This window comes from Tenrec ecaudatus, chromosome 12, assembly GCF_050624435.1.
Source record: "Tenrec ecaudatus isolate mTenEca1 chromosome 12, mTenEca1.hap1, whole genome shotgun sequence".
Lineage (NCBI taxonomy): Eukaryota > Metazoa > Chordata > Mammalia > Afrosoricida > Tenrecidae > Tenrec > Tenrec ecaudatus.
The window spans coordinates 5849079-5921167 of NC_134541.1; the positions used below are offsets into that span (position 1 = coordinate 5849079).

The 72089-nt window shown below is 45.0% G+C and overlaps 1 non-coding gene and 2 pseudogenes across 1 annotated transcript; 2 read left to right on the forward strand and 1 right to left on the reverse strand.

The window, feature by feature from the left end:
• The first annotated feature begins 10587 nt into the window (after nucleotides 1-10587).
• LOC142422291 (uncharacterized) lies at nucleotides 10588-15223 on the forward strand (annotated as a pseudogene).
• A 2688-nt stretch (nucleotides 15224-17911) lies between these two features.
• LOC142423734 (U1 spliceosomal RNA) lies at nucleotides 17912-18074 on the forward strand. Its single transcript, XR_012779332.1, has one exon. It is a non-coding gene; the product is annotated as a U1 spliceosomal RNA (small nuclear RNA).
• Nucleotides 18075-59060: 40986 nt separating this feature from the next.
• Nucleotides 59061-59488, reverse strand: LOC142423227 (small ribosomal subunit protein uS10-like; annotated as a pseudogene).
• Between the last annotated feature and the right edge of the window lie 12601 nt (nucleotides 59489-72089).

The window sequence follows — 72089 nt, forward strand, 5'->3', positions numbered from 1 at the left end:
GGTGGTACCTTCCCAGCAAAAATGACTATGATTTTATGACTGCTGATAGTTTGGGGAGACTGAAGAGTGCCTCCTGGAGTCAGGTGGCCAGGGTAAAAGTGCTCCCTGGAAGGTTCTTTCTGTCCCAGTCTCGATAGATGCTCACTGCTTCTCAGCACTCCACTCTCTGTGCCCCTGAGTCTATGTCCCCTCCAACAGCACTACTGGCTGTGTCTCCTCTCCGACGGAACTGCCCACATCTCAGGAGGGTCAGCGAATTGTGTGTGAATGAGAAGATGGGAGGGAAAGGAGGAGGAAGACGGGAGAGAAACATTGGAGGGGGGGGGGTCGGATATCAGTGTGTCTTCACAGAGTCAGAATGGAAGAGACTGAGCTCTGAGCAAGAAGAACCAGCACAGAGACGTGATGCTGGAAGTGTAATAGAAAGCTGTTCACTTTGGGCAAGGATATGTTTTTTCTCTTTTCACTAACTTTGTAGATATTTATTGACCACCTATATTAAGTATCCCTGGTGGTATAGTAATGGTTGCCCATTGGGGTAGCCATGAGTGGAAATCGACTGGGTGACCACAGTGTGTGGATTTTTTGCTTTGTCTTTTCTTCTTCTACTAGGTGACAGAGCACGTTCTAGGCACTCAGAAGGCGTGAATGAATTTAATAGGTTGAAATATCTGCCTTCACTGGGTTAACCTTTGAGTCCAATGAGACAGACAACAAAGAGTCCATCTTTTATACAGAGATAATAGTAGGTGCTATATTAAAAGATGACAAGTACTGTAAGGTGAAAACCTAGTCATATAATACCAGGGAGAAAGCAGTATTGGGTTTGACGGTGAGCACTGATGTTTGAACTTGAAGTCAGCAAGGAGCTAACATTTCACCAAAGATATTGGGTGGAGAGAGAGAGAGACAGAGAGAGAGAGAGAGAGAGAGGCCGCTGGGTCCTAGGGGAGGAGCATGGCAGATGGAGTTGCTGGTGGTGCTAAGGCCTTAAGAAAGGGACGTGTCTGCCAGTGTGAGGAAGCGAAAGCCTGCCGGTGTCCAGCGTGGGGCACAATGTGCAAAGCGGAGGGTAGTGATTGATGGCTTCTGCACCAGCAGTTAAGATAAAACGAAAAACTTTATAACTTTTGGATTTAATAAATCATACTTTTGTCCCCTTTTGAAAAACCACTGTCAGTAATTCATAGATGTGGGGTGGTAACTATCAGTTGCAAGGATACTGGAGACTGGCGTTGGCCTCCATGCTCTGTGAGGGCACCGTGGGAACGACGGGTTTTGCAGCCGGTCTTTCTCACACTCGCACACAGCAGCACAGCAAATGGGTATGTCTGTGTTCTAAGGAAAAATTATCAGTGACCCTGATAATCATTTTATTGGGAGCTCTTACAGATATCATAACATTCTATAGTTCAATCACATCAAGCAGTGTTGCATCATTGCTACCACAATCAGTTTCAAACATTTCTTTCTTCTTGGACTCCTATTATTACTTTTTTAAAAAAGAATCATTTGATTAGGGGCTCATATAACTCTTATCACAATCCATACATACATCAATTGTTTAAAGCACATTTGTACATTCATTGCCCTCGTCATTCTCAAACATTTGCTCTCCACTTAAGCCCTGGCATCAGCTCCTCATTTTCCCCGTTCCTCACTGCTCTGCCCTCCCTCAGGAACCCTTGGCAATTTATAAATTATTGCCGGTGTGGAGTAGGGCACCAGTGGAGAGGTCTGGGGGGCCGGCCCCAATCCCAACTACTATGTGGACACCTGCCCATCTCCCCAGAAGAATTTATTTCACAGGGTGGCATTGAATCTGTACCTCCAGGAGAGGGTCACGGGAGCAGATGAAGGGGAGCACATGACGGGGGAAGAGGAGAGAGTGGAGCACATCCTGGCCCACCAGGCCGTGAGGACGATGTTCCCAATTAGAGCAGCCAGTCCACATGGCCGGCCCCACTCTGAGATATAACGTCCCTCACTGACCCATAGCCCTACAGAGGACAACACCGGAGACACAGTGTGGGATTGCACCCGATCTGATCCCGCCACACCGAGGCAAAACACTAAGGGGGTGCAACAGAACAGCACGGGAACAAAGTGGCGAGGTCTCCAAGGAATGCTGAAAGTGGACTTTGGGGACAGGGAGTGGTACCCCAACAGACTGGACTGGAAAACACTCCAATAAACAATCCTTGAACTAACTACAAGCTTTTCTTTCTTTTTGTGTTTTGCTTTGTTTGCCATTGGTTTGTTGTTGCTGTTGTTTTGTTGTATATTGTTGCCTTGTTTTGCTCTGTCTTGTTTTTGTGCATGTTATTATCTCTGCAGGTCTGTCTATATAAAATAGGCTGGATGAACAACCTGGAGGAGAAAACAATGAGACCGACAGTTCCGGGGGGACATGGGAGAGGGGGAGGTGGGGGAAAGGTAGTGGTGACATGGGCACAACAAGTGATCCAAATCAGTGGTGAGGAGGGTGTGGGGGGTCTGGTAGGGCATGATCAAGGGTTATGCCCTGCCCACTAAGCTTTTCAAAGGTCCAAGCAGCCGAAAGTGACCGAGGGGATTTAAGGTTGGTGGCGGCAATGGACTGACATCTATCAAAAAAATCGGCTTTCCAGGTTAAAAATTGGGCTCGAGTCAAAACAGCCTGCACTACTCGCATCCACTCGGCGGGAAGCATATGGCCCCCGCGGGAGACGACATCTAAAACACTTAATGTGTAGGGGGCGTTGGCTCCGTAAGTTCGGACCGCGGTATTGAGTTCCCTTAAGTTTTTTAAGTGAATCTTACGGAATTCTCGAGCTTTAGAGCCAGTCCCCTGTACGGGCGGCTCCTCGTCTTCGCTCCCGCTTTCATTTTCGTTCTCAGACCCCTAAGCGTTATCTTTCTCCGCCTCCCAGTCCTCCTTACCAGAGCCCACGGGCGGGGAGCCGGCGGACTCTGCCTGAGGGTTATCAGAGGAGGAGCTCGGGGAGGACCTGGTGGAGAGGGTGAGAACGGGGAACAAGAGCTGGACGGGTTCCACCTTCTTTGTCTTAGGGACATGCTCTTTAGTGGACCCGCGAGGGTGTGCTGCCTGGCAAGGTGAACAAAAAATAGTTTCTCGGAGGGACATTTGAAGGGAGGAAAGTTCCGTGGAAAGGCGGGCAAAATCCTTTTGGAGGTTTAAAACTTCCTTCAATTAGCGACTTGGGAGGAAAGTTTTGCCTTTGCCTCAGTGAGGGCGGGCATCAAGGCGGCGGGAACTGGGAGAGTGGGGGCACATATCTGATTGTTATAAGGTGGAGGTCTGGCTAAAAGGACAGAGGGCCAGTCAGGGTTATGGTAACGTGCCGCTTCTTCCTCTAGGGTGGCCACCTCCTCAGGGTCTAGGGGCTCGTCATTAGTGGCTTTGGAAAACACGGGGTAGGTAGCAGGCAGATTTTTGGGGCTATACTTTTCTTGTGGGAGGGGAGGGTAACGGGAGGTAGGGGGGGCAGGCTCCCCCGCAGCGGGCTTTTCTGAGTCAGGTTTCTCTGAACCTGGCACTTCTATGATTACCGAGGGAGATTTGGAGGGATTTTTATCCGAACAAAGGGAAGAAACAGAGGCCGAGCGAGAAAGTGGGCGGAGGCAATATTCCGCCACTGAGAGAAGTTGTTGCTTATCCGGGTCCTCAGAAGCGGCCTCAACAATGTCCCTGATCAATCCCCAATAAGAAAAAACCGCGGCGGGAACAGCATTGGGTCCTTCTTTATGCAGTTTGTCATTTAAATCCCTCCCGACCTTTTGCCATTTCCCACGATGAATTTCAGGCCCATTCACTATAAACCATGGACAGACTTGGTCTACAAAAAGAAAGAATCTTACCAAATCCTTTTTCTTAACTCTTACTCCTCTCTCTCTGAGGGAAACTTTAAGGTCCTTTATAAAGACCATCTCTTAGGTTAGTTTTTGGCCCATCTGTATGGTACGGACGAAGTTCTACTCACCAAGGCTGATCAGTCTTCGTGAGCGGCGAAGACAGTCCGCGACTTCTTCTTCATCTCTTCATCGGGGCCCGGCCGGGCGTCTTCTTCTGGGAGCTCTTCTGGAGCTGGGGGTCCATCTGGCAAGGGTCCACACCTCGGGCCCCACGTGGGCGCCACTTGCCCCGGACCAGCGGGACTCAGTTATTCGAGGGGTTTCGGAGGGGGATCCAGCCTGAAAGAGAAACGGGCGAGAGAGAGGAGCGAGACCAAGCAGATTCTTGTCAAGGTCTCAGTTTATTGCTACACAAGCCTCTTTTTAAAGGGTGAGGCAAACAAAGGAATTCCAAGGGAAGGTAAAAAAAAAAAAAGGAAGGGAAGGGGGTAGAGCACACAGGGTAGGCAGACCCAAATCTATGGTTGGAATGTCAGGTGCTGGAGTAAACAAAGGTGGGCCATCTGGTATGTGTCAGGATAAGATAAGGTTGAGGTGAAGTGGCTTTAGCCCTGCAGGGCAGACAGTATGGAGTCCACTTTGTCAGGCTGATTATGTCCAGTTCCCAACACTTATGTAACCAAGAGGGATTGCTGAAACCCAGGTGGGTATTGAGCATGATAGCGGGAAAGGAGGAAAGCCAAAGGAAGTAGAAGAAAGAGCTGGGAGGCAAAGGACATTTATAAAGGTTTAGATAAAGGCATGTACATATGCAAATATATTTATATATGAGGATGGGGAAATAGATCTATGTGCATATATTTATAGGTTTAGTATTAAGTTAGTGGAGGGACATTTGGCCTCCACTCAAGTACTCCCTCAATGCAAGAATACTTTCTTCTATTCAATTGATGCTCACCTTCCCCATGCGATCGCTGAAGACAAAGTGGGTGAATAAGCAAATGTGGTGAAGAAAGCTGATGGTGCCTGGCTATCAAAAGATATAGCGTCTGGGGTCTTAAAGGCTTGAAGGTAAACAAGCGGCCATCTAGCTCAGAAGAAACAAAACTCACATGGAAGAAGCACACCAGCCTGTGTGATCACAAGGTGCCGAAGGAATCAGTTATCAAGCATCAAAGAAAGAAAAGTCATATCAGCGTGTGCTCACCTCCATGATATGATTGCTGAAGACAAATGTGTGTATAAGCAAATGTGGCGAAGAAAGCTGGTGGTGCCCGGCTATCAAAAGATATAGCGTCTGGGGTCTTAAAGGCTTGAAGGTAAACAGGCGGCCATCTAGCTCACAAGCAACAAAGCCCACATGGAAGAAACACACCAGCCTCTGTGATCACGAGGTGTCGAAGGGATCAAGTATCAGGCATCATCAAAACAAAAAAAATCTTACCATAGCGAATGAGGGGGGCAGTGCGGAGTGGGGACCCAAAGCCCATTTATAGGCCACTGGACACGCCCTTACAGAAGGGTCTCTGGGAGGAGATGAGCCAGTCAGGGTGCGATGTAGCAACGATGAAAAATACAACTTTCCTCTAGTTCCTAAATGCCCCCTCTCCCACCCAGTATCATGATCAGAATTCTACCTTGCAAGTCTGGCTAGACCAGAAGATATACACAAATAGAACCAGGAAACACAGGGAATCCAGGGTGGATGATCCCCTCAGGACCAGTGGTGTGAGAGGCAATACTGGGAGAGTAGAGTGAGGGTGGTTTGGAAAGGGGGAACCGATTACAAGGATCTACATGTGACCTCGTCCCTGGAGGACGGACAACAGAAAAGTGAGTGAAGGGAGACATAAGACAGCACAAGATATGACAAAACAATAATTTATAAATTATCAAGGGTTCATGAGGAATGAGGGAGGGGGGAGGGAGGCGAAAAAGTGAAGACCTGATGCCAGAGGCTTGAGTGGAGAGCTGTCAGAGCCAGCCGATGAGTCATATAGTCCTGTAATGGGGAGTGAGGATTAAGGAAAAAAGAGAGAGACAGAAAGCACTGGGAGGGCAACAGTGAATCCTGAAGCCCCCAGTTTATTCTACATACTCCTTTTGTCCACGCAGAAACAACCCGGGGTTAATTATCTCATTTTCAAGCAAGCACATTTGATACACATAGCAACTCTATCTTCTGTCAAGCCAGACATCCTTGAAAAAATTAAACAACCTGTTTTTCCAGACTTTGCATATTTTCTTGCTCTTGACAGTCTGTTCAAAACGTTAAGTCACAGAAGAAATCAGCAAATACTGACATATAGGTCATGAGAATTCTCAGCCGTTTGAAGGCTGAGTCTTAATGGCCTTCAACAGAGAGCAAATGTTTTGAAAATGATGAGAGCAATGATGTACAAATGTGCTTTACCCGATTGATGTGTGTATAGATTGTGAGAAGAGTTGTATGAGCCCCTAATAAAAGGATTTAAAAAATCAAAAGATGAGTCGCATTTAAGAGAATCTGATGCACAAGACAGCTTTAGACTTTTTAAAAGAAAGGATATTACTTTGAGTACTAAGGTGAACCTTACCCAGGCAGTGGTATTTTCTGTTGCCTCATATGTATCTAAAAGGTAGACAGCAGCCAGATAAAAGTGAAATAATTCAGGGACCCAAGGAGAGACATTATCTAATTAGACAGTTGCTTTTTTTTATTTTTAATAATTCTCTTTTATTTCTTTGGAAAGTGGTGGGTCCTGCCCTATGGGTTTCCAACCCAAAGTGAGAGATGTTCCCCTAGTCTATGGTCCCCGCCATCCCAGGGACCTAGGAACAATTTCCATGCGGTCCAACTCAAGTGGGCCCTGTGATGCCTGAAGGCTCCTAAGGGGCCTTCTCTCCTGACCTTTCATTTCCCAATCTTTCCTGGCTTCCCCCCTGAGTAGGGTTTTTGGTTTTCCTCTGCCAAAGTCAATACTGAAAACTATTTTGTGCAGTGAAGAGAGGAGAGACCAGATATGCCCTTAGGCAGCCCTTCCCCTCAGTTGACTTCAGTCTGTACTCCCCAGCAGCAAGCCCCTTCTGGAAAGCTTGGAGGAAGACGGACAAAACCACCATCATGAAAGGGAGGTGAGAGAAAACCAGCCCAACCCCTTCTCAGAAGCATACTCCTTGCAGTCTCTTGTACAGTTCAAGCGAGCCCTTTAGACAGGGCCTGGGAGGACTAGGTGAGTGGGCAAGAGCCCATGGACCGCAGCCCCAGGAGGTGATACCAGGGGGTGTCCAGCTGCTCCATCAGCGTAGCATGACTGTGATGCGCATGCTCTGGGAAGCAATGGGTTAAGTCACCATGGGGGTGGTGGTGTGGCTCACTGTGATTCCTGCCAAGGGCTGGGCCATGGATATGGCCACAGGGGCCACAGACACAGCCTTGGGAGCCATGGAGACAGGAGGGGCTGCCATTCCTGGGCAATTGTTTGAGCCAGAGCAGCCAACAGTGGTGTGATCTCTGGGCTCAAGTGTGGAGGTGGAGGTGGTGGTACAGCAGGAGGTACAGCATTAGTTGGGGGCGCAGCAGGGGCGCCAATGGGGGCCACTAGTTCTTGCTGAGATACAAGGCGGGGCTTGGCTGCTGAAAGTAATGTGAGTCTGGGTGATGCCATGGTTAAAAGTGGCAACAGTGCACACAGTGGGGGCTAGCGTCTGCTCAGTTGCTGGTGCAGTGGAGCTCAGGGTCATGACCTTGGCCTGATTACAAAACTGGGCATTTTGTTCCAGCAGCACTTCATTGGTGGCCTAGACAGTTGCTTGACTAACCCCCTCCCATTTGAGAGTGCCATACAAGAACCAGAGGGGTTCCCTGAGAAAACTTCTTCATCTCAGCTCCAGAGGAGGGACCTCCTTCCCTCCCAGAGCAGTGTCTCTCAACTTTGCTTAAGGTGGTCCCTTCTCACCTCGCAGGAAGGACCCACTGAATTCCCTTTGAAGTGACTGTAGTGCCTCTCTGCTTCAATAAAACTGGGCTTACCTTTTTGCTGCTATGTGTATGTGTGTGAGCCCTGCTTATCTCTGGACACTAACAAATCACCTGGGTTGGGAGCTTGCTAGTTCCACAATGCATAACAGCTAAGTTACAGAAATTCACAGTACTCAAAAAAAAAAAAATATATATATATATATATATATGTATGTATGTATGTATGTTTCTGATAGCAACGAAACTAGTTATTTTATTATTCAGCATTAATATTCCCTGCAAATATCACACACACAAACTACACCAAACTTCCCAAGGAAGAGCAACAACTACATTCGGACTAAGTACTTCAATATCCAATCAACAGCTATTCGGGTGTGTCATCATTTCATTACTTCACCACAAGTTTTCTTTCAAGACAAAAATCAATTTTTTCCTACAAAATAAAAGGTTTTACTTTTTAAAATGTTTCTGTCTAATACTACGCCCTAGTGGCCTGGTGGTTTTGTGCCTGGTTGCTATCCCAAAGGGATGCAGTGGAAAACTGCAAACTGCTCAGTGGGAGAAAGACTTCTAGTCCCATACAGAGTAGTCATCGGGGAAAGTCACAGGGGCAGTTCTACCCTGTCCTATTGCAAGAGTGGAACGAGATCAGACCACACCACTTTATTAAAATTAAAGACTCAACCTTGTATTACAGCTAGCTGGGCCAAGAGAGAAGGCTAGCACGTAGGGAAAAAATCCTCATCATGTGCTGTAGACAGGCTTTAGACAATAGATAAACCAGGGGGCTGGAGTGGGGGGGAACAACTGGTAGTTACATTCTTTGATGATCAGGAAGGCAGGACACTGGGAGAGTGTCAGGTGAGTCAGGGTCTGTCCAGATTTACTACATTTCTTGCTTAGCTGGCAGACAGGTTATCCTGATGGAAAGGGGAATGTCCTCAGAGTGTGCCAAGGTTTGTCAGGGGATTGGGAAGGGTTTATCTGGCAAGAGTGTTTGTGGATGAGGTAGACTATTAGGTGGGGCTGGGAATAGCAAAATTGAGGTCATAGATGATCGCAATTTTTAAGAAATAGAGTTTTTCGAGTTAAGCTGGGTTTTTACACTGTAGAGTTCTCATCGACTTAACGGCAGTGAGTTTGGTATTTTGGTTTTGGATCTATCCAATACATTATGTTCATATCTGGTGTAGTAGCTCTAGGAAAAGCTTACACAACCTTGACAAGAGTGAAGCCATTTTGAGCTAACAGAAGCCATTAGGAACTATAAATCAACTAGCTATAAACTATAAATAAACTAGTGGTAGTAAGGAGGCAGGCTGTGCTGACAAGCGCAATGGACTGTACCGAAGGAAATGAAGGTTTGGAAGAACTAAGAGCAGTTATTGTTCAACTAAGAATGGCTAGCCTCAATATCCTGCTTCTGTACTCTGCTTGCTTGCATACCTGCACATGGCAAAAGTATAAAAACCTTTAAATTAAACAGGCCACTGCTCAGTCTCCTCTCAAGAGGGCTGACAGTCCCTGCACAGGCAATAAAACTTTCTTTTGAACTTGTTGGCGGTCTGGGTTGTGTTCTTTCTGGGAACGGACAGCAGGCTACAGCATTTGGAGGTCCCACCGAGATCCTACTGCCCCTGTCCGAGCCTGTTCGAAAGGAAACCTCCTTTATAGGAGTGCTCTCCCCAGAACTAGGGGATTCCCGAAGAGACGTGCCTTCGCCTCAGTTCATTTGAGTTGAGCCTTTGGTGAGTGACTTGAACGGTGCACCTTTGGGGGCAAATTGTCTGCTGGACGTGGCATATGACAGTCGCCTGAGGGCCCAGGGAGACTTCCCTGTGGAACTCTGGTATCACGAGAGCGCCTCTTGGTTCCCCAGTCTTCGCATTCTTGTTTGCTCGCTGCTTTTGCGCTGCTTTGGTTTTGTGTGTGTGTTGTTGCTTTAAGTGTTCATTTTACCCTTTTAAAGGTGCCTCAAAGGCAGCCGGGAATGCAGAGAGTTCCAAAATGGGACAGAAGCCTGGACACCACTTGAATGTCTTTTGGCTAACTTCTCTGATTTCTCTAGGTGCTCACGAAGAGCAAATGGCTTTGACCCTAAAGACTGGAGACTCCTCAATTTATGTAATGGTGATTGGGCAGAAGGAGTCCCTGATTGTCCCCCACCCCCCTGCAAGGCTCGTTGTCCCTTCCCCTATTATGTTTATGGGGAACCTGGACATCCAGATCCTGTGTGGATAAGCCAGCATATATAAGAGATTTGCTTCCTCCCCGAACAGAAAGGGCTTTTCTTTCCAAGACTTCAGGAAATGCAGCGGGACCAGAAGAAAACACCTGTCCAAGTCCCTAAAACCGCAGCAGCGGGTCCCACCCCTCCCTCTGCCTGCAGGCTTTACTGCATTTTGCAGGAAGACTCCAGTGCTGGAGAGGAGCTGGCTTCCGACCCTGTGGTGCTGCCACCACCCTATCATGTTCCCGGGGGCTGAAGAGAGGGAAATACTAACAACCCCTTTTTGAGTCCCCCCAACACTAGGGCTGACAGGTCTTACCAACCCCCCAACCCCAGAAGGATCACTCAGCGGCAGCCATTCTCCCCTTAAGACAAGCAGCCCCAACACCTGGGGAAGAACCCTGAGTCCCTTTCTTGAAACGGTTTTCCACATTCATCAGCCCACCTGGGACAACTGCCAGCAACTTCTCCAGGTGCCATTCACATCAGAGGAACAGGAACACATCCAGAGAGGCCCAGAAGGCAGTCATGGGACCTGATGGGCAGCCAGCGGGCACTCCAGAAACTCTCTTTCCCACTCCAGACTGATGTGGGATCCAACTCCTCACAAGGCCGAAAAGCCTTGACCAGGTATCACCAGTTTCTTTTGCAGGGCCTCCGCAGAGTGGCCAGGAAACCTACGAATTTATCTAAGGTCAGTGAGACTTTACAGGCTCTTACAGGAGAATCTCCAGTTGCCTTTTTAGAGCGGCTGATGGAAGCCTACAGGCTTTATACCCCTATAGACCCGGAGGTCCCCGAGAACAGGAGGACAATAAATATTGCCTTTGTTACTCAGTCGGCCCCAGACATTAGAAAGAAATGGCAGAAGTTGGAAGGGTTTGAAGGGAAAAAGCTTAGTGAGTTGGTAGAAGTGGCTCGGCGGGTGAATAACAACAGAGATGACCCCACCACGACAGAGACCAAGAAACTAGCTAAAATGTTAGTAACTGCCATGGGAGACCCCAGAGGCTCAGGAAAGGGAAATCGGGGCCCACTCATGGAGAGGCCGACCGTGGGCACTGCCGACCCCTGGGGAAGAATCCATGTGCCTACTGCAAAAAAGAACACTGGCGAAATCAGTGCCCCGGAAACCCCAGGAGAGGCGCACGACCCACCACTAGAGAGGATGGGCCTCATCCTTGCCTAGAAAAACCCAAGCGAGAGACAATAAAGCTTGAAGAAGCTGAATGAAGGTGTCAGGGCTCTGTTTCACTTGGCCCCCAGGAGCCCAGGCTAACTCTCCAAGTCGGAGAACCAAAGTATTGGGTTATTTGGATTTGTCTAGGAAGACTCCACAATTGCTCCCCTTGTGTGCTTTACTACATATATGAATACATATGCAGCACACCGGAAGATGTTTGTGCATGTGCCATCCTGTACATGTCTGCCTACATAGCTACCTGTTATTGGTTTCATATATAGGACATCTGTTGAACAGAATGATTTTGATCTTTTCTGTTGGGTCATAAACTATGAAGTGCTGCCCGGTAATTGCGATGCTGCCTGCAGGGGCTAACTAGCAGACTCTACTCTGTTAAGGAAGTGTCAACAGCCTACTGAGTAAAGGGAATTTTTGCAGAGGAGATTGGTGGGACTGGTCGGGTTTATCTGTGAGAGTGAGGAGCCCTGGTGGCACTGTAGTTTCAGAATTGTGCTATGCACAAAGTCAACAGTTCAAACCCACAAGCTGTGCCCATGGAGAAAGTAGGGTGCCCTGGTGAAGCTGTCGGCTCCCATAAAGATGTACATGCCCTGACATCCTAAATGGTGTTACTCTGATTCCCAATTGCCTTTGGACAGTGAATTTCTGTTGATAAGCAGACAGCCCCACAAGGGCTTTTTTCCAGAGAGGAAGCAGCAGAAGGAAACAAGGTACCAAAGAAAAAGTGGACAAGGTACCTCCGAAAACGTCTCCAAACTAGAGACAGCGAGAGACCTGGAAATACACCAGTGACAGAGGCAACAGTCCCAGGTCTGAGATGTCCATTTGCAAGTTAGTGGGTAGATTCAGCGGGGCTGCCAGGACATCTGTACAGTGGAGAGGAGCTGAGAGAGCTACTGCACTGAAGCAGGGAGACTGCCTGCACGTCTCCTGATCCTGAGCTGCAGCCTGTCCTTGAATCCACCACCATACCCTGAGTCTGGTCGACAAGTTCTCTGGCCATTGCAATGAATTGCCACCCCTAGAGAAGTTAATTGCCCCCTGGGTACAATGGCTACTCTGAGAATTGATTTAAAAGTTGGAGATTGGAGGGAGGACTGACTGCCATGTCATGTTAATCAGCTGTGGACTGATCAGATATAGATTACAGATGAAGATTGATGAATGATCCCCATTCACTCAAAGGTGGGCCAATTCAAGTGCTACATCTCTGCCATTTTCACACATAGACTGTCTACTATATTTGAAGCCTGCCAGATTGAGTGGCTTTATACTAACATAAGAAGGGTTATGACGATTTCCACATAGCTTTAGAAACTGTTATTTCTAAGTAATAGCAAAACGGTAGGGACAGAATATATCACAATGAGTGCTTGGGACTTAGAAGCTTTTAGGAGAAGGGACAGGCCAGGTGTAGGAGAAGGTGTTTATAGAGCACAAGCAGTATCTGACCCTTCCTTGAGGAAGTCTAACCTGGGTAACGTGTTGCAAAGGTTTTGAGTATGGGTTCTGTGGATTACAGTAACCAAACCCACGGTCATGATTTGATACCAACTCACAGCAGAACATGGTAGATCTGACCCATTAGGGTTTCCCAGGCTGTAAATTTCTCTCGAAGCAGACTGTGGCACAGTTCTACCACGGAGCTGTTGCTGGGTTTGAGGCATCCTCTATTTCGATGGCAGCCCAGCGCTGTAACCACTGCTCCACCTGGAGTCCTGGATTTCAATAAGAAGGGGAGTTGATAAAAATGGAACATAGGTGACTGACTGGTGGGACACAAATTGTGTTTGGATATATTTTGAATGACAAATATGAGCATAGGATTGTTGTTAGTTGCCATCAAGGGTATTCCAACTTAGTGAACACATATGTTCACTGTCTCCCTTAAGAGAAAGCGCCACTGTCCATGCAATTCCATTCAGAGCTGCCCTGATAGAAAATTCTCTCTCCTGCAGAACCAGAGTCAGAAATCTCCTCCTGCTCCTCCTGCCTCCTGGATTTCCCCTGTCAGCATTTCCTCAGGCAGCATGGGCTTCAGCTCTTCCCAGACTTGTATGAAGAGAATCACTTGCATCCAGGAGAGTCCAGCCCAGGGCAGGATTCTGATCAAAACTTTAGGAGTGAAAACACAGAAGGGCGGGAGAGAGAAGTCTCCAATCCCTTATGTGGGAGTACAGGGGGGAGAGAGAGACCTCAAGGGCTTTATCCAGCCTAGCCCAGGGAGGGTCAGCAAGCCCCAGAAAAGGCAACACAGTGGTAGAAATGGAGGCCCACTCCGCCCAAAGGGAAAAAAAACCATGTGGAAACAGACAAGGGTTTGAAGGGTTTAGAAGCCTCAAGATTTGGAGTAATGGCTTATAGAGAGGATAAGCCAGACGGATTCCTGAAATCACACTTCCGAAACCAGAGACCTCCTTCCAAGGAGAAGCCACATTTAGACAGTGAGCATTTCCAAGGCCTTACCCAGACATCTCTTTTCCTTAGTCAACAGAGGACACGCTCAGATGAAAAATCTTATGTGGGTAAGGCGTGTGGACGAGACTTTACCTGCAAGTCAACTCTCATCACACACCAGAGCCTACACACGGGAAAAGCTACACGTGTGTAAGGAGTGCGGGAGAGCCGTTAGCCAAAAGTCACATCTCAAACACCAGAGGACACATTCAGGGGAAAAGACATATGTATGCACAGAACGTGCAAAAAGGCTTTTCTTCCAAATCAAATCTCCTCAGACATGGCAGGATACATTCAGGGGAAAAACCACATGTATGTCAGGAGTGTGGGCGAGGCTTTACCCAAGAGTCACATCTCATGAAACATCAGAGGACACACTCGAGGGAGAGACCTTATGCGTATAAGTAATGTGGGTGAGGCTTTAGTGTCAGGTCAATTCTCATCACACATGAGAGGCCACACTCAGTGGAGAAGCCATATGGATGCATGAGATGTGCACAAGGCTTTTCCTGCAAATCAAAACTCACCAGGCACCAGAGGATACACTCAGGGGAGAAACCACATGCATGTAAGGGATGTGGGCAAGACTTCACATGTAAATCAGGTCTCATCACACACTTGAGGATACACTCAGGAGAGAGACCACATGTGTGTAAGGAATGTGGGAGAGGCTTCACATGTAAATCAGGTCTGATCAGACACCAGAGGACACACTCAGGGGAGAAACCACATGGGTGTCAGGAATGTGGGCAAGACTTCACATGTAAATCAGGTCTGATCAGACACCAGAGGACACACTCAGGAGAAAACCCACATGTGTGTAGTTACTGTGGGCGAGCCTTTACCTACAAATCATATTTCATCATACATATGAGGACACACTCAGGGAAGAAACCACGTGTGTAATTATTGTGGGCGAGCCTTTACCTGCAAATCACATCTCATCGTACACCAGAGGACACACTCAGGGGAAAAACCACATGTGTGTAAGGAATGTGGGCGAGACTTTACCTGCAAATCAGGTCTCATCATACATCTGAGGATACACTCGGGAGAAACCACATGTGTGCAAGGAATGTGGGCGAGGCTTTAGCCATAAGTCAACTCTCATCAAACACCAAAAGAGGCACTCAGGTGAAATACCGTATGCGTGCAAGGAATGTTGCCGAGATTTTAGCCAAAAGTCACATCTCTTCATACACCAGGAGATACACTTAGGAGAAACCATGTGTGTAAAGAGTGGGCAAACCTTACCTGGAAGTACTATCTCATCAAATACTAATGTCCACGCTCAGGAAAGAAACCTTATCTGTGTAAGGAGTGTGGTCAAGTCTTCTTCCAAAAGTCAACTGTCATCATACCAGAGGACACACGTGGAGAGAAACTTTAACAAATGCACAGATTGTGGTTAATGCTATAGGGGCAAGGCATTGCTCATGGCACATCAGATAATACACTCCTCACAAAGCAAAGAACACACTCAGGAGACAAACAGCATGTGTGTAAGTGTTGACGAGGGTGTGGCCAAGTCACATCTCCTCAAACACCCAAGGATACATTGGTGGAAAACCTCACATGGGTCAGGACTGTCTGCGGGTTTTTGCTCCAAGTCAACTGTCATTACACATCAGACGGCATACTCCAGATACTATGAAGCCCCAGGCGTAACAAGTGTCGGTGAGGCTCATTGGTGAAATCAAATCTGAGACACCACAGGACATATTGGTATTAAGAGTGTGGGCAAGCCTTTAGTCACCAAATTTTCTTTCCCACCAGAGGACACACTTGGGCTAAGTGACAGGTGTGCATAGTGGACGGGGAAGCTTTTGCTATAAGCAAAGACTCATTTAACATCAGAAGTTCGTTCCAGAGGAGCCCTCTGTGTAACAAGTGGTAAGGCTTTAGCTGTAGTATGTTTCTCATGCACCCGAGGCAATGGAACAGAAGTTTCGTGGGCCAGGGGAATGGATGAGAATTTGGGACAAAGGTGCACTTGAGTGGACCACAGAGAAGAGGTTTTTGTGGACATACTGTGGACATACATGCCATACCTCCTCTTATACTAGACCACTAGGGAGAGGTATTGTGAGGACATGACCTATGGAGGGAACTTGCATCCAGTGCCCTTTATCAGCTGATGTAGGAAGACAAAATGCTGCCACAACAAATCAGAACTTTTCTCACCTCTGAAGGAGTTTCAGAGTTCTGGCTGCCTGTGCTCTGAATAAAGATTAAGTTGTCAGTAGTAGCTACACGAGTGTTGCGCTTCCTGTACCCAGAGGAAAGAAGAGAACTCAAACCTTTAAGTGTTCTGGGATTGTTTGGCTTTGGTTCTTCATACAGCAGTTCATTTAAACCTTTGGTTCCATGCTGGCTGTACGTCTTCCAAGACAGCTTTCTGTAGTCCATGTTATCAATATTTTTCTCTCCAGAAACAATTCGAGTGCATAAATTCTTTAGTCTTCCTCATTCAATGTTCAACTTTCACGCATACATACAAAGTAATTGAAACACAATGGCGAAAAAGAAAATACTATGGCTTTGGCCCTCAGAGTAACATGATTACTTCTCAACATTTCATAGAGATCTTAAGAAGCAGACTTACCCTATGCAATGTGTCTTTGATCTATTGACTGCTGGGAAGTTTTCTTTGATGGGCACATGTAGCCCAGCCTAGGTATATCCATAGACAAACTACTTGCTCAGAATTAAAACCTGACTCAAGGTTTCGTGGGGCTGTTTCCACCTAAGCTCTTGCTCTACATTGACTTCAAACAAAACCAAGTTCACCAGCAATTCCGTTCCACCTCCAAGCAACACTATAGAGCAGATGGAACTGCTCCTGTGGATTTCTGAGGATGTAAGACTTTCTAGGAGTTGAAACCCTTGTCTTTCTCCCACATGGTCCCTTGGCATCTGACTCCATGGCCCGGGAAGCCAGATGGATGCCCTAACATGCCATTGTTTGGACCCTGTTCTTCAGTTATAATGGTCTTTGTCAACCTCTGGTCTTGATCTGGCTCTTTTGCTCTGCCTCATGATTTCTTGTGCCTCTGTTCTTGGCCTCTGCCACTTCAGATCAAGTTCTCAACCTTGTTCCACCAGCAGCTCTTCCAGTAGTCCCAGGATTTCTCTCTGTGCTCCTTGTTCATAGATAGCTCTTAATATGCACAAGAATGGCTCTGATGGAAGCGTGGTATTTTACTTTTTGACCATGTCCCCAAGAAAACAAAGGGTGGTGACTTGGTTCCCACTCTACTATGGTGGAGACTGAATCTCACCTTTATCTGGGCTATTAAAAGCAAAGAAATAACTCCAAAATGTGATTACTTGTCCGGAGCCACGAGGCCCGGCCATTACTTGGAATTTATTAGCCTGAGCTCTGGGTAGTCTTCTATCCCAGCTTACGCGACACAGCACTGCAGCTGTGTTTGACATTCCTAGCTTGCCAGACATAGATAAGGAAGTCTCTATCTGTCTGTAAGATTCTGTTTTGTGGTCAGCATTCCCAGAAAGTACCCAGCCTGTAAAGCTTAAGCAAACAAAGTGTGATGTTCCTCACCCGCGCCTGATTTGCATAAACATGTCACCCCATGTACCTGGTTGAAGACTATAAGCTGTAACTCTTTGTTCATTAAACGAGACTTGATCAGGATACTGTCTTCTCTCCATTCTCCGTGCCTCTTTTGCCTCCCGCCCCCGCCCCCTCCAATTCCCACTCTCTCCTCCAGGATCCACGTTGAAGTTCCTGTGGGACGGGACAATTACTACCACAGGAATTGAGGCCAGAATTGATAGTACATTACAAATGAGATTGTGACTAGAAAGGCCATATTAATTGACTGCATCTCATTGTTTTGTGATAGGTTCCATGGATTCAGTTTCCCTCAGCAATCCCATTGACAACATAATGAAACCCTGTCTAGTCCTGTGCCATCCATCCTCACAGTAATTGCTAGGTTTCAGCCATTTCGTTGAGACCCTCTACCTAGTAAGATATTCATCTGATAACATCTCTAAAAATGGGAGTTCAGGGCTCTCCACCCCAGCTTCATAAGACATTTTAGCTGTAATTTTTCCAATACATATTTTTCTTTTAGAACCACATAGTATATTCAATATCCTTTTTATAAAAAAACTTTAAAAAATAAATCATTGTACTGGGGGCTCCTAAAGCTCTTGTAAGAATCCATACATTATTATGCTTACCTGGCAGGGGAGATACCATGCTCACGAAGGTGGTTTTCCCAGGATGAGGCTTATCCATGCACTCCGGATGTGCTGACCCCTGACATTTCCCCAAATGTGGGAAACTCGACTGCAGAATTTGTGGTAGTGGGGGACTGTGTTTGCACTCTCCCCTGGAATAAAAACAAAAGTATCCATACATTAATTGTATCAAACACCTTTGTACATATATTGCCATCATCATTTTCAAAACATTTTCTTTATACTTGAGACCTTGATATCAGTTCTTTTTTCCCTCCCCTACATTGGTGACCCCTTGATAAATTATAAATCATTATTTTCATATCTTATACCATCTGCTCTCTCCCTTTACCCATGTTTCTGTTGCTTGACTCCCTTGGGGGATGTTTATACATCAATGTGGTTGTTTACCGCTTTCTCCCCTCACCCTTATGGTGTGGATGCCCCCATTACTGTTCCTGACAGGTTTACCTATCCTGGATTCCATATGTGGAGAGCTCTTATCTGTACCAATGTGCATACTCTGGTCTAGCTATATATGTAAGGCACAACTGGGTCATGATACTGTGGGTGAGGACACATTCAAGAACTAGAGGAACAATGTGTTGGTGCTATTCTGTACCCTGGTTGAATCGTCCCTGCCTTGTAACCCTCCTGTAGGATGATGCCTAATTGTCTACTGATGGGCTTTGGGTCTACACTCCCCCTCATTCTCATCGATGGAATTGTTTATTTTGGATCTTTTGATGCCTTATCCCATCGACACCTTATGATCATTTAGGCTGGTGTACTTCTTCCATGTGGGCTTTGTTGCTTCTCAGCTAGATGGCCACTCATTTGTCTTAAAGGCTTTAAGACCCCAGATGCTATATCTTTTGATGGCCAGGCACCATGAGCTTTCTTCACCATATTTGCTTATGAACCCATTTTGATTTCAAGGATCATGTTGGGAAGGTGAGCATCACAGAATGCTAGGTTATTAGAAGAAAGTGTTCTTGCATTAAGGGAGGACTCTTGTAGAGTCCCAATGTCTGTCTGCTACCTGATACTTAACCTATAAATATATGTACATATACTTATATCCCTATTACTGTATATTAATATTTTACAAATATACATACCTATATTTATACCTCTATAAATACCTTGCCTCCCAGTTTTTTCCTCAATTTCCTTTTACTTTCCTCCTATCTCACTATGATGCTTGACCTTCATTCGGCCCTCAGTAATTCCTCTTGGCTACATTGCACTTGATCAAACCCCACCAGGCATACTACAAGGTCTCTTCAGATATCTGTTGTTCCTTTTCCCTGGCTTTTTTGTCTTCCCCCTCCCTTCTCTCCCTTTTCCTTCTCTGAACCTTCTCTCCCATTGTTTTCTCCTAGGGATTGTTTATCTTGCCTATCTTATATGGACAGAAATTTAGGGGGAGGGGGGAGAAAAGGGGCCTAAAAATAGTTCCAGGTCTGTCTGCTGACCCTCATGTATGTTTTCACATTGAGTCTGATGAGATGTCAAGTTCTTCCCTCTGAGTCTGAAGTCTAGTTTCAGATTCCTTGGGGACTTTGTTGCTTTGCTCCCCTTGCTGCTCTGTTGTGCTCCCTTCTTGTTTTGCCCTGGTATGTGTGGGGGGTCAGACTGGGCACAATTCCCGCACTGTATATCCAGAGCTGTGGGTCACTGACAGGATGTCCTGTCTCGTAGTGGGCTCAGACCTACAGTCCTCTCTGCTTTTGCTGCTCTGAGCAGGTGTGTCATCCTCAGGGCTTGGTGGACCAGGTTGCGGTCCACTCTCTCCCTCTTAGTTTGCTCCCCTGTGGTTTAGGCAGACCTGCCACCCTCCCCAGGCTGTATCTGTAGTTCAGTATTGTGGGCTCACTGGGATTGGGGCTCACAGCACGAACTTTTCTGTTAATTCGCTGCATCATGCTGGTATGTTGCCCTCAAGGCTTGACTTACCACTTTAAGGTCTGGTCCCTCTCTCCCTTTCCTGTGGGAGGGTTAATGCCCTGTTCCCCGTTATCTACTGCTCTTTTTTCCCCCTCTTTCTTTGTTGGCTGCCATATGCATCCCTGGGTTGGGTCTGACCCCTGCCTGAGTGCCTGAGCCTTGCCCTGGGAATGTATGCATTTAGTGGATTTTCCCCTTTGCTTCTTGTGCTTTTTAAGCTTACCTCAGTGGATTCATGTTTTACTTGCCCTTTTGTGCTTTGGCTTACTTTGCTTAGCATAATTTCCCCTAACTCTTCCCATGTGATAATGTACTTCATGCATTCATCACTGTATTTTAGGGATGTGTAATACTCCATTGAACCTATGTACCAGAGTTTTTTAATCCATTCATCCATCGATGGAAATTTAGATTGTTTCCAACTCTTTGTGATTGTGAATTGGGCTGTGATGAACATTGGAGTACAGATCTGTGGCCCTGGTCTGTTTATTACCTCCTTTGGGTATATGCCCAGTTGGGGGGTTGGTGGGTCAAATCACCAAATTGATTTCCATAATGGTTGTATATACCTACAGGTCCACCAGCAGTGAATGAGAGTTCCTGTCTCACCACACTCCCTCCAACACTTGTTGTTTTCTGATTTTTTTTAATTTGGTTGTCTTTGAGGGGGTTAGATGGTATCCCATAGTTGTTTTAATTTGCATTTCCCTTATGGCTAATGATTGGGAACATTTTCTCATCTGTTTATTGGCCATTTGGATTTCTGCCCTTGTGAAACTTCTGTTCCGGTCCTTTGCCTACCTTCTCAGTGGGCTATTTTTCTCTTTTGTAGACTAGCAGAGTATTGTAGATTTTAGTAATAAGGCCTTTGTCTGATGTGTCACTGCTAAAGGTGTTTTTCCACCCTGTGGGCTCTCTTATTACTCTCTTGACAAATTCTTTCAATGGACACAGGTGTTTTATCTTCAGTATATTCCACTTCTCAATTTATGCTTCCTAGATGTTTGTGTCCTGACCTATTTTCAATAGCCTAAGTATTCCGCGTGCCAAAGTTCTTAGGTTTGTCCCAATTCCTTCAATAATAGCCCTACGGGTTTGGGGTTTTACCTCAAGGTCTGTGATGCACTTCAGTTTCCTTGTGAATGGACTGAGGTAAGGTCTTGCTTCATTTTTCTGTACGTAGATATCCATTTTTTCAGCACCACATGTGGATGAGGATCATCCACTTCCCATTTGATATTTTTGGGGCCTCTTATCAAATATCAGTTGTCTGTATGCTGATAATTTCGTTTCTGGATTTTCAGTTCTTTCCCATTGGTTGGAGTATCTATCATTATACCAGTCCCACACTGTTTTGACCACTATGGCAGTTATAATAGGTACTAAAATCAAAGCAAGCCCTCCTACTTTTTCTTTTTTTAATTAAAAAACTACTTTTTATTGCGAATTAGGTGAAGGCTTACAGAGCAGATCAACTTTACATTCAACAACCCATAGGCCTTTTGTTTGAACAAATCCATTGCAATCCCTTCAATTTAGTCTCATCACTTATCCACTGTCTCCCATGTGTTTCCTGCTTCTACTCCTCCTTTCTGAACCCTATGAACTTTTTCCCTGGGTCAATACTACCCTTTTGATCTTTCACAGCTAATTATTCTAACACGAAGATGAATTCACTTCTGGCCATGAATGGTTACTGAGGGTCATGATCCCACTGGTCTGTCTGACTAGTAAGCCTGGTCTCCTATAGGATTTTGAGTGCTGTACCACCTTTGTCTCACCTTCTATCCAGGGCCTCCATGGTGAGCCTTTTCAGAACAGTTGGCAGAGAGAAGTAGTCCTCTGGTCTCAGGGTTGAGGATACTGATGTCTGCCTAGTCCATTAGTTCACTGGACTGATTTGTGGAAGTCACTCTTGGTTTCTTCTAAGAGTGTTCCCTGGGTTTCCTCATACAAATCTTGCCAACACTGTGATTCACCATTATTTGGTCATGCTTATCTGGCTTTTACATGCATCTGAGGTAATTGCAGACACCAATGCTTGCATCAGGGGCACCTTAAATGATATATTTTTTCATTCTAATCCTTTAAAGAAGTCTTTATAGCAGATTTATTCTTTCAATCCAGCATTTGTTTAAAGCTTTTCTTGTGAATTGGTTGAGATTATATGGAGAGCATATGTTTTATATTAAACAATCCATACATATTGTCTCATTCATTTTAATTCTCTCAATATAATGTCCCTTATGCTCTTTACTTTGAATTTCCTGTTTGCATTCATTCGTCCATGTTTCCCAAGCTTGTACTTTGTCCTTTGGTAAAAGCTACCCTTTTGAACTCAAATGGTTGATTATTCTAAAGTGTATGTGCCTCCTTAATATTATTATTGCTGCCCTTACATACATGGCTGAAAATTGAGTCAGGGAGGTGAATTAGCTCCAGACCAGAAAGGTGACTAAGGTCCATATTCTCAGGGTTTCTATCTGTCTCTGCCTGACCATGTAAGCCTGCTCACTTTATGATCTGGAGTTTTGTTTTACGTTTTCCTCCCACTCTATCTAGACAGGAACAGACCAAACATCAGAAGATGTCAAAAGCATAGCAAGCAAACAGCAACAAAAAGAAAGCAGGGGTAGCAATGTTAATCTCCGAGAAGATAGACTTCAAGGCAAACAATATAATAATAGATAAGAACGGTCACTACATAACGATAAAGGGAACAATAGCTCAGGAAGCCATAATTAGAATAAATATATAGACACCCAATGAAAGGCCCTTGAAATACATCAGTTAAATCCTCCCAAGATTTAACAAGGATGTAAACATAATAATAACAATCTTAATATGCAACTCTCAAGGCAAGACAGAACTTCAAGAAAAAAACCCAATGGAGACATAAAAAAGCTCAATAACAATAAAAAATGTCCTCATAGAATGCATGATCCAACAAAAACAACATATATATTCCAATGCACATGGAATATTTTCAAGAATAAACCACATACTTGGCCTCAAATCATGCCCTAACAAATTAAAAAAATTGAAAACCTACAGTAAGTCTTCTCAGACCACAAGCTATAAATCAGAAATCAATAAAAATGAACACAAAGGGAGGGAGGGGGGGAAAAAAAAGAGGACCTGATGCAAGGGGCTTAAGTGGAGAGCAAATGCCCTGAGAATGATTGGGACAGGGAATGTATGGGTGTGCTTTATACAATTGATGTATGTATATGTATGGATTGTGGTAAGAGGTGTTGGAGTCCCTAATAAAATGTAAAAGAAGAAAAGAGAAAAAAATGATTAGGGCAAAGACTGTACAGATGTGCTTTATACAATTGATGTATATATATGTATGAACTGTGAAAAGAATTGTATCAGCCCCAATAAATTGTTAAAAACAAACAAAAATAATAATAATAAAATGAACCCATTAAAGCAAAAAAAAAAAAATGAACACAAACATAAAGCCAAACGCATGGAGACTGAACAACATAATGGCAAAAAATTACTGGGTAATAAGGCAAATAAAGTAGGAAATTAAAAAATTCCTTGAATTAAATGAGAAGGATAACACAACATATCAAAAACGTTGGGACACAGCTAGAGTAGTAATGACAGGCGAATTTATAGCTATCAGCACACACATGTACAAAGAGGAAAAATCTAAAGCCAGCACCCTAACACAACACCTCCAGGAACTAGAACAACAACAGCAACACAATTCCTTCAAAAATGGAAAGAAACAATCCTAATGCGGGGATTAGATCAGCTGTCCTGTATCAAGTTGGGTTCGAAATGAGGTGTGCGGATGAAAGGAAAAGAAAGAGATAGAGACAAAGTATGGGATCCAGAGGACTCCAATCTGATGGACTGAAGCCTCCAGTACATTTGAAGCTTGGTTTTTATACTCTTCTTACACAAGGGAATTGGTTACAAAACAAACATCAAAGAACTTAAACATTCCTAAACTCTTATCTATGCAAATGTTACTTAAGTAGTCACAGTTTCTTAACTTTAGAATAATAAAAGCACTAAGTTTAAAGACAATAACACGAATATGCAAGATTGAAGAGAGCCTCAAAGAGATCTTAAATAACTGAGTTCTCTCTCAATGTTTTTAGCAGCAAAGTCACAAATAACAGTCATTTTGCAATGCTTTTGTCTGCAAAGACACAGAGGCACAGGGGACTAAATAGTCACCCATTAGTAAACACCTTGATCAGCAGGATGCCTCCTACATCATAAGACTCAGAGCAGAAATTAACAAAATAAATAATTTTCAATGGGGGGGAAAAAAATCAACAAAACAAGAAGTTGGTTCTTTCAAAAAAGTAACAAAAGAGACCTTTGGCAAATGTGACAAAGGATAAAGGAGAAAATATGAACATACCAGAATAAGATGTGAAGACAGTGAGCTTACAACAGATCCAAATGAAATAAAAAGACTAATAGCACACTATGATGAAAAACTATTTAAACCAATTCAGCGCTTTGGAAAAAATGGAGAGAGCCTAGAAAAACATCATTCACTCAAATTAATGCAGACAAACTTTGAAAAATTCAACAGGTGCTTCCTGGAAGATGGCGCCCATGTAGAATCAACCACTCTGTGCTCCCCTTTTTAGATCAGAAAATCGAGAGAATGTGGCTGCTAGCTGGTGGCCGAGAGCAGACAGGAGACCTGTGAGCAGTCTGGAGATTCAGAGCAGAGCTCTTGTCTTCTGTGGGCTGTGGATACCAAGCTAAGTCAATTTACCAGGACATCCTCAGCCGAAGGCGGCAAGGTAGTCAAACTACCAGCCCTCACATTTCCTCCCAACCCCAAACAACAGCATCACAGTGCTGAGAGTGCAGGAAGAGAGACGGGGAAGAGAGAGCTGATATCAAGGAGTTCAAGAAGCAAGTAAATATTTTCAAGCTTACTGTGGTAGCAATTGTACAATACTGCTTGCTGTGATTGGACTATGGAATGTTATATCTGTAAGAACTCCCAATAAAATTTAAAAAGAAAAAAAGAAATTCAACACACCCATGACAGAAAAAAGAGCAAGTCATTAAGAAACTACCAACCGAGAAAAGCACAGGTCCAGAGGGTTTCACAGGGTAATCCTAACAAATATTCTAAGAGCACCTGACACCAAGACTACGTAAGATTTCCCAGAGCATAGGAAAAGACAACAAACTCCCAAACTTCTTCTATGAAGCCAGAATAACAGTATTATCCAAACAAAGCATGACCACACAAAGACGGGAAATTGGAGGCTAATATCACTTATGAACACAGATGCCAAAATCTCCAACAAAATCCATTCTGTTTTGTTTTATTCCCAGAGCCAAATGGGATTCATTCCAGGTATGCAGGGATGGTTCAATATTTGAAAAACAATCAATGTAATCTCCAACATAAACAAGAGATAAAAACCACATGATCTTATCTATAGGTGCAGAAAAGGCAGTTCACAATATTCAACACCCTTTTGTGTTCCAAACACATAAGAAAATAGGAATAGAAGGGAAATTCCTCAACATAATAAAAGACATGAGAAGCTAGCAGCCAACATCATGCTCAATGGGGAAAAGCTAGGTCCACTGAAAACAGGGACCAGGCAAGAATCTCCCCTATCACCACTCTTATTCAACACTATGCTGGAAGTTTTAACTAGAACAATCAGACAACAAAAATAAATCAGGGGAATACAAATAGGCAAAGAGGAAGTGAAGCTCTTGCTCATTGCAGATGATATGATCCTATATAGAGAAAACCCCAAAGTTTCCACAAAAAGTCTGTTGGAAGCATACTCCAGATGCTGCATCAGTGAGATCCATGCAGATACACCATAAAGTGAACTGGACTTTTTCTCAGATAAGTTCATAACTTGTGGACCTAAGTCAGGAAATTAATGATCCTACAGGGACAGCAAATACAACAAAGGTTTTGGGGGCAAGGGGGCTGAAGGGAAGTGGAGTTGAGAATTACAGTGGGGAGGAGGAATCAAGGAGATGATGTGAAGGAGTCTCAGAAGGAAAAGTATGTTTGGAATATAATTATGGAAGCTACCATGCCTGGTAGGCTGGGGTGACTGAAACAAGTTCAGTGACACTCATGTGTAAGACAGAAAGCTTTATATCAAGAGGTAATTATATATCAAGCAAACATCCCAACACAGTCCAGAACAAGTCTGTAAGTCCTATACTAGTCAATAAGTCCAATGCCAGTCTATAAATCGCTCTTCAAACTCATGCAGCCATGTGCAATGATGCTGAAGGGAGGGAGATAAAAAACGGTGGTTGCAGAGTTTTGTGGATTCAATGGCAGTGTCTCTGGAAGCTCTCCAAGACAGCACAGCAGGAAGATAAAAGAAAGACAGGAAATTCCAGGATCCTCCTTATGACAAGGCTATGTTCACCAGGAGGTACCATCAGACGGACAGGCTAGACTCCACCCCTCTACTGTTATATCTTCCAGTTGACATGAAATGATGTAACTACGACAATAAATATATGCTTGACCTGGTAGAATTATGGAATGATATCTACATATAACACTCACCCTGGGGGACAGACAACAAAAAAGTGGGTGAAGGGAGACATTGGTCTATGTAAGACATGAAAAAAAATGTGCGATCATGAAGCGTCAACACGATTGTGTAACAGGCAGCAGAAGACCCAAAAGAAACAAACAAAAACATATTGTTGAGAACAAGGGGGATTGGAGCAGATACCCAAAGCCGATCTATAGACAATGGAACAACCCCCCCCCCCCACACACACACACATACACAGAGGGGTCCCAGGGAAGGGATGAGTCAACCAGGGTGCAGTAAAGCACCAATGAAACACAATATTCCTCTGGTTCCTTGAGGCTTCCTTATCCCCCGCTATCATGACCCCAGTGGTGCTGTCAACCAGAATAGACTGGAGCATGTCTACAAGTACAGATAAGAGATGGGAACTCAGGACACACAGAATCCAGGAACAGGAGTGGGAATAGCAATATGAGAAGGGTAGGGGGAGGTGGGGGAGAAGAGGGGAGGAAGGGGGAACTGATCGCAATGATCTACACATAACCACATACACCCTCCAGGGAGAAGGACGACAGAAAACATGGGGGAAAGGAGATAGCAGTTGGTGTGAGCTATGATAATAATAATTTATAATCTATCAAAGGGTCGCATGAGTGGTGTAGGGAGGGATGGACTGTGAAAAGAATTGTATGAGCCCCAATAAATTGTTAAAATAAATAAATTAATTAATAAATTAAAAAAAAAGAAAAAGGAGGAGCTGATACTAGGGGCTGAATAAAAGGAAAGGTCTAGAAAAGAATGATGGCAACGTATCTACAAATATGCCTGATGCAATCAATGTATGGATTGTAATAAGAGTTGTAGGAACCCCCAATAAAATTATCTTTTAATAAAAATAATGCTAATTTATACGTTATCAAGGGTGTATGAGGGAGGCAGCAGGTGGGTGTGGGTGTCGGGGGGGGCTATGAGCTGATACCAAAGTCTCAAGTAGGAAGAAAATGTTCTGAAAATGATGATGGCAACAAATGAACAAATGTGCTTGACACAATGGATATATGTATGGATTGTGATAATAGTTGTACAAGCCCCCAATAAAATGATTTTTAAAGGTTTATGGAATGGTTCAATGCAATACCAATTGAAATGCCAAATAAATTCTCTGAAGAAATGGAAAAACTAATGCCAATTTCACATGGGCAGGCAAAAGACCCAGGACAAGCAAAGAACTTCTTCAAAAGAAGAACCAGATAGGAGGCCGAGCACTGCCTGACCTCAAAATCTACATAGGCACGGTAGTCAAGAAAGTATGGAGACCAATCCATCAGAATGGAAAACCCAGACATAAATGCATCAGCCTACAGGCATGTAACCTTTGAAAAAGGAGCTGGAGGACTCATTTGGAGACCCAAGCCAGCGCTGAGAGGCTTCCACCATCACTGGAGCCACAGACTTTCCACCCACTGGCCTGTAATCATCTTGCATTCGGCTTCATTGCATGTGTTGCCTGAGTCTGAAGAAGAATTACAGACTGGTACTGGACATATGGGCTACTATCAGATAAATGGACTTGATCTGGACTAGGATGGGATGTTTTCTTAATATGCAACTACTCTTTGATATAAAGTTCTTTCCTATATATCTATGTGAGTCTCCCTCGATTTGTTTCTCTAGTCTACCTGGACTAACACAAACACAACAGACAAGGCCTGATTATCACAATACAATACAACAACACAATAAGAAAATAATGAGACCCAATTAAGAAATGGGAGTCATGAGCAGTTTACCAAAAATGAAGTACAAATGGCTATCAAGCACAGGAAAAAATGCTCATGTGTTAGAGTAGCCAGCCACTAATAATCATGGGGTCCACAGGTGCAACTGTACAGTTATAATATATAAAGATTATAGGAAAGTAATAGAGAATAGGAGAGGTAAGAGAGAAGATAAAATGAGGGGTCAGGCAGACATTTTATTGGTAGCATGCTCACCTCAGCCCGTCTTGGTGGTCCACATGGAGGTGCGGGATAAGAGAGGAGGCAAGAGAGTTTATTTCTAACCAAGGCTTATATATCCTTAGGGAGCATTAAGCCCACTACTTACAGATGACTACATATGCAATACAAGCAATGGGAGGGGGATGATCTAGGGGTGTACATCAAATAAGGAGAGGAATTAGGGGTACACATGTGGCTAGATGGGCGGACCCTAGACTCAAGATGGCAGCCTAATCTTTGTCATCCTTGAGTAGCCTCAAACTTGTAGCTGGACTCTCCAGGGAGGAAATCCACTATCCCTATCAGGAGTCTGATTGCTCTAGATGGCTGATAACCCTCGGGGAGACTAACCTCTAAGCAGCTTGCATTGACCTCCATTGTAGTCACCATGTGTAGCAAGCAAAATCTTCGGTTTGGCATATATTTGGGGGAGACAACCTGGGGAGAAGCCTTTTTGCATCACACAATCAGGGAGATGCAAATTAGAACCACAGTGAGATTCTATTTTATACCCAGAATGCTAGGCCAAATTAAAAGAACTGAAACAACAAATTGTGGAGAAAATATGGAGAGGTTGGAACTCTCATAAATTGTTAGTTGGACTTGTAACTATATACAGCCACTGTGGAAAACAACATGGCGATTCTTAAAGCAACTGGGAATTGAAATCCCTTATGATCCAGTGTCGTGTCCCGCGGGACATTCAGCGTGGATCCTGGAGGAGAGAGTGGGAATTGGGGGGGTACAAGAGGCACGGCAAATGGAGACAAGACAGTATCCTGATCAAGTCCCATTTAATGAACAGAGTTACAGCTTATATTGGCCAGCAAGGGGGGAAGCATCCATCGCACATGCAAATTAGGCTACTTTGGCAAGAGGCCAATCAGGGGGTTCAGGGGAGAGCGCCCTGCCCTTGAGTCAGTCAGTAAGGCTTACAGTCTTCAACCAGGTACGTGTTTATGTAAATCAGGCCAGGTGAGGACAATCTTTTACCCAACAAGGGGATGCAGGACACAGGTGCTTATCTAAAGAGCATCACCCCTTGTTTGCTCAAGCTTGACAGCTGCAGTGCTCTGTCGGCTAGGCTGGGGAAGAAGAATGCCCAGAGCTCAGGCTAATCAATTCCAACTAATGGCCGGGCCTCGTGGCTCGGGACAATCCAGCAATACCACTATTAGGCATAAGCCCTAATGAAATAAGAGACACAATACAAGTGGATGCATGTTCTGCCATGCTCTTAGTGCCACGCAGCACAGTTCACAATAGCAAGAAACTGGGAGCAGCCCAAAAGTCCAAGAGTGGAACAATGACTAACTAACCATGGAACATACACACCGTGGAACACCCTGCATCCCTACAAAACAGTGATGAAAACATGAAATACCAAACAACATGAAGGACCTGGAACCCTTATGCTGAGTGAAGTAAGTCAATCAGAAAAGGACAAGTGTTGTATTAGTCCACCACTATGGAGAAACGCCAATTAAATAAATGCTAGGAATCAATTCCGGAAAAAATGAGTTGAAGGCTACCTACACTCCATGAACCTTACATCACCTCCCTTTTATGCACTTCTCAAAAGCCATCTTGGATGAAGACCACTTAATCTGGGGTCACTCTCCGCAAGAGGGGGGAGATGGGAGATCACCATCCACTTGAGGCTATACAACATTGAGAAAAGGCTAGGGCAAATCAAACCTGCCCCCACCCCCACCACACACAAATGGAAGGAGATCCTTGATGGAAAAACAAGCCAAGAACAGGGGAGGGGCCCATCTATGTTTTGGAGGAGACGCTGATAGTTCTGGTGGGGAGTATGTTGGGTGACTGGGGTGAAGTAAACTCACACCGGAAAGGGGTTCAAAGCAATGATTGTAGGGCGCCTAGCGGGACAATCGACTAGATTTTATGTTCCCGGGTGGACTCTATGAATCTGTTTCTACCCAATATTGTGATCCATGCCATGGACTAAACAGCAAGGTGTCCTTGGATGCTGACCGTGCAGGCAGCATGGCATAACAATGTCACTATACCATAAGGACATACATAGTGGTCCAGCTGAATGAACTGAGCCTTGCCTGGAAGCAGCCTGCACCCTTGGACGGAGGACTGGGCTTTTCAGATGGGAGATGAAGCAGAGTGTGTCCACCCCAGGATTGTTGAAGAGGCTGTGATCAGGCCTTAGAGGGAACCTGGTTTTGTGGGTGTTCAATGGAAAGGGACACAGAATAACCATATATTTAGTACCTCTGATGCCCCCCTCACCGTGACGACAGGTTTTGATCTGTGGGGTTGGGATCTAACTTGGAAGAACTAATCCACGAAGTTTCCCCCCGGGCACCAAGCCCCATACTTAGGGTAAACAGAGTTCAATAGCAGGGGAGATGCCCCCCCCCCCACTATCATGGTCCCAATTCTACCTTGAAAGTCTGGGTAGACTAAAGGATGTACACTGGTACAGATAGGAACTGGAAACACAGGTTATCCAGGACGGATGATCCCTTCAGGACCAGTGGTGTGAGTGGTGATACTGGGAGGGTGGAGGGAGAGTGGGTTGGAAAGGGGGAACGGATTACAAGGATCTACATGTGACCTCCTCCCTGGGGTACGGACAACAGAAAAGTGGGTTAAGGGAGACATTGGACAGGGCAAAATATGACAAAATAATAATGTATAAATTATCAAGGGATCATGAGGGAGAGGTAGTGGGGAGGGAGGGGATAAAATGAGGACCTGATGCTAGGAGCTTAAGCGGAGAGCAAATGTTTTGAGAATGATGAGGGCAATGAATGTACAATTGTGCTTTACACAATTGATGTATGTATGGATTGTGATAAGAGCTGTATGAGCCCCTAATAAAACGATTTAAAAAAGAACATATTATTGAAAAAAATAAAAGAAGGGGAGATGGAACTGTGTAGGGCAACAACTCATTAGTTGCAGCTCTGAGATGCCTCATACTGACAGTGTCTGGAATGCTGTCACTGGAATATTGATGATGTCATCAGTATACTCACCTTACACACCAGGAGGATTGACTTTTTTTTTATTTATATGGGTCTGTGTGTAAAGGCCTTCAGTTTGGTTTTTGTTTGTTTGCCGTGTGGTTTGTTGCTGGTGCTGGTGTAGTTGGCCCTATGGGGCTTTGATTTTCTCAAAGGGTGTATACATAGGGTACATTTCTTGATGGGAGTAAAGTCTCATGTTTCTCCTACAGAGCAGCTGGTGGTTTCAAACTGCTGACCTTACTGTTAGTAGGCCAATACATAAGAATTAAGCCATCAGGGTTCCTGGGGCCATGAATAGAAAGTATGAAGGGAGAACAGGGAAGGGAGCCTCTGGTCACAGAAGCCAGCAGAAGGTAGTTAGGAGAAGAAGGGACCATTTAGAACAGTGATTCTCAACCTTCCTAATGCTACCACCCCGTAATACAGTTCCTCATCTTGTGGTAACCCCTAACCATAAAATTATTTCATTGCTACTTAAGAACTGTAATTTTGGCACTGTTATGAATTGGGCGACCCATGTGAAAGGGTCGTTTGACCCCCAAAAGGGTCACGAGCCACAGGTCGAAAACTGCCTATTTACTGGATTATTTGCTTGTTTATTTATTTTAGGGTTAGATACCTTTATTGGGGGCTCTTACAACTCTTGTTACAGAAGGTGCTCTTTTCTTTCTTACTCATTATTTGCATTTTTATCTCAGCCCCTTTTATTTAAATTTTATTTTATTGAAAACTGCTTATTTTATTGAAAACTGATGGAATCCAGCAACTGTAGATGTGAGGTATCTTCTCCCTTCCCCTGGATCTGTCTCTAAAACCTGGACCACACTCAGGACCAGGCTTGCTGATAAACTTTTCTACAATGCATTTAGAATTCTGAAGGGCTGTGAGTGCTTCTAGAAACCAGTCCTGTAAATTTGAATTCCAAGTACCTCTTAGGACAGATGAGCCTAACACTCTTGTGTCACAGTGTTTTATTTATTAGAGACAAATCTTTTTAAAAAATCATTTTATTGGGAGCTCTTACAGATGTCATAACATTCCAGTGTTCAATCACATCCAGCAGTAGAACCCACTATTCTACCATAATTCGATTCAGAAGATTTTCTTTATTCTTGAATTCCTTGATACCACCTTCCCTTTCACCCGTCCCTCCCCCACTATTGTCCCTCTAACCGTATTTATATTTTGCCTTACCTAACTCCACCCAATATTCTATTCACCCAAAATCTATTCGCATACAATTATGTTGTTTGTCCCCCTTGATTAGGGTCATAGTCATGAACGCTATCAGTTCCCACTCCTCCCCCTTCCCTGGCCCTGAAGGGTTATCTATCTAGGCTTTCATGTATTGAACTCTCTCAATTATACAAATAAACACATGCAAATGTAACATGATTGATGTGGTATAACAAGTAAAAACCATAAAAGTGAGGGGAGGAAATATTAAAGAATTAGAGGCAAGTTATGTGTTTCTTTAGTCCTATATCGCACCCTGAGTTTATCATCCCTTCCTTGTGGCCCTTCTGTGTGATACCACCAAACACAAAACTTACTGCAAGTCCAACTATGACGTAGCTAGATTTAGGGACAAAATGGACTTGTCTTCCCCACATGCCTGGGCTAGCAGAAATCGCCTGGCAGGGCCACGTACATGAGTTGAAAGGAGAACTGGCACTAATTAAACACCTATGGGAAAGATCCAAACTAAGCATGCTCAGACACAAGGCTTCACCCCACCCCCCAAGGCCCAGGAAAACCAATACCTTGGGCCCACCCACCTTAGGTATCAGCAAATGACATCACACAGGTGGGCCTAACTCAGCCAGTGGGGTTAACCAGTACCTTCAACCATGCTTCCCAGCCAGGTGTTAAAAGTGGGCTGCAGGAAAGCAGATTCCTTTTTTGTTCTGTTCTTGCAGCAGGTCAGAGACCAGGGGCACACATGCTCTGGGCCCACAATCCCTCTCAGGCCCTTTTACTCTGCTCCTGTTGAGCGGTGGAGGGTGGAGGTTTCTCAGTGTGGGTGTTCTTTTCCATGTGGGTTTAAATGCCCAGATGTGAACCCAGCACGGATTGGCACACTTTCCAGAAATAGCACGTACCCTTTTGAGACTCTAAAACTGGAAACTTTCCCTTTCCTTCATAAAAACTCACTTGGATTACAAAACGAGCTTCGGCAAGAACTCTTTCAGTTCTATGTAAAGAACCAAAGTATAACCCACTCCATAAAACCTAACACAACCAGGATGGAAAAGAAGTGGCGTCTGAAAACAGGCCATTCTTAAAGACGTCAGTAAAGCTTCTAGGTTTCCATTCAACTTGGCTACAGAACCTGGAAAGAGTGTTGGACTGGGGAAAGGATCGCGAGCTCACCTTGGGCGCACGGAAGAATTACGACCAGCTGAGATGCAAACACGACAAAAGGAGTTTATTTCTTTTTCTGGCTCGAGCTAGGGCTTTCTTCCCTCCACTGCCCAGCGCAGTGGGGACCCAGCGTCCAGAAGGGAATCAGCCCCGAGTTCTTTGATCCCTGGGCTGTTATGGGGCTAGGGACCAGGGGCAGTCCAGTGTTGCTGTTCTCTAAATTTATTGGAGAAAACTTCTGGCATCAGCGTTGTCCAGTGGTGGTTGGCGAGTAGTTCCGCTCGTATTCTCTTGACTCGTCAATTGGGGATGGTGGTCGCTGCTACCTACTGGCCAGTCTGGGACAGGTGATGCCTTCTCTGACAGAATTACCTCAGTGTCCAGGAATCTGAAATAGAGCTTCAGCCTGCCCTAGACTTTGGTTTTATACGGCCTGTCATGGTGCTGGTACCTGCAGTTGTAAACCAGGACCCCACAAGAGTTGTCTAGTTAGTTACCTCTGACAGCCTCCTCCTTCAGAGTATAGGGCCAGGGGTCCTCAAACTACAGCCCATGGGCCACATGCGGCCCGCCGAGGACATTTATCCAGCCCACCGGGTGTTTTTGTCCCGCTTTGGTATTTTACTTCAAAATAATCTATGTGCAGTGTGCTTAGGAATTTGTTCATAGTTTGTTTTTTTTTTAAACTATAGTCCGGCCCTCCAATGGTCTGATGGATAGTGAACTGGCCCCTGTTTAAAAAGTTTGAGGACCCCTTATTTGGGCCAGGAACCCTCGCCCCCAGCTGCTTAGCATGACTTCCCTGACCTGTTGGCCTAGGTCATGGAACCTTTTCCATGAGCTCCCCAATCCTAAAACAGCTATTTCTGTTTCTGCTCTCCCTTGTCCTGTCAGTTATATCTGTCTTCCTCCCTGTACCTGTTTCACCTTTATAACCCTGGGTCAGGAGACTCCTGAAACTTGCAGTAGAGTGAAATTGTGATTGATGAGGGCAGCATTTGGTCCCAAGCCAGCTAAGAAATGACACTGGAATCAAGTTCCTTCATTGACCCTGCCCTCCCTCCTGGATCTACTCTCCACGTGTCTTCTGGTGCAAGAGGAGGTGTAACCTATTGTGAAAGCAACTTCACTCTCCCTGCCCATTGCTTTTCCAGTCAAAAACAATGTTCTCTGCGGTATATGGAAATGTGTATCCCTCCACATCTGAGCTTTCTCCCTGCACACATGCAGCTTCTATGCAGGGTAATCTGATGCATGAAAAAGAGCAATGTGGAGTAAAGCCTTGGTCACAACGCACTATAAACAAGATTTCTCATTGAGTGTGCCTTCTGATCAATGATGAAGTATGGCTTGTAGACAAGACCTTGATTCCATGCCTTACACATGTTACTTTTACAATATGTGCGCCTTGGTCGGGGAGGTGGCCTGGGTGAAGCCTTGTCTACATTCTCTGCACACACGTGGCTTCTCCCAATGGTGTCACCTGGTGCAGAAGCAAGACTGAAATGCTTGTAAAGCCTTGATTTACTGGAGGCACATGACAGGCTTCTCACATGAGCAGGTGCTCTGGTGCTTAAGAAGTACTGATTCCAGGTTAAAGGCTTGTCAACATTCCAGGCAGATGTAAGGTTTCTCCTACTTCTCCCCTTGGGTGTGTGATGAGATGTGACCTACTTGCCACTACTTGCCAACATGTCATTTCTCTCCCCAGTGTGTCCTCTGGTGTAGGAAGAGATCTAATTTGCAAGTAAAATCTCGGCCACACTCCAGGCAGTTATAAGGTTTCTCACCTGAGGGTGTCCTCTGGTGTTTGACGAGATGTGACTTGTACCTAAACTTTCAGCCACACTCCTTGCTATGGCTTTTCCTGTGTGTCATCTGGTGTGTCATGAGACTTGATGTGTGGTAAAAAGTCCTGCTCACCCTCTGGGCACATTTAAGGTTTCCGCTCCTGAATGTGATCTCCTGGTGCGTGGTGAGAGTGGACTGCTGGCAAAAGGCTCACCCACATTCCGCACACATATGGCTTCTCTCCTAAGTGTGCCCTGTGTTGTGTGAATAGAGATGACTTCTAGAGAAAGGCCCATCCACACCCACTGCTTTCTCAGGGGATCTGTTAGATCTCTAGTGGGAGAGATATACCTCGGTCCTTGGCTTCATGCATGAAAGTATTGATGACAAAGCCTGGTTTGTGATTCAAGTGGGTTTTATATAGGTTAGAAGCAGTTTCATCATTACAGCCAATGCAACACAAGCCAGAGTCCGCAGCAAGGTTGCTTGGGTCTGTGGCTCTGGGACCACTCCTTGGCTGCTCCAGTACCGCAGCCTGGGCGCACTGCACAGTGTGTTGGAGCTACTGGTAGAGAATGGGCCAGAGCAAACTTCAGGGCCCCCATTGGCTGAATCAAATCCACCTGGTCCAGATGGGCCAAGCCAGGTGTAACGCTCCTTCCTGGCTGGAAGCTCAAACCTCTGAGCATGCATAATGGGAACCCCAGTCCCTATGCTAGCTACCTAACAGATCCTCTAATGTATGAGGACTTCTGGGTAGCTTCAGCCACACGCTGCACACGTGGCTTAATCAGGAAGACAGACATGTCTCTGGATTGTACTAGTCATACACATGGGTGGGAGGAGCTAGGAGTATACACTCGAAAGGGCAGGCTCCGGAGCATCTATGACAAGGGGCATACATAACAAGATGTGCTCTAACAGTGCTGCTCGAGCTGACTTGACCTTGGGTGTCTCTGAGCGCATGTCAAGGGGGAAAATCTATGATACTTATCAGAAGGGAGTCTGCCATACCCGGTTTTAGAGGGTCTGACTGCTCTTGATGCAGATAAGCTTTAGGCAGATGGCCTTCAAGGAGTTAACCATCAAGCTTACTTAGTAGCAGCCAGGTGCTTGCAAGTAGCACCTTAAAATTGGATTCTGGGGGGACAGCATGGTGAATAATTTCCACTTAGGAGAATGTGACTGGAACGCATCTCCTACGAGGGTGAAATCTCCCTGGAAGGGAGTCCTGGCCTCCCCAATTCCTTAGCACATGAAAGTTGAGTTTGTCCACATACACTCTCTTCCAGGTTCAGCTTACACAGATCCCCAAACCACCCATCTGCACAGTATCTAGTCAGACTGATCCACTGGCAGATCCACTCTCACCACACGTAACAGTCTACCATGCAGACCATTGTAATCTTTTTTTTTTTAACGTGTAAACCCCTCCCCCCCCATTGTAATCTTGATTATGCTGGATCGACCTTGATTCTTGGCCACTAACCACCCTAGAGATGCTACCTGAATTTGTTCTGGGTGCAAGCATCTCTACGGTTTCCATGCCAAAAATGTCTTCCCTGGTTTCTTGAGTGTTGCTGGGGGGTGGGCTATTTTTTTCCTTTTTACGCAATGGCTGTATTTTTATCTGTATGTTGTTATGTTTTTATCCTTACTGCTGCAGGTTCAAAGGAATGGCAGTCACTATAACGCCTTGACCTATAGAAGTCTTTATTCAGCTAGCTGGGCTACTGAGAAACTGAAAGTGTGTCCCTTCATAGCAGTGAAAACACTAACCATTACATATGGGCAAATACTACAAAGAGAATTCATCAGGGGCTTTCCTATAACGTGAGCTTGGATGACAGAAGCCAGATTAGCAAAGTTAATGCTAACATTTTTTAGATCAAAGTAGGGTACATCTGTTACAAGAAAACTCAATAGCAGGATTGATGATAACATCCTGGTTAATAAGACACTAATACTTAAGATTAATTTTAATATCCTGGTTACAATATCAAAAGGAACAATATTAAAGAATAATCAATAAGGCTACATCCTCCGCCCACACTTATTTACATACTGCTTGTCTCCTGAGTGTGAGGATACACACGTGGCTTCTCCAAGCATACCCTCTGATGTACAGTACACATTACTTGGTAGCTATAGCGTCGCCCACGTTCTCTGCATTTATAAAATTTCTCATCTAAGCATGTCTTCTAGAGTATGAGATGTGATTTTGGGCTAAATACTTGCCCACACTCCTTACATACATGTATATTTTCTCACGTTAGTGTGTAGTTTGGTGTCTGATTGAGATCTGACTTTCTATCAAAGCTTTGCACACACTCCTTATACACTTGGCATCTCCCCTGTGTGTCTTTTCTGGTGTTTGATGAGATGTGACTTTCTAAGAAATCCTCGCCCACATTCCTGACACACATGTGGTTTCTCCCCTGTGTGTACACTCTGATGTTCTTTGAGAGTTGATTTGCAGGAAAAGCCTCGCCCACATATCTGACACACATGTGGTTTCTCCCCTGTGTGTACCATCTGGTGTTTGATGAGATGTGACTTTTTAATGAAGCCTCGCCCACACTCCTGACACACATGTAGATTTTCCCCTGTGTGCATGTTCTTATGCATGATGAGATAAAATTTGGTGGAAAAGCCTCGCCCACACTTCTGACACACATGTGGTTTCTCCCCTGTGTGTGTCCATTGGTGTGAGGTGAGATATGATTTGCAGGAAAAAGTTCGCCCACATACCTCACACTGAAAATGTTTCTCATTTGAGTGTAACCTCTGGTGTCTGGTGAGACCTACCCTTCTGACAAAGCCCCGCCCACACTCCTTACATACATAGGGTCTCTCACCTGTGTGCATTCTCTGGTGTATGATGAGAACTGCTCTGCAGGAAAAGACTCGCCCACATTCCTTACACAGATTCGGTTTCTCACCTGACTGGAAACGATTCTCACCTGAGTGTACCCTCTGATGTGAGATGAGACCTGACTTTCTGATACACCTTTGCCCACACTCCTTACATACATAGGGTCTCTCTCGTGTGTGTGTTTTCTGGTGTATGATGTAAAGTGATTTGTTGGTAAAGCCTTGCCCACAGTCCTTACACAGATAAGGTTTCTCACTGGAGTGTACCCTCTGATATGAGATGAGACCTGACTTTTTGATAAAGCTCTGCCCACACTTCTCACACGAATGGGTCCTCTGTTGCCTAAGGAAAAAGGATTTCTGGGTAAAGCCTTCGAAGCACTCACTGTTCACATGTGGCTTCTCCTGGGAAGGGGCCCTCTGGTTTCTGAAGTTTGATTTCAGGCTACTGTCTGGCTCATCCTCTCTACAAGTGATTACTCCAAATCTCGAGGTTTCTAATCCCTTCAAACCCATGCTTGTTTCTACATCGTTTTTTTCTCTTTTGGCTGAATGGGCCTCCATTCCCACCACTGTGTTGCCTTCTCTGGAGCTTGCTGGCCATGCCCCAGTTGGGCTGAAGAATGCGCTTGTGGTCTCTCTCTCCCTTGTGCTCCCACACAGGGATTTGAAGATTTCTCTCTCCTGCTCTTCTATGTTTTCACTCCTTAAGTTCTGGTCAGAATCCTGATGGTCTGCACACAAGTCCAGGCAGATCTGAGGCACATGCTGACAGGAGAAATCCAGGAGGCAGGAGGAACAAGGGGAGATTTCTGACTTTGTTTCTGCAGGAGAGAGAATTTTCTATCATAGAAGCTATGAGTGCAGCTTCCTGGACAGTGCTACCTTCTCTTAAGACACAGTATCTCCCTGGTGGAGTGTCTTACTGCTGGAACCAGAAGAAAACTAACTCAATCTCTCTCTCTCTCACTCTCTCTCACACACACACAGACACACACACACACACACACAGTTACGCATTCAACTACTAGTGGAAACGGTGATGGTTCGTTCAGAAGGCGGCCTAGTGATTTCCTGGCAATCTGCATCTTGAGGGCCATAGGCCTGAAACCCCCCAGGAGCTGTGCTCATCCACTGTAATGAACACACATGTTCACTGAGAGTTGGAGTACTCTTGGTGGCACTAACAATCCTACACTCACATTTGCAATTCACAATATATCCAACTTAATATTCTCACCAATTGGTCACTCATGTTCCATTTTTATCAAATACTCCTTTTGAGAAAAGCATTTTACTGGGGGCTTTTACACCTCTTATCACAATCCATAAAACCATCCATTCAAATGCCCTTCTTATTGCAATCCAAAAGGACTCTCGTATGGCAGTGGTTAAAGCTCTGGCTTCATCCAAACGGATGATGCCTCAAAGGCACTAATAGGTCCAAGGTAGAATGGTAGGTGGGGCTTTCAGCTTCTATAGCAATTTACAGCCCAGGAAGCCCTATGGGTCAGATCTACCATAAGGCTGTGTGAGTTGGTATCAACTCGATGACAGTGGGTTTAGTTACTGTAATCCAGATAACCCACCCTCTAGACCGGTGGTTCTCAACCTATGGGTCCAGACCCCTTTGAAGGGGGTTTGAACGACCCTTTCACAGGGGTCACCTAAGACCATTGGAAAACAAATTACAATATACATGATGATGTGTAACAGTATCAAAATTACAGTGATGAAGTAGTAATGAAATAATTTTATGGTTGGGGGTCGCCACAACATGAGGAACTGTATTAAAGGGTCACAGCATTAGGAAGGTTGAGAACCACTACTCTAGACCTTTGCAACAAGTAAGCCAGATGAGAATTTCTCAAGGAAGGATCAGACACTGCTTGTGCTCTGTAAACAGCCTCTCCTGCAGCTGGCCTCCTCTTCCTCCTCCTCAAACCCTCTCAGCTGCAGGCACCCACACTGAACCTACCATTGTGCTATTTCTTGGAAATAACAGTTGCTATGACCTATGTGGAAATCTTCATGAGCTTTCTTATTATAAAGAGAGAGTGATAAAATAGAAAACCACTCAATCTGGTGGGCTTCAAATATAAGAGACATTTTACGTGGAAAAATGACAGGTGTACCACTAGAATTTGCCTATCATTAAGTGAATGAAGATCAGGACCAGCCCAAAGGTGATTAACGTGGCATGGCAGTCAGCCCTACATCCAACCTCAATCTTTTTTTTTTTATCGATTCTGAGAGTTGCCATGCTCCTCATGGCAGAATCAACTTCTCCTCTAGGGGTGGTAATTCAATGCAATGGCCAGAGAACTTGCAGACCATCCTGAGAGTTACGTGGTGGATTCAAGGGCAGGCTGCAGCTCAGGATCAGAAGCTTCCTTATCCACTTTTCTTTTGTACCTTATTTCCTTCTGCTGCTTCCTCTCTGGAAAAACACCCTTCCTTCATGGGGCTGTCTGCTTATCGTGATAAAGTCACTACCACAGAGTCGATTTGGGCTCAGAGAAACACTATTTAGGGTGTCAGGGCCTGTACATCTTCATGGGAGCAGACAGCTTGACCTCATCTTTCTCCATAAACATGTCTGATGGGTCCGAACTGCTGACCTCATGGATAGCATAATTCTGAAACTACAGTGCCACTGGGGCTCCTTGCTCCCACAGGTAAATTTATCTCTTCTGCAAACCTTCCGTTTGCTCTGGAGGCTGTAGACACTTCTGTAAGAGAGTTTGTTATTTAACCCCTGCACTGAAATTCCAGGGCAGCCCTTCATAGTTTATGACCAACCAGAAAAAAATCAAAATCATGCTGTGTAACAGCTTATCCTATACATGAAACCAATACAGGTAACTATACATGCATACATGTATACGACGCTACATGCATACATGTATAAGACACCACATGCACAAAAATTGTTCTGGGTGCTGCACATGGATTCATGTATGTAATAAAACACATCAGGGGCACAATTATGGAGATTTCCTAGACATATCCAAATAACTCACTGGATTGGTTCACTTAAAGGGTTTAAAGGTTATCCCCATGTTAAGGGGACTGGCATAATATGGTTCATAGAGATGATGTCTGAAACCCTGATTTGGTCAGTAGCACCAGGACTCAGTCTTTGGCACAGAGTAGGTACCCAATAAACATGTGCTGAGTTGAAAAAAGGGAAAACAACACATTCTCACCCAAGGAGAACAGATTCCTGTAAATCTCCAGCATCACGTCTCTGTACAGGTTCTTCTGCTCAGAGCTCAGTGTCTTCCATTCTGCCTCTGAGAAACGCACAGTGACATCCTGGATCGTAATTGGCTCCTAGAATGAATAAGAAATCAATGCAGCAAAACAGCACCAACTCTCACGATCAGAGTTCACTGGGGGCCCTGAAGAATCTGCATCTGAGGAACTTCATCTAGTTCTTCCAAAACAAGTTCTGCACATATGATGGACATGCCTGTACCCAGATTTGTGACAACATCTGTGGGGGCCTCAAGTGATCCAGAGCCACAGCACCAGAGGAGCATCCCTTGGACAGGTAGGAACTCCTATGGGAACAGGTGGGCTGCCCTAGTCTGTTCTGAGCCCCAAAGAACTTCCAGATAAGGCAACCAGATCACAAACATCTAGGGCCAACAAAAGGGCAGTGAGCCACCATCCTCGGTTTCCACAAGAAGAACGTAACTGTTGACCCTAAGGAGTCTACAACTGAACAAGTTCACCTGATTCGTTCGAGAGGACACAGTTCTCCTTGCATGTCCTTCCGTGGTGACTGTACACCTGGATTTGTGAGGAACATATACAGATGCTGAGGAGGGGAGGAGATGTGCTACTTGAGGTTATCAAACCCAAGGGTCAGAAAAGGGAGAAAGTTGAGCCTTTCTACTCCTATAGAGTGACATAATCGGGGGCCCACAAGAGCAGTTCTCTGTCCCATAGGGTTGCTGTGAGCTGGAACAGACTCGGTGACGGTGAGTGTGAGTTGCTGAGAATCAGAGAAAGCAGTCCTGTGTGGGCAGCTGGTGCTAGAAGTGAACAGGAAAGTGGAAAAGTAGATATTCTGATATTTTCATATTTGTTGACGCTGTGTCATATGGAAGCTATATGATGGTTCTTGAAAATCATTTGTTATTATGCGGGCTATTCCTATCTTTAAGAAGACCAATAATTAAAAGGCAAAACATCATTAGATATGATTTACCAGGAGATGCATGAAGGCACACTGGAGGTGTAGTGGGTATCTACCATTAGGTCAGTAGTTCAAAACTAATAGACACTCAAAGGGAGAAAAATGAGGCCGTTGATTCCATTACAAACGTACAGTCTCAGAAACCTCTGGTGCAGTTTGGCCTGGTTATATATGATCCCTATGAACAGCAGTCAACTTAATGACAGTGATGTAGGTTTTTTCAGTGTCATTTAATGATAAGTACATTAACGTACTGGGGTGTGAAAACCAGCACACCACTTTCTTAATAATTGAAGTCTTTATTAACAGCTGGTTTAAGACAGGGACATCACCCTGAAAACACTGTAGACCCAGGACAAAGATCAGCATTTGTATAGTTCCAAGTAGTGGGCTGCCTTAAGGGGAGTAATATCCAACGAGTTACAATCTTCTCGGGCTGCCAGGTAGAATAGGGTTAGGGGCAATGCACAGCTGCAGATAATGATTAAGGGTCTGACAGGGATACTTTATATTCGTTGCTAATTGGGCAGGAGAGGCTGGAGACATCTCCAGGGAGTCAAGGTCTTTAAGGAGAACAGGGAAGAACAGGAGGGGGTGGTGATGGCTGAGCTCACTTAAAACAAAATGGAGTTCCTCATGCTATGCTGGGTTGCTACATGAAAATAACCTGTTTTTACAAAAATGTGTCTTCTTGAGTCCCAATATTAACCTTGGGGATATTTTCCAACAACTAAAATACAATGCAAAATTGACTAATAAAGCACAAAATATGTCAATGGTGGTCCTCTTCCCTTACCAAAAAACAGAGTAGCGAAACCTATTCTCTACAAATAACCAGCACTTCAGAAAAATGAGGTGATTCCAACTCACCAGTATTCTGGGCTTCTGCTGTTTCTCTTGGCACCAGTCAGTATCTTTAGAAGACAAACCTAAGGGAAGCAAGAGGAGTTATGAGAACGAATACCCAGAATGCTCTGTCAATAGTTGTGATTATTGGAGGAAAATTGGAACCACATTACTCAGCTGTGGCCTCCAAAGGGTTCTCACCTGAATCTGGAGCCTAGGTCCCCTCTTAACCTCCCCAGACCCTCAGCAACTCTCACCTTTTGTGTCCATCTTCAAGGTGTCTATTTCATCCTTCTTCATTGAGGCCAAGGTTTTCCAGTCTCTACTTGAGTATAAGGACCAGCACACGTAATGCCCCCTTGTCAGTGCAGTGGCTGCCTGGAAACTCTGCCCAAAGGCCAGCTGGAAGTTATGTCATCACTGGCTGGATCTCTGCTGCCTGTGGGGGTGAGGATGCCAGGCTTCCCTAAGGAAAGCCTGTCATGTCATGTAGCCAAGGCCTGTGGAATGGAGAAGCAATTTGATGCGACTGGATCCTTTCTTCAAAAAAAAAAATCATTTTGTTCGGGGTTCATACAATTCTTATCACAATCCATAAGTATATCCGTTGTGTCAAGCACATTTGTTGCCATCATCATTTTCAAAACATTTTCTTTCTACTTGAATCTGTTATCAACTTCTCATTCCCCTTTCCCCCCCATCATAAACCCTTGATAATTTATAAATTGGGATTATTTTTTGATGTCTTAAACTTACCTATATGTCCCTTCACCCACGTTTCTGTTGTCCATCCCCCAGGGTGGGGGTTATATGTAGATTATTGTGATTGGTTTCCCCTCTCTCCACCCACCTTCCCCTTCCCCTCCCGGTATGGCTACTCTTAGTATTGGTCCTGAGGGGTTTATCTGTCCTGGATTCCCTGTGTTTCCAGCTCTTCTCTTTACCAGTTTTCATGCTCTGGCCTAGCCAGATTTGTAAGGTAGAATTGGGGTCATGATAGTGGGGAAGGGAGGAAGCTTTAAAGAACTAGAGGACAGCTGTGTTTCATTGGTGCTATACTGCACTCTGACGCTCTTCCCTGTGACCCTCCTGTAAGGGGATGTCCCATTGCCTACAGATGGACTTTGGGTGTCCATTCCCAATTCCACCTAATTTACAATATGATTTTTTTGCTTCTAGGATTTTGATGCCGGATACTTGATCCTATGACACCTCATACGCTGTCTGCTTCTTCCATAGAGCCTTAGTTGCTTCTCAGCCAGATGGCCACTTATCTTCAAGCCTTTAAGACCCCAGACCCTATATCTTTTGATTGCCGGGCACCATCAGCTTTCTTCATAATTGCTTATGCACCTGCTTTTGCTTCAGTGATCTTGTTCAAAAGGTGAGCGTCATGGAATGCCAGGTTGACAGAACAAAGTGCTCTTGGGTTGAGGGAGTACTTCAGTAGAGGCCCAGTGAATCCTTACTTGTGGCCTCTAATCCTAGGCCTCTTCACAGGGATCCGGGCCTCTCCTATTGTTTTCAGTCAACAGGCAGAGGTGTCAGTCTACTTGGATTCCTGGATTTTCTACCCTGATTCATTTCTGGTCTAGAAGCCCTCACGTCAGTTCCATGCCGCTCGCTCTTTCCTGCAAAACATGACTGCACCCTTCTCACCCACACAGCTCAGACTGAAGCGGTGAGGACACAGACAGCAGCTGAACTGTCAGCTGGTCTGACACAGTGCAGCTACTGCTAACTTTCACAAGCAGTGTCTGACAGGGACTCCCACCTGATGACAATCACTTCTGTCCCCCTGGACCAGCAAAGGCCCCAGCTCAACACCTCACCTATCAGCGGTGAGTGACAATACACCCTCTGCCAAGCCCCTACTGCATGTGATGTGAGGAGGGTTGGCGGGGAGGCATATGCTACACTGAGTGCTCCATGGAAATCACTCTCATGTGTAGCATTCTCTGCTTGTTCAGACAAGAAGAACCAGAGGTAGATGAGCAGCCAGTCCCCTGCAAACAGTACATAAATAATATTCCTTCCAGCACCAGGTGGTATGCCCCCAGGTGTTCTTTGATCACACAAAACCTTCCTTCTCATCAAGGGATGATCTCTTTCACTCATCCTCTAGGTCAGCAACAGATATACAAATGTGCTTGATACAACTGATGTTTGGATTGTTATGAGCTGTAAGAGAACCCAGTACCAGAGGTTAAATTGTGAACAGTCAATTTTCAGAAGTTATGCATGACAGTTGGAGGCCAGGGCACAGGGAATCACAAGCCTTTGGTGATTCCCCTCAAATCATAGTACAGCAATGTGCATATCCTTGCTATTAACAGCATGGTAAACTTGATTATGACAGATCTAATCAGGTTAAAACTTAACACCTGATCATTTGATTGACCTATTTTACAATTGTCCTAGTGTTTAATATTTCCTGCTTTTTTCTCAATTGAGGTTTTCTTCCTATGACTTATATTTTGATATTGTTGTTGGTCTTTTTCTAATGGCTTTGTTTGATTGCTTGCTTTTTATTTTATACCCTTTCCAGTATATGAAAATCGGGAGGGGTTAATCTATAGATAGTAATGGGTGTAATACTTATTTGAGGTACAGGAGGGGGAACTGGAGGGAAATGGTGAGCTAATAACGAATACAGGAAAAAATGTTTTAGAACTGATTGTAGTGATAATTATAGAACTCTTTTCAATATGCTTGAACTATGGTAGTGAATGGTATGGGAATTGTCTCAATTAAACTATCTACATTTTTAAAAGAGTTAGTTCTTATCATACTTTGAGGTCCTTACATTTGAACTCCAGCTAAAAGATGCACAGGCAATGAGGTGACTGACAATGGCAGTAGTGAATGATCCCTGTGGGGTGTGACAGTTCTCAATGTGTACTCACATACAAGGATAAGAAGAGATTCATGAAAACACGATTGACTATGAAAGGTTGAATCAGAAGGCAGGTCTATGGTATTTGCATTAGAGCCTAAAATCTAAAAGCATTTGGTTTCTGAAGGACTGAACTACTTAGGAACCCTGACTCCATGCGGTGCCTTCACATACATTTAGGTCTTTAAATGACTTCCTAGTGCTCTGGATCACTAAATCACAATGTGCCAATTCGGAAATCTTACAAGAAGAGTCCCTTTCCAAAAGAAAGACCGTGATGGGAAGTAGATTACAAGTCCAAGGAGCCTTCAGAGAGGCAACTTCCCACAGAATGAGCTGGTTTTCCCCTGAAGAATTAAGGAACTTGGAAGAAAAGTCTGGCGATCTTCCTCTAAAACCGTCGGTGAAAATCCTATGGAGCACACGTCTACTCTGCTAGGCATGGAGGCTCTGCATGCACTGTCATCAACGCCACAGAAATGGGTTCAGTTTCACCCACAGGCATAGCTGCTGGGCTGGGAATATACTTGGGGTTGGAAATTGGCTGTTGGAGGAAGTTCACTGAATCAGTCTATCACTACACCCTGGCCCTGCCCCCCCACCCCCCACAGACTTGCTTGTCCATCCTGGGAGCATTTGAAGCACAGCATGGGCCTGGTACAGGCACTACGAAAATCTCCACTCCAAAGAGCTGATTCTGACTCAGTTTCACACCACAGCTGTTTTTGTTGGTTTATTTCTACTAGGTGCCTTTGTCACATAAAAGTTACAGCTATAGAGTCCATTCTGACTCAGTGCAATCCTATAGGACAAGGTCGAACTGCTCCTGGGAGTTTCTGAGTATGTAGCTCTTTCTGGGGGTAGAAAGTCCTGTTTTTCTCCCTTGGAGAGGCAGGTGGTTGGTTTTGAACTGCTGACCCTGTGGTTAGCAGTCCAACTATTAACCACTAGAACACCAGGCCATTTTGGTCACATACTTGGTTAAATATTTACATTTTCAACACAAATCCCAGCAATTTGGAGTTAAGATTTTTGAAATGGCATCTTGATTCTCCTGACTGATTACAAGGCCTTATTCTGCCAATTCCAACTATAGGACAGACTGCTTGTAAGGTAGTTGCAACCTTACAAAACTTGACAAGATTTCTAGGATTGGAACCGTCATGGAAGCAGAGAGCCTCATGTTTTCCTGCAAGCAGAGCATGTGGTGAGTTCCAAACCACCCAGAGATAAGCCACAGCTCCCCAGGGGTCTTGTGGGGTGAGACACACACCTGTAAGTCACTCCATAGAGGAATATTCTCTCCACACCAATCCCACTGGCACCTTTGCATCACAATGCATACCACAATTACCATCTCTAGAGGCAGTGGCCACCGCCTGTAAACACATTGTTTGCTGTGGATTTCAAGGGGAAACTGTGGGCCAAAGTGTGGATCACTTGTATAGATGGCAGCTTTCTTTCTTGGACAAACTGGAACTGGGAATTAGGCAGACTTTTCGAAGGGTGGACCTGATCTACCCCAGTGGGATTCCTAGACTAATCAAGGGAAGAGAAAGCCTCATCTTCCTCATGGGAAGAGAAGCCACCGGGGTTTCTCTTGCTGACCTTGTGGTTGGCAGCCACAGTATCACTCACTCTGTCACCAGAGTTCCTTGTGTGCGTACTAACGGAGTTTGGTTTTCTTGTTTCAAAATGGAATTTGCCAGCCCTGCTAACCTATCTCAATAGTAGCAAAATGATGTGTCCCAATGAGATAACAAAAAGTTTCCCCGGAGAGAACATACTTGAATCTTGGGACTTCGTTCAGGTGTCTCACATGGACTCAAGGATCCCGCGCGGGATCACAGTCACAAGAAGGCTCAGCCAGCCCTTCTAACCGGTCTCAAAATCTCTCCCACCTCTAACATCTCTAGAACAGCACGCAGACCTGGCACGCTCTCACGCGCCTACGGATATTACACCGACAGAATATGACCCCCTGAAGTAGGTTTCCGTGATGGTTTCCCTCGGCTACTCCGGATCCCACAGAGAACAAAAAATGCAACACCAATTAAGCGCTCTCCAGCAGAAAACTGCCAGGTGTGTGGTTTACCAAGCCTCCGCCCGGCAAGGGCGGATGGGAGGTTACTTGCTGCCGTCCGCACCCACGCAACCCTAAGGCCCGGAAACGCGTGGTCCGAGGAGCCCACTTTATGCTCTCTGACCTACTGTAACCCCACCGTCTCAAACAAGAAATTCGAAGTTCGGGGTCCCTCTCGGCGCAGCCACAGCCCAGGAGTCAGGGGCCACGGAGCGCCCGCAGCTGCAGGACCAGGCCATCTCCCGCCCTTTCCCGCCCCAGACGCGCGTCCAGAGCAGCGCGCCTTCCCCAGAGCGCGATCCTGGAACCAGGGGACGTTGAGCCCCCAGAGCGCAGCCCCGGCCACCGCCCGAACCCTCCCCGTCCGACGCTGGGCCCACCTTCCCTGCTCCTCGTGACCGCGCGGGAAAAGCCACTCGGGCGTCGAGGACCCCGCGGCCGCGCTCGTCCGTCCGTCCGTCAGTCAGTCAGTCAGCGGCGCGGGCTTCCCGGGAGCCCGTCCGCAAGGCGCTCAGGCTGCGGGTCCCTCGGCCGCCACGAAGCCGCCGCGGGGCAGGCGGGACGGGACAGGGTGGTCACTGCGTCCTCGGCTCCCGGTCCCGCCCTCAGAATACCTCGCAGCCACTGCTTTTCACCTCGCAGCCACTGCTCACTTAAGTCTCCCGCCTTCCTCCCCAAAATCCTCCAGGGAAAGAAGCCCCAGCGGCGAATCCTCGCCGCGCGATGACGTCGGAGGCCGGGCGCGGGCGCCCCCTAGCGCCGGCTGCCGAGTGTGGTCTCCACCACACTGTCTCCTGAAGTAGAACCCAAGGGCTGCAGTCCCTGCTGGCGAAGCCCCCAGTGGGCCTGCCCTTGACTGAAGGACAACAGGCTGGGAGGACAAAGCCCACTCTCACCGTCTCCGTCCAGTGTTACCCTCACCCCCAGGGCTTTCCTGTGATTGTGTTCCTCCTCCCTAAGTCCTCAAGGCCTGCTACAAACTACCATCATGCTCACAGGAAATAGACTGTTATCAATGTAAAATACATACAAAGTCTATGGGTGGGAGCAATTGTAAGATTATAATATGCAAGGATAATTGTAAAGTCACAGAGAATAGGAGAGAGAGGAGGGAGAATAAAATAGACACATTTTATGGTAGCATGCTCCCTTGGGGATGGCCATGATCTCAGCAACCAGTTCTGAGCAGAGAGCAGGAGGAGGGAGAGAGCCTATGCTTAAGGGAGAGCAAGCTCACTTGATTGCAGGTAACCACATAAGTCACAGGACAGGTTGTACAATAGGTATATGCATCACAGGAAGGGGATGAGCTAGTGGTGTACATGTGATAGGAAGGGGAGGGAGTAGGGGTACACGTGCCGAGATGGGCAAGTCCTAGATTCAAGATGACAGCCTAACCTTGGTCAGCCTTGAGTTGCCTTGGCCTTGGGTCTGTGCTCCCCTACAGGGAAACAATCCATTCCCTTCATCAGAAGGGAATGGGCCCTACTTAGGGTGGGACAGACTATGCACTCTGATTGCTTTAGATGGATAACCCTCAGGGAGAATAACCTCTAAGTGGCTTGCATTGACCTCCGAGTATACAGTCTTACCATGTGTAGCAAGCAGCTTCTTAGGTTTGCCATATATTTTGGGGAGATACAATCTGGGGAAAAAACCTTCTTGCATCCCACAATTTGGTAAATTTAATCTATCCTTTATCTGGTAGTTAGACTTATTCAAAGAATAATTTAATTTTTAAACTAGTAATCAAGAAGTATCTTTTCAAAACTCTGCCAGTTATGAACATATGTGTTAGATTCAAAATCAAAATACCAAACTCACTGCCAAAAAGTCAATGTGCACTCTACAGTGTCGTCACCCAGCTTAGCTAGAAGAACTCCATTTTGTCAAAATTGCTGTCCTGTATAACCTCAGCCTTGCTATTCCCAGCCCCACCAGATAGCCTGTTTCATCCACAAACACTCATGCCAGATAAGCTCCTCCCAACCACCCAAGGAACCTTCACACACCCTGAGGACCTACCCCTTTCCCCTCAGGGTCACATATCTGCCCTGTAAACCAGGAATGTAGTAAATCTGAACAGACCCTGACTCACCTCCTGGAGTCCCTTCCTGATCCTCTCCCAATAGCCTGCCTGATAATCAAAGAATAACTACCTGTCACCTGAATAAACCCTGTCTATTGCCCTTGATGAGGATTTTTTTCCTAGGTGTTAGGCTTCTCTCTTGGCCTAACTAGCTGTCATAAAGGGCTGAGTCTGTAATTTTAATAAAGTGGTATAGTTGGATCTCCCTCCACTGTTTAATATGCATGGTAGAACTGCCCTAGTGACTTTCCCAGATTACTGCTCTGTATGGGACTAGAAAGTCTTTCTCCCATTGAGCTGCTTGCAGTTTCCCACTGCATCCATTTGGGTTAGCAACCAGGTGCAAGACCACTAGGTCACCAGGTCAGGTCGCAGTGTTAGATCAGAAACATTTTTTAAAGTGAAACCTTTTAATATGTAAGGAAAAAATATTTCATTTGGAAATAAAATGTGGTAAAGTAATGAAATGATGACACCTGAAAAATCTGTTAAATGGATATTAAAGTACCTAGAATAGAGTTTTTGCTTCTCCTTGGGAAGTCCTTGTGTAGTTGTATGTGTTGATTTAAGAAGTTTAAAATTATTTAATTATTTCTTGTTTTCTACCCCAAAGGAAAGTTCATTTTCACTCAAATCTTCTATTATTTTGCAGACTGTCCATTCCCAGAAACTAAACAATCCAGACCGCCGACAAGTTCAGAAGAAAACGTTTTATTACCTGTGCAGGGACTTTCAGCGCTCCTTGACAGGAGACTGAACAGTCACCTGGCTAATTTTCCAAAGTTTTGATTTTTTTATTATTATTATGTTTAATCATTTTATTAGGGGCTCATACAACTCCTATCACAAATCATATATACATCAATTGTGTAAAGCACATTTGTACATTCTTTGCCCTCATCATTTTCAAAGCATTTGCTCTCCACTTAAGCCCTTGGCATCAGGCCCTCTCTTTTTTCCCCTCCCTCCCTGCTAACCCCTGACTCATGAACCTTTGGTAATTTATAAATTATTATTTTGTCACATCTTGCCCTGTCTGACATCTCCCTTCATCCCTTTTTCTGCTGTCTGTCCCCCAGGGAGGAGGTCACATGTAGATCCTTATACTCAGTTTCCTCTTTCCAACCCACACTCCCTCTACCCTCCCAGTATCGCCACTCACATTCCTGGTCCTGAAGGTATCATCTGCCCTGGATTCTCCATGCCTCTAGTTCCCCTCTGAATCAGTGTATATCCTCTGGTCTAGCCAGACTTGCAAGGTAGAATTCCGATTATGATACTGGGGGCAGGGGGGAGCATTTACGAACTAGAAGAAAATTGTATTCTTCGTCAGTGCTACATTGCACCCTGACTCATCTCCTCCCCTAGACCCCTCTTCAGGGGATCTCCAGTGGCCAACAAATGGGCTTTGGGTCTCCACTTTGCACTTCCTCCTTCATGCACTATGGTAAGTTTTTTTGTTCTGATGATACCTGATACTTGATCTCATCCACGCCTTATGATCACATAGGCTGGTGTGCTTCTTCCATGTGGGCTTTGTTGCTTCTGAGCTAGATGGCTGCTTGTTTACCTTCAAGTCTTTAAGACCACAGATGCTATACATTTTGATAGTCGGGCACCATCAGCTTCCTTCACTAGATTTGCTTATGCACACATTTGTCCTCAGCGATCATATCATGGAGGTGTGCACCCAATGATATGGTTTTTTGTTCTTTGATGCCTGATAACTGATCCCTTTGGAACCTCATGATCACACAGGTGTGATATTCCATGTGGGCTTTGTTGCTTCTCATCTAGATGGCCGGTTGTTTATCTTCAAGCCTTTAAGACCCCAGACACTATCTCTTTTGATAGCCAGGCACCATCAGCTTTCTTCACCACGTTTGCTCATTCACCCGCTTTGTCTTCAGCGGTTGTGTCAGGAGGGTGAACATCATAGAATACCAATTTAATAGAAGAAAGTATTCTTGCATTGAGGGAGTACTTGAGTGGAGGCGCAATGTCCTTCCACCACCTTAATACTAAACCTATAAATATAGACACATAGATCTATTTCCCCATCCTCATACATATTTGCATATGAACATGTCTTTGTCTAGACCTCTATAAATGCCCATTGTCTCCCAGCTCTTTCCTCTATTTCCTTTGACTATCCTCCTGTCCCACTATCATGCTCCGTCCCCACCTGGGTTTCAGCAATACCTCTTGGTTACATTACCCTTGATCATGCCCCACCAGACCTCCCACACCCACCTCACCACCAATTTGGATCACTTGTTGTTCCCTCGTCTGTGGGTTTGTTAACACCACTTCCTTACTCCCCCAAATCCCCCTATCCTCTTTCCCCCCAGAACTGTTGGTCCCATTGTTTTTCCTCCAGATTGTTCATCCAGCCTATCTTACTTAGAAAGACCTGTGGAGATAATAACATGCACAAAAAAAGACAGAGCAAAACCAAACAATAATATTCAATAAAACAACAACAAACCACTGACAAAGAACAAAACAAAGCACAACAAGAAAGAAAAGTTTGTAGTTAGTTCAAGGACTGTTTGTTGGCCTTTAGGAGTGTTTTCCTGTCCTGTCTGTTGGGGCCCCACGCCCTGGCCCCAAAGTCCACCTTCAACATTCCCTGGGGATCTTGCTACTCCATTCCCTTGCTGTTCCGCTGCACTCCCCCAGTGCTTTGCCTCAGTGTGGTGGGATCAGGTCGGGCGCAATTCCCACACTGTGTCTCCAGTGTTGTCCCCTGCAGGGCCCATGGGTCAGTGAAGGACGTCATATCTCATAGTGGGGCCGGCCATGTGGTCCTCTCTGTGGACTGACTGCTCTAATTGGGGTGATTGTTCTCAAGGCCTGGTGGGCCAGGATGTGGTCCACTCTCTCCTATTCCCCCTTCATCTGCTCCCGTGTGCTCTGATCAGATATGTCCCTCTCCCAGAGCTTCAGATTCAATGCTGTTCTTTGAAATAAATTCTTCTGGGGGGAGGGGCAGGCGTCTGCTTACTATTTGGAACTAGGGCGAGCCCACCAGACTTTCTGTTGGTTCCCTACTCCACGCCCGCCAGAATGTTGCATTCACACCTTGGGGCACTGGGTTGAAGTCTGGTCCCTCATTCCCTGTGGAGATATAAACAATACCCTCCCCTTGGGTGGGTTAAAGCCCCATATCCCCGCTACCCATTTCTTCCTTATTTTCATCGTTTTTAAAAAAATTTCCCCACCTCCTCCCCAGTTGTCTACCGTGTGCATCCGTGGATTTGATATGGTCTCTGCCATACTACACGGTCCTCACCCCAAGAATGCTTGTATACAGCTTTTTTCCTATGCCTCTTTTGCATTTTTTTAAATGCTTTTCTCAGCGGGCTCATGTTGTACTTGTCCTTTTGTGCCTGACTTGCTTTGCTTAGCATGACTTCCTCCAGTTCTTCCCATGCTGCTATGTGTTTCATACGTTCATCACTTCTTTTTAGCGATGCGTAGTATTCCACTGTATGTATATACCACAGTTGTTGGTTTTTTTATATACCACAGTTTTTTAATCCAATCATCAGTTGATGGAAATGTGGGTTGCTTCCAACTCCTTGCAATTGTGAACTGTGCCGCAATGAACACTGGAGCACAGATGTCTGACCTTGATTTGTTCTTGCCTCTTCTGGGTATGTGCCCAGGAGGGGGAATGCTGGGTCATATGGTAACTGGATTTCCATCTGTTTTAGATATCACCAGATTGATTTCCATAGTGGCTGTACATACTTACAAGTCCACGAGCAGAGGATGAGAGTTCCCGTCTCCCCACAGCGCCTCCAACACTTGTTGCTTTCTGATTTTTTGAATTGGGCTACCTTTGTGGATGTTAGGTGGTACCTCATTGTTGTTTAATTTGCATTTCTTTTATGGCTAAAGATCAGGAACATTTTTTCATATGTTTGTTAGCCATTCGGATTTCTGCCCATGTGAAACTTCTGTTCAAGTCCTTTGCCCACCTCTCAAGTGGGCAAGTTGTTTTATTTTTTTGGAAGCTAGCAGTGTATTATAGATTTTAGTAATAAGGCCTTTGTCTGATGTGTCATTGCTAAAGATGTTTTCCCAGTCCGTGGACTCTCTTGGTGAATTCTTTTGATGTACACAGGTGTTTTATATTCAGTATATCCCATTTGTCAATTTGTGCCTCCTCAGTGTTTGTGTCCTTCCCTATTTCCGATAGCCCATGTATTCCCTGTGCCAAAGTTCTCAAATTGGTCCCTATTCCCCCATTGATGGCCCGAATAGTTTGGGGTTTAACTTCAAGGTCTGTGATCCACCTTGAGTTTATTCTTCTGCATTGAGTGAGATAAGGGCCTTTTGCATTTTTCTGTAGGTATATATCCATTCTTTCCAGCACCACTTGTTAAAGAGGGCATCTGCTTCCCATTTGATATTTTTGGGGCCCTTATCAAAGTTCAGTTGTCTACATGTTGATGATTTTATTTCTGGGTTTTCAGTTCTTTTCCATTGGTCTGAGTATCTGTCGTTGTACCAATACCATGAGGTTTTGACAACTGTGGCTGTATAGTATGTGCTAAAGTCAGGTAAAGCAAGCCCTCCCACTGTGTCCTTCTTCTTGAGCAGTTCTCTGCTAATTCTGGGCTTCTTCCCTCTCCATATGAAGTTGGTAATCAGTTTTTCCATTTCTCTGATGAAAGATGAGGGTACTTGTATCTGGATTGCATTAAACTTATATAGTGCCTTTGGCAGAACTGACATATTTACTACATTGAGTCTTCCAATCCATGAGCATGGGATATTCTTCCATTTGTTGAGGTCGGTCTTGGTTTCTTGTAATAGTCTTCTCTAGTTTCCCCCATATAGTTCTTTTGTTTTTTTAGTCAGGTATATCCCTAGATATTTCAAGTTGTATTTGGCTATTGTGATGGGTACCACCTTTTTGATCTCCTCTTCTGTGGTCTTATCTGATGTGTATAACAGTCCGATGGACTTCTGTTTGTCAATCTTGTATCCTGCAATCTGCCAAACTCCTCTATTCCTTCCAGTACTCCCCTTAAGGTACTTTTTGGGATTTTCCATATATAAAATCATATCATCTGCAAATAATGATAGTTTCACCTCTGCCTTCCCCAGACTAATACCTTTGATGTCTCTTATTTGCCTTATGTTGTTAGCTAAAACCTCCAGCACGATATTAAATAACAGTGGGGACAAGGAGCATCCTTGTCTGGTCCCCTTTTTCAGTGGGATTGTGTTAGTCTTTTCTCCATTGACTACCACGTTGGCTGTTGATTTTTCATATATAGCTTGTATTGTCTCAAGGAACTTTCCTTCCATTCCTATCTTCTCAAGTCTCTTAAACAGGAATTGGTGTTGGATGTTGTCAACTGTTTTTCTCCATCTATCAGTATTATCTTGTGGTTCGTAAAGTTTTTCGCATCAATGTGACAAATAATACTAACGGTCTTTCCTATGGTGAACCATCCCTGCATCCCTGGTATGAATCCCACTTGGTCATGGTGAATTATTTGTTTTATATACTTTTGTATTCTGTTGGCTAGTGTTTTGTTAAGGATTTTTGCATCAATGTTCATTAGGTATATTGGTCTGTCACTTCTTGATTCTCGTGGAATCCTTTGCTGGTTTTGGTATCAGAGTTAAACTAGCTTCAAAGAAGGAGTTCAGGGGTTTGCCATCTTTTTCTTTGTTCTGGAAGAGTTTGTGTAGGATTGGTGTTAGTTCTTCCTTAAATGCTTGGTAGAGTTCTCCTGTGAAGCCATCTGGTCCAGGGGATTTTTTTTGTTGGTAATCCCTCGATAACCTTTTCTATTTCTTCTATTGCTATAGGTCTGTTGAGATTCTTGACATCCACTGAGGATAGTCTAGGAAGGGATTGTTTTTCCAAGAATTTGTCCATGTATTCCAAATTGTTGAATTCATTGGAGTACGATCCTTCATAGTACTGTGTAACTATCCTTTTGATTTCATTAGGGTCTGTTGTAATGACCCCTCTTTCATCCCTTATTCTTGCTACTAAAACTTGTTCCCTCCTTTCTTTGGTTACGTTTGCCAGTGTTCTATCGATTCTGTTTATCCTTTCAAAGAACCAACTTTTAGCAGTATTAATTTTTTCCATAGTTTTCTTATTTTCCCTCTCCTGAATCTCAGACCTGATTTTTCTATTTTCTTTTATTTTGCTATTAGTAGGATTGTCCTGCTGACACTGCTCTCGTTGTTGTAAATTTTGTGCCAGCATATCAATCATGAGTCTCTCTTCCTTTTTCAGGTGTGCATCTATTGCTATGAAACATCCTCTGATGACTGCCTTTACTGTGTCCCATAAGTTTTGGTTTGTCATGTGTACTCATTCTCATTGGTTTCAAGAAATTTCCTAATTTCATCTCTGATCTGCGTCAGTACGCACTCCTTTTGCAGAAGAGTTATTCATCCTCCAATTGTTTGCTCTTGTTTTCTTTGTCTTCCTTTGTTGATTTCCAGGCTTATGGCACAATGGTCAGAGAGAGAGGTCTGTATTATTTCAATGTACTTAAATTTATGTAGATCTTCCTTATGCCCTAGCATGTGGTCTATCTTCCAATATTAGGATTGCAACCCCTGCTTTTTTTGGGGATTGCTGTTTGCTTGGTAGGACCTTCTCCAGCCTTTGGTTCTCAGCCTATTTTTGTCCAGTTGAAACTCCAGAGAACTCAAGATGATTGAGGGCAATGTAAGAGGACAGGATCCCTGGGGAGAGGCCTGGGTTTAGAACCCACAATAAAGGATCCAACAGCATCTAATTGCTTCTCCATCCCACAGGTCCTGGGTACCTGAAAGCAAGAGAGGCTTACCTGAGTGGAGCATGACAGCATCACTCCACAGTCAGCATAGATACACCTAGAGATGAAATAACTTCCAGCTGACCCTGTGGCAGTATTTCCAGGCAGCCACTACACTGAGTGGGATCATTCAGTGTGCTGGTCCTTACACCCTGCGAGAGAAGGTCTGGAAGACGTTGGCAAGAAGAAACAGGAAGATATGGACGTCATGAAGATAGACTCAAATGGTGAGAGTTGTTAAGAGAGGACCTAGGCTCCAGATTCAGGTGAGAACCCTTTAGGGGCCACAGCTGAGTAAAATTTTCTGGTCTTTCTTCCAATAATCAGAGCTATTGACAGAATAATTGTGGGTATTCCTTCCTTTAGGTTTGTCTTCTAATGATAATGACTGTCCCCAAGAGAAAAAGCAGAAACCCCAAATACTGGTGAGTTGGAATCAGCTAATTTTCCTAACTGCAGTTTAATTCTAGAAAATAGGCCTATCTTCTCTGTCTTACCATAAGGCAAACACCATTTACTCATGTTATGCCTGCGTGTCCTATTAATCATTTTTGCATTTTATTTTTGTTGTTGGCAAATATACCAAAGATTAATATTAGGAATGCAGGGACTTTTAATTAGAAATATTTTTTATAAACGGAGATTATTTACATTTTTTATATACAACTAAAATACAAAAAAAACCCATATCACTGCCATTGAGTTGATTGTTCATAGGGATCTGATAGGACAAAGGTGAACTGCCCTTGTAGATTTCTGAGACTATAAATCTGTAAGAGATTCCAAAGTCTCATGGTCCTCCCTCAGAGTGACTAATGGCTTTAAATTACTGACCTTGCAGCAGTTACCCACTTCACCTCCAGAGGCCCTTATAATCCTCTATGCATGTGTGTAAATGATGTCTAAGGATGACATTTTTGTTTTTTGTTTTAAGATTAGTCAAGTGCAGTAGTGAAGGGGGGCTAGACAAATAGGTCTACCAGTAATTAACTGTAAGCAATCGTAGTGAGATCTCACTACCTTCGGACCAGCTGATGACATCTTATATACTTAGGTTCCTTTTTTTCCTTTTAATTGCTTTATTGGGGGTTCATACAGCTCTTACCACAATCCATACATATATCCATTGTGTCAAGCATTATTTGTACATTTTTTGCCCTTATTTTCAAAACATCTTCTCTCCACCTGAGCCCTTGGTATCAGCTCCTCTTTTTTCCCCTCTCTCCCTCTCCAACTCTTGATAATTTTTAAATTATTATCACTGTTGCATGTCACCCTGTCCGATGTCTCCCTTCACCCATGTTTCTGTTGTCCATCCCCTGGGAAGGTGTTATATGTAGATCATTGTGATCTGTTCCCCTTTCTTTCCCCCATCTTCCCTTTACCCTCCTGGTATCACTACTCTTATTGGTCCTGAAGAGTGTATCTGTCCTGGATCCCCTGTGTTTCCAGCTCTTATCTATCCCAGTGTACATGCTCTTGCCTCTGTAAGGTAGAATTGGGTCATGATAGTGTGGGGTAGGAAGCATTAAAGAACTAGAAGAAAGTTGTATGTTTCATTGGTGCTATAGTGTACCCTGAATGGCTAGTCTCTTCCTTGTGCCTTTCTGTAAGGGGATGTCCAATTGTCTACAGATGGGTTTGGATCTCCACTCTCCACTCCCCTTCATTCATATTTTTTTACCAACAGATAAATCAATTTATTAAAATAGTTGATTTAAGCATCTGCAATGGTGACTTCAACCTCTACTCCAGGCTCAATACTGATGGAAGTGATCTGCTTCACTATCTCAGACGGACTGTGCAAGTCAATGAGACGCTTGTGGATCCTCATCTGGAATCGATCGATCCCAGGTCTTAGAACCTTCCCCACAGGGAGTGTTCCTGGTCGTAATTCTCAGAGTCTTGGTAGGCATCCTAACTGGTCCCTTCACTTTCAGGTTTTTCTCCTTAGCCCCTCTGATCAAGTCAGCACACACTTTCTCCAAGGATTTCACGTTGCGGCTGGTCAGAGTAATTCTAATTCGGTGAATGGCCACCTCTGGTTCCACAGGTGTCTTTCCGGTGTCCTTAAATGCCATGGCGGTGGGGCGCTTCCTGACCAACTTGTTCCTCGGCGAGAGCGAACAGCGGTGAGTCAGGAATGGGAGCAGGGGACGGAGCACGACGGGACGACGGACACGTCTTCCTCAAAGAGCCCCTTCATTCATATTGATATGAATTTTTGTTCTGGGTCTTTGATGCCTGATACTTGATCCCATGGACACCTCATGATCACACATGCTGCTGTGCTTCTCCATATGGACTTTGTTGTTGCTCAGCTAGATAACTGTTTGTTTATCTTCAAGTCTTTAAAACCCCAGATACTATATCTTGTGATAGCCGGACACCATCAGCTTTCTTCAGCACATTTGCACCCAGCTAATGTGTCAGGAAGGTGAGCATCACGGAATGCCAGGGTATTAGAACCGAATGTTCTTGCATTGATGGAGTACTTGAGTAGAGGCCCAATGTTCATCTGCCACCTTTATACTTAACATACAAATATATGTACATAGATCTATTTCCCTATTGTTGTATATAAATATATTTACATGAACATACCAGTAGTTATACCTCTATAAATGTTGTTTTCCTCCTAGTTCTTTCTTCTATTATTTTTTACTTTCCTCTTGCCCCACTATCATGCTTAACCTTCATTCCAGTCTCATAAATTCCTCTGGGTTACATTGCCCTTGATCAAGCCCTTCTCACCATTCATTTTAGATTACTTGTTCCATTGTCCCTGGGTTTGTTAACACCCACTTTCTTTCTCCCTCCTCTCCCATGCCCACGTCCCCCCCGGAATGGTCAGTCCTGTTGTTTTTTCCTCTGAATTGTTTATCACACCTATCTTATTTAGATAGACATGCAGAGACAATAATAAGTCCAAAAACATATAGTTGGATTCCTTTTGCCTTTCAATTTTGACCTGTTTAAAGGCAGAAATAGTGTAATAATGATAGATTTTTCAGGTACCATCATCTAGCTTCCACAGCATCTAAAATGGGCAGTCTTAGTAACAGGAACATGATCCAGCATCAACAAATATAAAATATCCTAATTTCCACTTTCCTCTTCACTTCTGGCACCAGCTGCCCACACAGGACTGCTTTTTCTGATTCTCAGCAACTCACACCATCACCGAGTCTGTTCCAACCCACAGCAACCCTATGGGGCAAAGAAGAACTGCTCCTGTGGACTTCCGGTTCCATCAATCTTTACCAGAGTAGAAATCCTCACCTTGCCTCTCTGACCCTATCCACCTAGAACTAGCTCTGAGCTAATAAGTTCAAAGGTATTGTCTTTCAGATTTCTACTTGGACAAATTCTAGGTTCAAGTTGGAGAGTCCACACAACACCCTCCGTTGCCTGCTGGCTACAAATTTAGAGGGTCTCTTTTCCCCTCAGGATGTCCTCCTCAAACTTGGTAGCATTTTTTGGGCTCTATGGGAAAACCACATGGAGACTACACCTGACCTCCCCTGGATTAAGTAAGGAGAAGGAAAATCCAACTCTGCACTAAAGCAAGGCCAAATCCACCAGGCAGAGGTCACACATGCTTCTACTCTCCATTGCCCTGAACCTGTTCTGACACCAACCATTCCTCCCAAGGGACCCTACTTCTGTGCTAGGTTTGATGATCTGCAGAAGCCCCTCTGCTCAGCATCCCTAGAAACAATTATGTGAACTTGTTCAGATGTAGACTTTTGAGAGTCAGCAGTCAACATCTCCATGTGAAAACCAAGGGTGATTTGCTGATAGGCCACTGCCCTTTTGTTGCTCTTAGAAGATGTTTGTGATCCGGTTGCCTGATCCAGAGGAAGTTCTTTTAAGCTCAGAGGACAGCTGAGGGCAGCGCACCTGATCCCAGAAGGAGTTCCTACCCATCCAGGGGTTGCTCATCTGGTGCTGTGGTTCTGGATCACTTGTGGTCTGCACAGATGTTTTCACAAACCTGGGTACAGGCATGTCCATCATGTGCGAAGAACTTACTATGGAAGAAATATATGAAGTTCCTCAGATGCAGATTCTTCAGGGCCCCCAGTGAACTCTGATTGTGAGAGTTGGTGCTGTTTTGCTGCATTGATTCCTTATTCATTCTAGGAGCCAGTTACGATCCAGGATGTCACCGTGCTTTTCTCAGCTGCAGAATGGAAGACACTGAGCTCTGAGCAGAAGACCCTGTACAGAGACGTGATGCTGGAGAGTTACAGAAATCTGCTGTCCATGGGTGAGGATGTGCTGCTTTCTCTTATTAACCTCCACACATATTTATTGGCCACCTACTGTGTGCCAAAGGATAACCCCTGGTGCTACTTACCAAACCAGGTTTTGGAACATCTTCTTTATGAACCAGGTTATGCTAGTAGATTCACTAACCTCCTTACCATTGGGACAACTTTGTACCCTTTTAATTAGGAGAACCAATTTAGTGGGTTATTTGGATATTTCTAGAAAGTCTCCATAATTGTGCCCGTTGTGTGCTTTTATTACATATATGAATACATATGCAGCACCCAGAAAGATGCTTGTGTACATGCCATCCAATACATGTTTAGGCTAAACTGTTAAGCAGCATGGTTTGATCTTTTCTGTTGGGTCATAAACTATAAAGTACTACCTGGTAATTGCTATGCTGCCTGCAGGGGTTAAATAACAAACTCTGTTAGAGAAGTATCTACAGCCTCTGAGAAAATGGACTCTTTGCGGAGGAGATTGGTAGTACCAGTGGGAATTTATCTGTAGGAATCCTGGTGGCACTGTAGCTTCAGAATTGTTCTATCTATATAGTCAGCAGTTTAAATCCACCAGCCTTGCTTATGGAGAAAGATGAGGTGATAATACTGCTCCCATAAGTATTTAAAGGCCCAGACACCCTAAATAGTGTTACTCTGATTATCCATCAATTCTGGCAGTGAGTTCCTGTTGATAGCAGACAGTCCCACAGAAGCGTTTTCTACTGTGCACCATTCTACCGTGGAGATATTAGTGGGTGTGAGCCATCATCTCTTTGGATTGCAGCCTTTAATCACTGCTCTACCTAGAGTCGTGGAAGGATAATTGATAAAAATGGAACATAAGTGAGTGATTGGTGGGGCACAAATTATATTTGGATATATTTTGAATGATAAACATGAGCATTGGATTGTTGTTAGTTGCCATCAAGAGTATTCCAACTCTTAGTGAACACATATGTTCATTGTCTGTCTTAAGAGAAGGCACCACTGCCCATGCAATTCCGCTCATAGCTACTCTAACAGAAAATTCTCTCTGTCCTGCAGAACCAAAGTCAGAAATCAATTCTGATTCCTCCTGCCTCCTAAATTTCCCCTGTCAGCAATTCCTCAGGCAGCATGTGCTTCAGATATTCCCAGACTTGTGGGCAGAGAATCACTTCCATCCAGGAGAGTCCATCTCAGGGCAGCCAGTGCATTAGGATTCTTATCAGAACTGGAGGAATGAAAACACAGAAGGGCAGGAGAGAGAAGCCTCCAAACTCTTGCGTGGGAATACAGGGGAGAGAGAGACCTCAAAGGAATGCTCCAGCCGAGCCTGGGGAAGGTCAGCAAGCCGCAGAGAAGGCAACACAGTCGTGGGAATGGATTCCAATTCCACCCAAAGGGGAAAAAACTGTGTGGAAACAGGCAAGGATTTGAAGAGATTAGAAACCTCATGATTTTGAGTAATGACTTAAAGACAGAATGAGCCAGACTAGCCTGAAATCAAAGTTCACAAACCAGAGGACCCCTTCCCAGGAGAGGCCACCTTTACACAATGAGTGTTACCAAGGCCTTACCCAGAAATCCTTTTTCCTTAGTCAACGGAGGGCACATTCAGGTGAGAAACCTTATGTGTGTAAGGAGTGCGGGTGAGCCTTTAGCCAAAAGTCACATCTCATCAAAAACCAGAGGACACACTCAGGGAAAAAGACATATGCATGCACAGAATGTGCACCGGGATTTTCTTACAAATCAAGTCTCCTCAGACATCGCAGGATACATTCAGGGAATGTATCCACACGTGTGTCAGCAGTGTGGGTGAGGCTTTACCCAAAAGTCACATCTCATGAAACATCAGAGGACACATTCAGTGGAGAAGCCATATGGAATGACAAAATGTGCACAAGGTTTTTCCTGCAAATCAACTCTCATTGTATACCAGAGGATACACTCAGGGGAGAAACCACATGTGTGTAAAGAATGTGGGCAAGCATTCACTTGTAAATCAGGTCTCATCACACACCTGAGGATACACTCAGGGGAGAAACCACATACGTGTAAGAAATGTGGACGAGGCTTCCCTTGTAAATCAGGTCTCATCAGACACAAGAGGATACACTCGGGAGAAACCACATCTGTGTAAAGAATGTGGGTGATGCTTTTCTAACAAATCAATTCTCATTGCACACCGAAAGATACACTCAGAGGAGAAATCACATGTGAGTAATTATTGTGGGCGAGCCTTTACCTACAATTCATATTGCATCATACACCTGAAGATACGCTTGGGAGAAACCACATGTGTGCAAGGAATGCGGGCGAGGTTTCACAAGTAAATCAGGTCTGATCAGATAACTGAGGATACACTCAGGGTCTGAGAAACTGCATGTGTGCAAGGAATGTGGGCAAAGTTTTTCATGCAAGTCATATCAACACACCTGAGGATACATTCAGGGGAGAAACCACATGTATGTAAGGAATGTGGTGAGGCTTTACCTGCAAATCAGGTCTCATCATACACCTGAGGATACACTAGGGAGAAACTACATGTGTGCAAGGAATATGGGCAAGGCTTTAGCCATAAGTCAAGTCATCAGACACCAAAAAAAGAGACACTCAGATGAAAAACCTTATGTGTGTTAACAATGTTAGAGTTTTTAGCCTAAAAACATATTACATACCAGAGGATACACTCAAGGGGAGAAGCCAGGTGTACAAGGAGTGTAGGCTAGGCTTTAGCCAAAAGTCCACTCATCAGACACCAAAAGAGGCACTCAGGTGAAAAACCTTGTGTGTGTAAGGAATGTTGCTGAGGTTTTATCCAAAAGTCACATCTCATGTACCAGAGGATACACTCAGGGGAGAAACCACATGTGGGCAAGTGTGGGAAACAGAAGGATTTCTCCCAAGTTGTCTCCCCAAATATGTGCCAAACTTAGCTGCTTGTGAATGACTACACTTGGAGATCAACAGAAGTAGCTCAGGGTTATCCTCCCTAAGGGTTATCAGCTATCTGGACCAAGCAGACACCACTGTTTATCCCACAACAAATAGGGCCCACTCCCTTCTGATAAGGATAGTAGTTGTCTGTTTCCCTTGTAGGAGACCCCAGAGGTGAAATCTGCCCTAGGATGACCAAGGTTAGGCTGCCATCATGAATCTAGAGTCTGCCCATCTGGTCACATGTATACCCCTAGACCTTCCCATTCTTAATGGTCATACCCCTAGCTTATCCCCTTCCTGTCACGCTTATGCCTATCATACATCCCCTTCCTAAGATGTGTATGCCTATTGTACCACCCCTTCCTGGGAGGTGTGGTTATGCCTCTGAAGGAGATATAACCCTTGGTTGGCAATAAAGTGGGGTTCTCTCCTGCTCTCGCGGCTGGGCTCTCCCCACGAGGACCACCAAGCGGGGCTGAGGTGAGCATGCTACCATGAATTGTGTCTGACTCCATTATTCTAATACCTCTATCTCATGCTCTCAATGACTTTACTTTACATGCTCTTTACTTATTATCACTGTGCAATTGTACCTACTGGACCTGTGGTGATTTTTTGGGGGGACCCTCCTCTCCCCACAGGCAAGCCTTTACCTGGAAGTCATAGCTCATCAAACATCAATGTACATGCTCACATAAGAAACCTTATCTAAAAAAAAGATAGAAAGAAAAAAAAACTTTATCTGAGTAAGGAGTGTGGTCCAGGTGTTTTCCAAAAGTCAACTCTCAACATATACCAGAGGACACACTCAGGTGAGCAATCTTACAAATGCAGAGAATGTGGTTAAGGTGATTGGTGCAAGGCATTGCTCATTATACATCAGATAATGCACTTGGAGAAGTGGCCTACATTTTCACACAGCAGAGGTTACACTCAGGAGACAAGCAGCATGTGTGTAAGTGTGGACAAGGGGGTAGCCAAATGTCACATAAAACACCTGAAGATACAGTGAGGTGGGAAACATTATGTGGGTCAGGACTTTCTGCCAGGCTTTAGCTCCAAGTCAACTCATCACACATCAGAGATACTATGAAGCCCCAGGTGTAACAAGTGTTTAGTGAGACTCGGTGAAATCAAATCTTAGACACCAGAGGACACAGTCAAGAGATGTCATTGGTGGTAGGAGTAGGCAAGCCTTTACGCACCAAATTTTCTTTCCCAGCAGAGCACACAGGCGAAGTTGCATGTGTGCCAAGTATATGTGGGGAAGCTTTAGCTATAAGCAAAGACTCATTCAACATCAGAAATTCTCTCCAGAGGAGCCCTCTGTGTCTTTAACTGTAATATGCTCCTTATACACCAGAGGAAGAAGAAGTTTTGTGGGCCAAGGGAATAAATGAATTTGGGACAAAGGCCCACACCAGTGGACCTCAGAGAAGAGGTCTTTGTGGATAGAATGTGAGATATTTTCAACATAAGTCGTACCTCTTGTACCAGAAGACAGGGGGAGAGATATTGTGAGGACAGGATCTATGTAGGGAACTTGATTTCAGTGCCCTTTCTTAGTTGATGTAGGAAGACAAAGTGTTGCCACAACAAACTGGGACTTTACTCACCTCTGAAGGAATTTAAGGAGAAATCTGGCTGCCTATGCTCTGAATAAAGATTAAGTTGTCAATAGTAACTACACAAGTGTTTGCACATTCTGTAATCAAATGAAATAAAACTAAAACCTTTAAGTGTTCTAAAATTGCTTTGATTTTTTTCTTTGTACCAGAGTTCTTTCCAACTTTTGGTTCTATCTGGTTATACCTTTTCCAAGACAGATTTGTGTGTGCTTTTTTGCAGTCCGTGTTATTTTCAATACTTTTTTTTGCCAAAACAATTCAAATGGATACATTCTTCAGTCTTCCTCATTCAGTGTTCAACTTTCACACATACATATGAAGTAGTTGAAAATACAATGACAAATAAAGAGAAAATACTATGGTTTGTGTTGATTGCTTTTCAACTTTTTGTAGAGGTCTTAGGCACCAGGTTTAACTATGCAATGGATCATTGAACTTTCAACTGCTAGGAAGTTTTCTTTGATGGGCACACACAATCCAGCCTAGGTATAACCACAGGCAAACTGCTTGCTCAGAATTTAAACCCGACTCAGGTTTTGTGGGACTGTTTCCAACTAAGCACTTGCTTTACGTTGACTTCAAACAAAAGGCTGTTTCTTCTGGGCACTCACACAAAACCAAAATGCTTCATGCTGGTATGTTGCCCTCAAGGCTTGGTATACCAGTTTGGGGTCTGATCACTCCCTTTCCTGTGGAGACAAAAACAATACTTCCCCAAAGTTTCCCCACTGCATGTCCTCTTTTTTGCCTTTTCCCCTCTTTAGTTGCTTGCTCTTTGCATCCCTGGGTTGGGTCTGACCCTTGCCAGAATGCATGCCAAAATGCCTGGGCCTTGCTCTGGGAATTTATGCTTCTTGTGCATTTTTAAGCTTACCTCAATGGATTCCTGTCCTTTTGGGCTTCAGTTACTTCACTTAGTATAATTTCCTCCAACTCTTCCTATGCTACTATGTGTTTCATGCATCCATCACTACTTTTTAGGGATGCGTAGTATTCCATTGTATGTACGGACCAGAATTTTATTATTTTTTTGTACCAGAATTTGTTAACCCATTTGTCTGTTGATGGAAATTTAAGTGTTTCCAACTCTGCGGTTGTGAACTGCACTGCAGTGAACATGAGAGCACAGATGTCTGGCCTTGGTTTGTTTATTACTTCCCTGACCTAACTTGTTGGATTGCAGAACGTGCCCGGGGGCTCAAGATGCCCCTGTACCTTTCCCTGCTCTCCCTTCCCTCCCGGGAGTTCTTTTCCCTGAATAAAATCCTTTTCTTTCACTTCAGTTCTTTTCTAAACCCTCTCTGTCCAGCCACGCTGTCTCCAACCTTTCATCTTGATGCCAAAATCCGGCAGCCACAGGAGGGGTTTCCGTGCCACCCCAGCCTCCCTCTGGCTGCTGCACAGCCCCATCCTCCGCTTGCATGGACCTCTGAAGCCTGCCTGTGCAAGTGCTTTCTGGTATTTATGTGCACGTTTGTTCTGTCTCATTTGTCTTACTTGTCACTTTGGACACCAAGGACCAGCAAACTCATACAGGAACATAGGGTCCACAGATGGCTAACTAGCTGAAAAGCCACCAAGCAAGTACACTAGAAGGCCGAAACTGGCACCACTACAGGGGTTTATTCTGCTACCCTAGTACCAAGAGGAGTTGGAGATAATTGCCTTTCTAGGTGAAGGATGAGACAATAAGGCCAGTTTCTCGTGTCCACCTTTTCTCTGTATCTATCTTCCCTCTCATGTGGCCTAGTCTTTTGTCTCTGTTTATTTCCTGGGATTCTGGCTGCTAGCCGGGTTGCTGGCACTGGGCCTGGCAGTCACTGCGCTTTCTTACCAGGCTGAAACGCAAAGGGTAAGGCTGAACTTCTACCTCAGCCCAGTAAGCTAGGTTAAATCCTGCCTCTCCAGCAGAAGCCTTTATAACTCAGTCAGCTTTAATATTTTTAAAAAGCTTTAAAAGGCCAAGGGTGGCCCTTAGACCCCATCCTTGAGCGGGTAAACATGGCATCTAAAGTTTTTAACATCAGAGAGAAACAGGCTGAGGCAGTGCATGAGTCCCAAGCACACCAGCAGGCTCCCTGGCAAGCTCAGGCCTTGGTTGCAGCTTCAGGCCAGCTGGAGCAAGGGAAACATCAGGAAACATCACTCCTATCCATGCTTCTAACCGTCTGCTGCCTGGACCTTGCTTTAAGGGTAGCCAGGGAGGGCACTGGGCTAAGCACTGCCTGTACCCTTGACCACCCAGCAAGCCTTGCCTGGTGTGCAGTCAAGGCCATTTGAGAAGTGACTGTCCCTCAGTACTTACGACGGCAGAGGGACAGTCCCTCCGATCCCTGGCCACCGTTGGCATGGCTAGGCCTGGCCACTGACAGCGATTAAAGACACGCAGACTCAACGATCCTGGTAACCCTCGCTGAGCCTTGGGTAACAATAAAGGTAGCAGGCAAGTCGGTCTCTTTTTTCATGAACCCAGGGGCTGCCTTCTCAGTACTTACTTCCTTCTCGGTGCTCCTTCTCAATCCCAGGTTATGATTGTGGATACAGAAGGCAAGCCCCACAACCCTTAGTAACCCCACCTTTGTTTCTAAAGGTAGGGAACCCCCCGCCTTTCTTGTTCCTTCCTAACAATGCCTTCGTGCCCTGCGCCATTACTGGGTAGGAATCTCCTTTCCAACCTGAGAGTTAGTCTCTAATGGAACTGTTTCCTACCCACTCCTCCTTCCCCAATATCCTTTTTGTTATTGCTCTCTGCCATTAAACCTTTGCCCACAACCCCCTGTGCTCCAGTGCCACACCACATAAACCCGCAAGTGTTGAACACTTCCCGATCTGTTGTTGGGAGACATCACCAGCCTGTTTCTATTTGTCTCAAAGACCCTTCCACTTTCTCTATTCATCTCCCTCACTCACCATAAAGGCCTGAAATGTATCATTCAACCCTTTCCAGATAACCAACTCCTTTTTTTTTCCTGTTCGGTATGGATATTTTATTATTGTTTATTTGGAAATTACATATGGCTAAAGAGTTGTGTGAAAGTGTGAAGTTGACAAGGGGTGGTTTGCAGTAGTTACATAATCTGATGTTAACGTGAGACTATTAAGTTTGAAGAGGTGGAGTTTAGCCTGTCAACCAAGTCGCAGCTTGATGATCTCATTTGGAGGTACAAGAAAAAGATACATAGCTCACTGGAGGCCAGATGCACTCACTCCCTGCCAGACATTCCTGTTGACAAGCCACATGGAGCTATGCTGATAAGAGCTACAGCTCTGGAGCCACAGGAGTCACGATCACGCCAGTGCTGAGATGCTTCCACTGCCATTGGATCCACAAGACTTTCCACCCACTGGCCTGTGAGCTTCTAGTGTTTGGCGTCATGGAAAAGCTTTGTTTAAGCATAATACCCTATAAGTCTTTAATGCACTTGGTTGTGCACTAAAAGGTCACAGATCTGAGGCCACCCAGAGGCCGCATGGAAGAAAGGTCTAACAGTCCTCTTCTGACAAAGTAGCCAATGAACATCCTGTGGAAGGTGGGTGTACTCAGACACACAATGGCACCAGCCGGAACTGCTCCCCAGCAACGAGGTTATAGTCAGAGTCCCTGCATATCATTATGATAAACAGCATCCCACAAAAGTATGTGAGGAGAAAGGAGGGCAGACCAGAAACCATTAGTGTGACAGTTGGATTTGATGTCAACTTGAAACTATGTGAAGTGTAGGGGTAGAGTCCAGCCTTTCTGGTCACAGCCTGATGGTGCCTCCTTGGGGACTGACTGGCTTCTCTAGAAGACACAGTGAGTACTGCTTCATCCTCCCAAGCCCTTTGTTTTCTTGCTGGCAGGAGCCCCTGCTTCCAGAGGCGGCCCCGAGTAGGATGCAGAGCCTGCGACTCAGTTTCTGAGCTGTGTGTGCCCTCCCTTGTTTCCATGACCTTGGATAACCAGGACTTGGCACACACTGGCCTGGGCCTGTGATCTCCCTGCTTCCCACTTCACTCTACATCATCAGCCTGCAGCTATGTGAGGCTGACCAGGGGCCCAGCCACATGGACTCATGTTGGACTGGGCTGGGCTACCTTCTTGGTAGAAGGTCACTTCTTGATATAAAGTTCTTTTTTAGACGTTCATGAGTATCACTGGTGGTGTTTCTGTACACAACTCAGCCTCACCCACTTAGCTTCCCCCACAGGCCACCCTGTGGCCCGGAGATGCTGACCTACCTGGGAGTAGGTGGCCTTCTGCTTCTCCAGCAGCACTGCGCCCTCCTTCTGTTGGCTCTTGGTGTCCAGGCTCTGCTGCTTCTCACTCACCAGCACCTCTGCCAGTTTCCACATTTTCACAGCCTTCAGGGTTTCGCTGTCTGAATCAGCACTGGGGTCATGGTAGCAGAGCAGTGCGAAACACTTCTTCTTGAGCTGCTGCTCCACTTCCAGCTGGAGCCGACTTCTCATCCACAGAAAGTCCTCTGCAGGTGGCATGAGCTCCAACAGGTCTGCTTTCTCCAGCCCTAGCAATGAAGGCGCCTCCTTCTCCTGGCTGGGACCCAAGAGCTGGGTCAGTTCAGTCACCAATAAGTGCTGTTCCAGGGTCCCATGAAACTTTTTGTCTTCAGAAGTTAGATTTGTGTCTTGTGTCTTCACATAGTATCCACGAGCAGCTCCTGGGTGACTCTGCAGGATCTCAGACCTCAGCCACGTGGTCTTATGCAGTCGAACATCTTTCCAAGCCTTGCTGGCGTACTTCCTTTTAGTTCACCTTTACTTGGGAAGACCCAGACACAAGTAGTGCTTTCCAATATTCCTGAAGCGTCCTTCCCCAGGAGTTGCATGATTTGGGACATATTTTCGGCCAACCACTGGCCACAGACCTGTTAAACTGTCCTCTCTCGCCGTCCACCTTGCAACAGTATGTGGATAACCTCCTGCTGTGTAACCCCACCAAAACCAGTTCACTAGAACATGCAGCCCAACTCTTAAGCTTCCTAGCTTTTAAAGGCTATAGGGTCTCACAGGCTAGAGCCCAGCTAACATGCCCAGGTGTAACCTACTTGGGCCTGCAGCTCACCCCTACCACCTGGGAACTTACAGTGAACTGTGGCCAGGCGGTGGGGGAGCTCCAAGCCCCAGAAACTGCAAATCAAATACTTTCCTTTTTAGGCTTTGTGGGATTTTTTACACATTAAATTCCTAACTTTTCCTTGTTAGCTAAACCTCTTTAAGAAGCTGCTAAGGGCACTCCTGTTGGGCCCCTTAACTCTCCCCAATTAATCAGAGCAGCCTTTTAACACACTCTCTTCCAGTCTCCACCTTTACATTTACCAAACACTAATAAACTTTTTCCTCTACAGACAAAAGGTAGGGCATAGCAGCTACTGTCCTGACTCAGCCCCTGGGGCCCACCCACTGTCCAATAGTTTATGTGCCCAAACAGTTAAATATGACAGTCAGAGGCTGGCGGTTGTGCCTCAGGGCCCTGGTGGCAGATGCCACCCTTACTGAAAATGCTTTCAAACTAACACTGGGAAAGCCTATGCTAATGTTATATACCCACAAGCCTGAGGACCTCCTCTCACATCAAGTCCTGTCTCTGCTGTCTCCAAGCCACTTACAGGAAACCCACCTTATGTTTATCAAAAACCCTAACTTAAGCCTGCACCAGGATCCCTCTTCAAACCCAGCAAACCTCTTACCTCAACTCCTAGACTCACAGAAGCCTAGCAGTCATTCCTGCCCACAAGCAATTGAAGAACTAACACTGCCCCAACCTAAACTCTCCCATCAACCGTATCCTAACCCACATCTAACTTTATTTGTTAATGGCAGGTCTATTGTAGATGCTCAAGGGTAACAACAAGCTGCTTATGCTGTCGTCTCACTTCAT